This window comes from Thamnophis sirtalis, unplaced genomic scaffold (genome assembly GCF_051295495.1).
Source record: "Thamnophis sirtalis isolate CommonGarterSnake01/CBP01778 unplaced genomic scaffold, rThaSir2_p1.2 scaffold_4, whole genome shotgun sequence".
Classification (NCBI taxonomy): domain Eukaryota; kingdom Metazoa; phylum Chordata; class Lepidosauria; order Squamata; family Natricidae; genus Thamnophis; species Thamnophis sirtalis.
The window spans coordinates 113,721,751-113,790,525 of record NW_028261384.1 but is presented as its reverse complement, the minus strand read 5'-3'; the positions used below and the strand labels follow the sequence as shown (position 1 = coordinate 113,790,525).

The following is a 68,775-nucleotide window of genomic DNA, read 5'->3' as shown; positions in this document are numbered from 1 at the left end:
TTCCGCACAGCCCTCAAGATCTGGCTATCCCGTCAGGCCTGGGGGTAAAGAGTATAATCCGCCCCCACCCGAATGTTGAATGAATGTTGCTCGATTTTAATTATACATTGTGTTTACATGTCATTGTATGTTTCCCCCTTCCATACAAGTTGTTAGCCGCCCTGAGTCCCCTCAGGGAAAAGGGCGGCCTATAAATAAACTTAACTACAACTACTACAACTACTACACCAGGGCCAGGGGGGCCGCTGCCACCTCCCTCCGCGCCCGCCGCCATTGCCGCCATGCCCACGTGGAGCCACCGAGTCAGCGCCGAATGAGTGCTAATCAAGTTACGCCGGCCAGAGGAGCGCCGAGTCGCCGATGGGCTCCTGAGTGCAAGCAGAGTGCCTTCGGGATCGCCAGGGAAGAAGTTGGGGAGCGAGGGTGACACGGACCTCGCAGCCTCCCCACAATCACTCCTGCAGCGTCTGCTACGGCAAGCCGGCACTTTAAAGGCATGCCGGCACTCAGGCAGGGCTCGGCCACCATTCAGTGAAACATGTTTCGCTGAATGGCGGCCGAGCTCTAAACTGCTGGCATGCCTTTAAATGCCGGCTTGGCTTTAAAAAATAAAAAAATAAAATGAAAAATGAAAAATAAAAAATGAAAAATGAAAAATAAAAATAGATGTGCCAGCCTGCAGGCCAGCAGAGGCAGGTAAAAAAAAAACCCCCACACACGGACATACACATAATAAAAACAAATTACAATTACTTACATTACAAATAAATTGAATTCCTTCCCCTTGCCCCCTCGCTCTGACCCACATACCTTCCAGCTGCATCAAAAATGCTAGATTTGGTCTAGCCAGGGCCAGGCAGGCTAGGCTAGTTGCTGCTAGAGTCACCACGTGGATGACTCTGCTTAAATGTTTTAAAATACGCTCTAAACAAAGTGCCCTCTGCAGGAGAAGGCGGGAGAATCCCGTGCCTCATTTGCATATAGAATTTTTGTGTTTTAACCCTTGGTTGACTCTTAAAAGGCGAAAAATTCCTTATGCAAAGGGGGCCCATAGTTCTCTAGCCTCCTCCTACTAACTGCACTAAGGAGACTAAGAGTCACTGTGACTTAGAGTCTGGGAGCAACTACCTTGGCCTTTTTAATTATTTTAAAAATAGTTTCCTTTCCCTCAGGAGACTGGTGAGGCCCCGCCTCCCTTGCCTCTAGTGACTGCAGGTCACTGAGCGTGCGCCCAGAGCGGCCACTGCTGAAAGACTCGGCTTGGAAGCTGCAGAAAAAGCCAGACTACGGTGGCAGCGGCGGCGGCGGCAGCAGAGGTACCTTGGGTCCAGAATGAGAGCTGGGCCATGCATTGTGAGGCTGGGAGGTGGGTGAGCAAGAGCGGAACAGCCACTCATGCAACCCCCCTCTCCAGCCATGCAGAGCGCTATTCACTGGCACCAAGGTACCAAGCCGTGGGAGCCAGCCGGCGGCGAACAGATGCTCACACGGCTTGGCGATACCCCTAGGTCAGTGAATAGCACTGTGCCCGGCTACAAAGAGGGTTTGCCGGGTGGCTGCTCATGAGAGTGGTCACTTCATTGCTGTTGTGTTGCGCTGTTGCGACAGCGCAACACAGCCATTCGCCCATGAGACTGTGCCCAGCTCTTTGGGAGCCCACTTGCAAGAGAGCAGCCACCGGCAACCCCCTCTTCAGCTGGGCACAGCACTGCTCACCAACTTAGTGGTATCCTGAAGGCACCAAGCAACTCGATCACCTTTGCCTCCCCCCATGTTCCCGTAGCTTGGCACTTTCGGGATATTGCTAGATTGGTGAGCGGCACTCTGTCTGGCTGGAGGTGGGGGGTTGTCCAGGGGGTTTATATGCAGGGGGGGCTTATATTTTTGCCCATCAGAAAAATGTGGCATGGCTGTATTATGAGGACATGTTGTATTTTCGAGGAAACACGGTAGGGTTAAAGATTTTTTCTACTGATACCTTTACAATAAAATTAATGAATTAAACTATATTCATATGTCAGCTTCTATTTTATATGCTACAGCTAAGTTCTCACAATATCTCACAAAAAGTAAATTTGCATAAAGAAAGACACTGAAGCAGCTGGAAAGTTTCAAACTGGACAAAAGAGGTGCATATAATGACCTTGGTCTTTTCTCCATGCATTGTGCTAAAGGTCCTAAGGTTAGCTGAATTCACAATACCCAAAGGCAAGCAATGCACTCTATATGATTTGGGCACTATTAAAGTTTGGAGAACATGATTTCTATTCAGGACAACAAAACTCATATCTGTCTTCAGTCATCCTCAGTCATCTTCCCTTAATACATTAACATCATAAAAAGTAAGAAATAGGATGGCATGGATCGCTTTGTTTTCCTCCAGTCGATATCATCCTATGCACGGAGATCAATCCCTGAAAAATCATTTATTTATTTATAAAATTTGTATGGCTGCCTATCTAAAGTTTACATTTTACAGCAACAATGAAACTGTCCAGAGTTACCCTTGGATAAGATGGACAGCCAATAAATTGAATAAATAAAATGAATGAATGAATGAATGAATGAATGAATACTATTAAACAATCATAAAACAAAACTTTGCACTTTAAATGTTCCCTTGAGATGCCCTGCAGCAAGCTCCAGTTGCCCTCATTCGATAGTTTCTATGAACTGCAGAGGCGGGTTGCTACATATTCGGTCAGGTTCAGCCGAATAGATAGTAACTTTGGCGGACACATGACCATACAAGTTCCATCATCCATCTTGGTTTTTTGTTCTGCACATGCACAGAACAATCTTCATTGGAAAAATGTACTCTTTTCCCACGTTTAAAATATTGTGCGCATGCACAGACTGTTTTAAGTGCAAATGTCCTGCTCATCTGCTCCACCCAGTCACTCCTCACCTCCCGGGTGGTTTCTCTGCCTAAAATGCCTTGCTTGCCTTAGCTGCCACGTGGTGCCTGCCCTGTGCCCCAACTGAGCTACTTCCTCCTCCTACTTATAGGTAAGTTTCGCTAACCACCCCCCTCAGGAGTTTGTTCCACCCCATCCCAATGTCCCCATCGGGCTCAAAACCTTCCCTTCCCCCACCCCTTCCAGGGCCCCCACGAGGCCTCATTATGGCTCCCAGCAGTCTTCAGGCAGGCCTGCTAGGCCCAACATAGAACGTGGGTATGTGTGTGTGCCCATTTTGGTTCCCAGCAGGCCTGCTAGGCCCAAAATAGAATTGGGGGGGGCTAGCAAGCCTCCCTGCAGCCCCCTGGGAGCAAAAGTGGGGGGCAGGCTTCAAGAGAGAAAGAAAGAAAGTAATCCTTACCATACATGAAGCAGAAAGGGCTTTAAACTTGGCAACTTTAAGACTTGTGGACTTCAACTGCCAGAATTCAGCTCTGCTGGCTGGAGAATTCTGGGAGTTGAATAAATCTGTCTGCCCCGTGCCAACTCAATGAAGCGGTGGACGTGATGAACCGGGGTCTAGAAGCCGTTAAAGACTGGATGAGAGCAAACAAGCTGATACTCAACCCAGACAAGACCGAGTGGCTGTTGTGTTTTCCTCCCAAAAATTTGACCAACATACCATCACTCAGGCTGGGGGGACAAAACTTACACCCCTCAGAAAGGGCCCGCAACTTGGGAGTCCTCCTGGACCCACAGCTGACTTTTGACCACCATCTCTCAGCTGTGACCAGGGGGGCATTTGCCCAGGTTCGCCTGGTGCGCCAGTTGCGGCCCTACCTGAATCGGGAGGCCCTCACAACAGTCACTCGAGCCCTTGTGATCTCCAGGCTGGAATACTGTAATGTGCTCTACATGGGGCTGCCCTTGAAGAGCATCCGGAGACTTCAGCTAGTCCAGAATGCGGCCGCGCGAGTGATCGTGGGCGCACCACGGTTCGCCCACATAACACCGATCCTCCGTGAGCTGCACTGGCTACCTGTCGATCTCCGGGTGCACTTCAAGGTCCTATTCACCACCTATAAAGCGCTCCATGGTAGTGGATCTGGCTATTTGAGAGACCGCCTTCTGCCAATTACCTCCCTGCGTCCCATCAGATCGCATAGAGTTGGCCTCCTCCGTATTCCATCCGCCAGTCAGTGCCGACTGGCGACTACTCGGAGGAGAGCCTTCTCTGTTGCGGCTCCGACACTATGGAACAATCTCCCCATGGAGATTCGTACCCTCACCACCGTCCAGGCCTTCCGCACAGCCCTCAAGAACTGGCTAGCCCGTCAGGCCTGGGGATAAGTTTATTTTTGCCCCTCCCGAATGCTGAGTGAATGTTGAGTTTTACTGTTTAATTTACTTTTGTGCACACTTCTTTTTGTATTGTCCTACACTCCCTTTCCTTTTTGATTGTAAGCCGCCCTGAGTCCCCTCAGGGAAAAGGGCGGCCTATAAATGTCTAATAAAACAAACAAAACAAAACAAACAAAACATACAGTAGGTATTACAATTCCTAGATTTATATGGTCAGTAAAGGCCACAGGAGTGGCAGGAGTGACAATTATTTCTTATTTAGACAGAATTATTTAGACAGTCACCTGATCTACGTGAGCTCTAATTTAGAATCCACATCCTGCAAACAATTTAGATATATAAATTTTACTATATCAATTTCACTAGTTCACCATCAGTTTATCAGCATGTCATGACTAACTCTACTTGTATCAAGCAAAAACTCTGCTTTGACCAATGCTGCATACAAATAGTCCTTGACGTATAACCACAATTAAGAAGAACTTTTCTATTTCTGAGTAAGATGGTTGTTAAGATTGAGTCATGTCAATAATTTTTGCTACAGTTGTTAAGCAAATCACTTCAGTTGTTAAGTAAATCAAGTGGTTGTTATATTAATCCAGTTTTCCCATTTGACTTTGCTGGTTTGAAACTGGCTGGGAAGGTTGCAAATGATAATCACATAACCTCAAGATCTTGTAACCATCTTAAATTCCATATCAGATCCTACAACCATCATACATCCGAGAAAATCAAATGAAGAAAGAAATCAAACAAATAAATAAAATACATAAACAAACAGGAAGGCTGATTAGCATTGTATCTTTGTAGAGTTGCTAAACAAAGTCAAGGATTAATTGTGCATGCCAGTATAGATGAAGTAAAAGGTTTCAAATTTAAAAGAGCAAAGGTACCAATATAAAGAAAGCTTAAACTAATATGTATAAATGTAGAACAATACCAATTTGCAGCAATAGATGTAATATTAAATAATATGATTTGTTCCAGACACAATTAGCAGAGGTAGCCATCTAAGCTGATATGAGTAGGATCTCATCATATGAATTGACATAAAACTTTTTAAACTCAATAGTCCGTACAAATCTAGCATTGTCTAGAAAATGAATACAAGTCAGAATTAAGGTGGGATAACTGGACCTTACCTGTTTGAACAAATTGTGCCATGTAATGAGGTCGTTGTTGATAGTTAATGCTTGATCTGGAGGTGCTAGGTGATCCACCTTCCCAACTTTTACACGAAGAAATGATTTGTTTGAGAAAGCAATCCAGTTGATAATATCAAATCCAGCTCCATTTTTTCTCATCTTGCCTATTGGTGCTTTGGAAAATAGTTTGACCTCCTCATCTTTGTAGGAGCCCCTCAAATATAGGAACACTGCTGTCATATTCCTCTTCCTCCCTCCCTCTCTCATATAGTTAGTCAATCAGTCAGACAGACAGATACAGAAACAGGCATGGACAGACAAACACAATTCCATGAGAGATTCAGAAGGAAAGAGAGTGGGTTTTCTACTGTTACGCTCACAAATATGACTTTAACATCCTAAAAATTGCTCAGAGGGATTCAATAGAATTCAAAGTAAACCATTCAGATAGTCACAATGGAAATGAAATATTGGGACAAAGCTATGAGCTGTTATGCCATATTCAGGAGATGGGAAAGCAGATGAAATGCAGATGTAGGTTTACCAACATACCTAGATGCATGGTGCTGTGGCAAATGAGGATATTGATTACCTGTAGGATATCTTGTTTATGATTTTTTTTCTCCTCTTCTGACCCCCTTTGTTCTATGTTTATATCTAGCTGTGGATATGGCATGGAGAGCATGAGCTATTGCATAATTACCATTGTAGATACTGTAGCTATGGCCAGTCATGTCTATTTCAAAAATAGGTGCAGGAAGGCTCTTCAGATAAAGGCATTCATATATGTGAATGTTTTTATAATTATTTGTACTGATTATATAAATGAAATTAATTATATTTAAAATAAGGAACTGAAGGAATCTGGAAAGTACTTAAAACTCAGATTAAATGGTTTTTAAATGTAGAGCTATTTAAACTTCTGCAAATTGCTAGGCTTACACATCTTGACATTTCTATAAAAGTTTCTTACTTGTGTTTCTGGGACCTGGTTATTTGCAGAATTTGATCTCCCGAAGAATATCTGTCTGTGCCACAAGGTCCACTAGGGATATGCATGCACCAGGTCACTTCGCTAAAATCCATCTATCTTGTGGGACTTTGGAAGTTGGCCTTTTCAATGATCTAGCTAGTGGAACAATATCCTTTGGGCCCACACCCTTTTAACCTTTTGGGAGGCTATTAAAACCCGGCTTTTTAGCAATATGTTGGGAAAAGATTCTATAGATCAGGAGTCCCCAGTTGTTTTGGTTCTGCGGACCGGCAGCAGTGGTTTTAGCCGCAGAGCAGAATGTTTTGCGCATGCAGCCTAATCCTGTGTATGAGCAAATAAAGTTTTGCATCCTGCTGCTTTGGTGGCCTGGTTCCCAATGGGTCAGGGCCTAGTATTAGGCCACAGCACGGAGGTTGGGGATCCCTGCTATAAATAGAAAGGACAAATTCTATAAAAAGAAAATATGGTTTATATACCGATACATCAGTGGTGGGTTTCAAAATTGTTTGCTACCAATTTTGCAAGCGTGGCTTAATTTATCGGTGTGGCTTGGCAGCCATGTGACTGGGTGGGAGTGGCTTGGCAGCCATGTGATTCAGTGGGTGTGGCCAATGTAGCCGTCTATCTTGCCAATATAGCAGTCCATTAAACAATACATAGCAGCCCCCTTTTTATTCTTTTATCCTTTTTTTATTCTTTTTAATACTGCAGGAAGTTTTTGCTCTAGGTTTTTTTTTTAGTAGGGAGTGGGAGGTTGACAATGCCTGGGGAATTCTGTTAAATTCTCCTGTGCCTTGGTAGCAATAAAATAACCAAGATGATATAAGGTCTGCTGCTGGAGTAGGGGGTTGGACTAGATGATCTCTGATGTCTCTTTCAGCCCTAGTTTGCTGTGCTATTTCAAAACATCCTCTGAAGCTGTGTCTAGTGCCAGGTTTGTAGTCCTTTTTCTCTCTCTCTCTCTCCCTCCCTCTATCCATCCATCCATATCTCATTCACTTTCCCTTCCCTTTTCTCCCTTCCTTCCCTTCCTCCTTCTCCTTCCTTCCTTCCTGTGAAGAACCCCAGGAGGTCTTTAGTAGGAGGAAGAAATGCCAGGCATTTTGAAACTGAGAACATGCCCATTGATAATCTGGCATTCTTAGAGCTCTATTATTGATTAGCTTAGCCTGAGCCTAAGGATAGCAGCTAGCAGAGGTCTTCAAACTTGACGACTTTAAGACTTGTGGAATTCAACTCCCAGAATTCTCCAGCCAGCAGAGCTGAATTCTGGCAGTTGAAGTCCACAAGTCTTAAAGTTGCCAAGTTTAAAGCCCTTTCTGCTTCATGTATGGTAAGGATTACTTTCTTTCTTTCTCTCTTGAAGCCTGCCCCCCACTTTTGCTCCCAGGGGGCTGCAGGGAGACTTGCTAGCCCTCCCACCCAAATTCTATTTTGGGCCTAGCAGGCCTGCTTTTTGTATCTTGGAGCGAAAGGAAGGACGCGACAAGAAGTATGAGGAAGTGACTTTATTCAGCTCATAGTAAACTGCGATTCAACGTGGCGTGGTTCGCGCCAAACATTTATACCCCCGGGTTTGAACGAGGAGCCAATGGGGCGTCGAGTAGCTCGACCAATCAGAGCGAAGATTGAACCGGCTCCGCCCGGGAACCAATCAGGAAAGGAGTCCTTTATTCGCGCGCTTGTATTTCCCGCGCTAGTATTCAACACCCCTCCCCCCCCAGTCAAAGAGTTTCTTTAGGAAGGGCAAACATAGTCTTGTAGGTAGGCGGGACGGTGGCGTTCTCGTCCCGATCTTCGTGGCTCCCCAGCGGTCGTCGACGGGGGGGGAACCGCCGGCGGAGGCGTGTCCGTGGTGGGGCAGTGAACCTGCGGCGCGGCCCCGTGAGAGAGAGCTGGCCCCGGGTCCCGTGCCCGATGTCCATCTGTCCGGGGCGGTGTTTCCGTGGCAGCCGGAGTGCCCGGTAGTGGCCCCGTGCAGTCCGGTAGGGGTGTAGGTTCAGAGTCTCGATAAGGGCTTCGAGGAAGGGAATAGCCGGGTGAGGTGCGCCTGTTCGGAAAGTTCGCATCGGCTTGTCTCCCATCCCCCGGTTGGAAACGGTCCGTAGGGAAAAGAGTCAACGAAGGTGGCTCCGGCTGAGAGCGGGTGTCTGGGGGACTTGGGCCGTCTGTTTCCGCGGGAAGACGACGCCTTAATTGGTCCACGTGGCGCCTCCATTGTATTCCGTCGGCCAGGCCGACCCTGAAGGAACAGGGGCCAGTCAGGGCTGTGATGGTTGCGGGAACCCACCGTGGATCCCCAGAAAAAGAACGGGCCCATACAGGATCCCCTAACTTAAACGCGTGGGAAGGGAGGGCCCCCAGGTTGCTCGGCAGATCCCCTGCGTAAAGTGGATGGAGTCTGTCTAGGGGTGTTCGCAATCTCCTACCCATCAAGAGCTCCGCGGGACTTTTATTAGTCGTTGGGCAGGGTATGGAGTGCTGGCTCAAGAGGTAAGCCGCCACTCTTTCTTGCCAGTCGCCCTGGCCCATGCGGCCCAAGGCTTCTTTCGCTGAGCGAACTGCGCGCTCCGCCCGGCCATTACTAGCTGGGTGATAGGGGGCTGTGGCCGCGTGTCTGATTCCTTGCTCGGCCAGGAATTCTTGGAACGTGGTGGAGGTAAACTGGGGCCCGTTATCGGAAACTATCACATCCGGTAACCCATGGGTAGCGAACATCTTACGCAGGGCCCTCACTGTACTCTCCGCTGTGGTGGAGGTCATGATTACCAGCTCCACCCACTTAGAGTAAGCATCTACCACTATCATAAAGTTTCAGCCGTGAAAGGGACCGGCGAAATCAATATGTAAACGGGACCATGGGCCTCTAGGGATTTCCCACTCGCGAGGAGCGGCTGTGGGGGGATTCGGCCTAGAATTTTGGCATATTCTACATCGGCCTACATAATCTGCGATTTCGGAATCTAGCAAGGGCCACCACACATAGCTACGGGCTAACGCTTTCATTCGCGCTATGCCTGGGTGGTTTTTATGGAGTGCAGGCAGGATTCGTGCCCGCAGGGCTGTGGGGATCACTACCCTATCCCCCCAGACAAGACACCCCCCGTGAAGAGCGAGTTCGGCTTGTCACACTTTAAATGGACGGAATTCTTCCGCTACCTTTTCCGTGGGCCACCCCCTCAAAACCCATGAAGCAACCTGAGATAGGACGGGGTCAGCCTTTGTGCAGGCTGCAACGTCCGCGGCCGAGACGGGGAGGTCGGATTCGGCGATGGACAGAACAGAGAGCGCGGGCACGTGGGCTGTGTCCGTCTCTGGCAGAGGGCAACGGCTTAGAGCGTCTGCGTGCCCTAGCTGTTTGCCCGGACGGTATAACAGCGTATACGAATACGCTGTTAGGAACTCCGTCCACCGAGTCATGCGGGGGGACAAAATGGGGGGAGTTGGCTTGTCGCCCGCCAGTAGCCCCAGGAGGGGCTTGTGATCCGTGACCAGGGTGAAATTCCTACCGTAGAGGTAGTCATGGAACCGCTTAATGCCGGAGACTGCAGCCAGGGCCTCTTTATCGATTTGGCTGTAGTTCCGCTCCGTGGAGGAGAGTGTCCGGGAATAGAAAGCTATGGGGGCTTCTGAGCCGTTCGGGAGGATGTGGCTCAGAACCGCCCCTACGCCATAGGGGGAGGCGTCGCAAGTCAGAATTAGAGGCATCCTATCGCTGTACTGGATTAGGACTGCCGATGAAGTTAAAATATCCTTTATAGCCGCGAACGCGTGTGCTTCACGGCTACCCCATTTCCAGGCCGCTGACCGGTCCAGTAGTCGGTGTAGCGGCTCAGCTAGTGACGCCTTGTGGGGGATAAAAGGGGCGTAGAAGTTTAAAAGCCCCAGGAAGGCCTGTAATTCCGCCCTAGAGGTGGGTGCGGGTGCGTTTTTGATGGCGGCAACTTTGGACGGAGTGGGGTGGATGCCTTGTGCATCAATGAGGAACCCCAAGAATTCGACTTTAGGAACAGCAATTTCGCATTTGCTGCGCTTTAATTTCAGTCCTGCCTCCCTAAAACGTGTGAGGACCTCCCGCAGTGTTTTCAGGAGTTCCGAGTGACTGGGGGCTGCGACCAGGACGTCGTCGAAGTAGGGAACGACGCCTGGGAGCCCATGGAGCAGCCGCTCCATGAGGCTCTGGAAAATCCCAGGGGCGACCGAGACGCCGAATTGTAGGCGGCGGCAACGGAAGGCCCCGCGGTGGGTGACGATGGTCTGGGCTGTAGCCGCATCGTCGTCTACGGGAAGCTGCTGGTAGGCCTGTGCCATGTCTAGCTTGGCGAAAATGCGGCCCTGTCCTAAAGAGTGGAGTAGGTGCTGCACTACGGGAACCGGATACGGGTTTGCCTGCAGGGCCAAATTGATGGTCGACTTGTAGTCGGCACATATCCTCACCGATCCGTCGGGTTTGACCGGGAGGACTATGGGGGTTTCCCAACGGGCGTGATCTACGGGCTCGAGTACCCCCTGCTCGATAAGTTTATCCAGTTCAGCGTCTACCTTTGCTCTCAATGCGAAAGGGACCCTGCGTGCCTTCAGCCTAACGGGAGCGACCTGGGGATCAAGGCAGAGGGAAATGGGGGTGCCCTTGTAACAACCCAATCTCCCATCGAACACATCCGCGAACTCGTCTAGAACGCTATCTGCGGAGAGGGGAACTACCCTGTGCACCCCTTCTATGGTGAGGCCCAAGGCGGGAAACCATTCCAACCCCAGGAGAGCGGGCAGGTCGTTCCTGACGATTAGGACTGGGAGTTTCCCCTTAAAATTCCCGTATTCCACCCGGATGTGGAATATCCCAGCTGTGGGAATCCCATTTCCCTGGTAGTCTAGGAGGGAGACCCCGACGGGGCGCAATCTGCTCTGGGGAACCCCGGGACAAAGGCGGGAAAACAAAGCCCAAGATAGGAGAGAACGGGAAGACCCGGAGTCCACCTCCATTTGACAAAGCTGACCTTCGAGTCGGACGGCGGTGCTTATCTTGCGGCTACCAGCGGGAACGTGGGATGCCTGGTAGACCACGCAGTTGGCGCTGGAGGGCTGGTAGGTTGAATGGCAGTCCTCAGCTCGCCTCGCGGAACGTGGCTGTTGGCGGCGTTGCGGTTGCGATGCCTGGCGCTGGTCGCTGGGCTGCATGAACGATGGGGCTGGCAGGAGAGCCCGGCAGACCCTGGCGAGGTGCCCTTCTCCTCGGCAGCGGCGGCAGACGGCAGAACGGAACGGGCAGGCTGCGCGGCTGTGGCGGCCGCCGCATCCGCGGCAAGGTGCGTTTACGGCTGGCTGAGCGGGCGTCGGTGGTTGCTGGGGTGGCCTCCGCTTCGGCTGCGTCCTCATTTGTCCGACGATTTCTTCCTCCTCCTCCTCCTCGTCTTCGGCAGGGGAGAGGTCGTCGACGAGGTGCGTCTGGGTGGACGGCCCCGCGGCGGCTTGCGCGGGGGGGTTCAGCTGGAGGCGTTCCATGTCGGCCGTGGATTGTTCGGACAGTTCGGCTGCTCGTGCTGTCTCCACGGCTTGCAACAGGGTGATTTTGTGATTCCGGAGCATGCGGCTGCGCAATTGCACGTCGCGGACCCCGCACACAAACTGCTCCGCGAGATTCTCCTCCAGGTCTGCAAAATCACACTGGGCGGCCACAGTGCGCAAGGCCTCCAGGAACTGGCTGATGGATTCATTTGGCTTTTGCACTCGGCGGCGGAAAGCGAAACGGCGTGCAAATAGAGAGGGTGAGGGAGCGTAGTGGTTCCTCAGCCTGGACATCAGCTCGTCCCACCCCAGTTTGTAGGCTGGCCTCGGGGCGGCCAGGGCTCTCGCAGAGGCGAACATGGAAGGCTCACAGCAGGACAGGAAGAAGCTGCATTTCTCCTCATCGGTCTGAGCCTGGTTCTTCGAGGCGATCAGGTAACACTCGAACCGCTCCATGAACCCGTCCCATGATTCTCCGGTGGCTACGCCGAATGGCGCGAAAGGAGGAAGCGACGATGCCATCGTGGTGTGGAGGCGGAGAGAGAGAGAGGAAAGGCGGAGAAAATTTCGCGTTCGCTGCCGGGGTTCTCAGTCTGAGATAGCGTTCGAGCTGGTTCAGACGCGGCGGCAGCTGGCTGTTCTTCTCCGTGGTCGCGGGAATCGGGATCCCACCTTCGTCGCCAGTTTTGTATCTTGGAGCGAAAGGAAGGACGCGACAAGAAGTATGAGGAAGTGACTTTATTCAGCTCATAGTAAACTGCGATTCAACGTGGCGTGGTTCGCGCCAAACATTTATACCCCCGGGTTTGAACGAGGAGCCAATGGGGCGTCGAGTAGCTCGACCAATCAGAGCGAAGATTGAACCGGCTCCGCCCGGGAACCAATCAGGAAAGGAGTCCTTTATTCGCACGCTTGTATTTCCCGCGCTAGTATTCAACACCGCTGGGAACCAAAATGGGCACACACACATACCCACGTTCTATGTTGGGCCTAGCAGGCCTGCCTGAAGACTGCTGGGAGCCATAATGAGGCTTCGTGGGGACCCTGGAAGAGGTGGGGGAAGGGAAGGTTTTGAGCCTGATGGGGACATTGGGATGGGATGAAGCAAACTCCCGGGGGGGGGGAGGTCTTAGCGAAACTTACCTATAGGCAGGAGGAGCAACTAGTTCAGTTGGGGCACAGAACAGGCACCATGTGGCAGCTAAGGCAGGCAAGGCATCTTAGGCAGAGAAACCACCTGTAAGAAACCACCCAATAAGTAAAATTGGATCCTAGATTGTTGCGGTCAATATGCTGACATTTTAAACTACTTAGAGCAGTGGTTCTCAACCTTCCCAATGCTGTGATCCTTTAATAAGGGTGTGGTGACCTCCAACCATAAAATTATAATTTTCGTTGCTACTTCATAAATGTAATTTTGCTACTGTTATGAATTGTAATGTAAATATCTGATATGCAAGATGTATTTTCATTATTACAAATTGAACATACTGTAATTAAAACATAGTGATTAATCACAAAAACAATATGTAATTATATATTGTGAAATATTTATTTCTAATTACAAATAAATGAAATTTTGTCTTGAGGCATGATGTAGCATGGGTAACAGTATTAATATAACAACAGTAAATTACATTGCTACATTTTGTGACAGTATGCGCAATATGAAATGGCAGAGAATTGTTCGGCACATCCAACTTGTTGCACAATTGCACAAAATGTGGTGTAAAACTCACTTAACGATGCTCTTGCTTAGCAACCAAAATTTTGGGCTCAATTGTAGTCATAAGTTATCTTTCTTTTTCTTTCTTTCTCTTTTTTCTCTCTCTCCAACTTTTTCTTTCTTTTTCTTTTTTCTTTCTTTCTTTCTTCATTTCTTTCTCTCTCTTTTTCTGTCTCTCCCTCTCTCTCTGTGGTTCCTTATCTCTCTCTCTTCCTCCCTACCTCTGTCTCTATCTGTCACTCTGTCTGTCTGTCTGCCTCTCTCTCTCTCTCACTCACTCTGTCTCTCTCTCCTCCCTCCCCCATCTCTGTCACTCTCTCTGTGTGTTTCTCTCTCTCTCTCTCTCTCTCTCTCTCTGTCTCTCTCTGTCTATCTGTCTCTCTCTTCCTCCCCCTCTCTGTCTCACTCACTGTCTCTCTGTCTCTCTGTCTCTGATTCCCTCCCTCCCCCCTCTCTCTAACTCTCTCTCTCTCTCACTCACTCACTCACACACACACAAAGACACACATACTGTGGTCACCTTGTTGAGTGTTCCAATCACGTTTGAAACACTCAACAACTGGCCTGCATTTAAGATTTTTGCAGCATTCTGCAGTTACAGGACCAAAACATAGGTTAAAAGTACCCGACAGCAGCATTTTTCCCTGGGGGGCTCTGCAGAACATCCCAAGACGGATGCCACCACATCTCCCCTCTTCGGGGACAGGTCTTCTTCAGAAGGAGGAGGCGCCGCTGGTCCCCTCGCATTCCTCATCTTGCAGCCATGGCCCCACACCATAGAAAACATAGATGCACACACACCCCACACAATTACATCCCAGAGCAGGACCAAAGCCCCTCTCCCAACTGGCCCTTCCTACCTTGGAGGGCTTTGGAGGGCTTTGGAGGGAAGCTTCTGCAGAAGTCCGGGCACGTGAGAACAAGTTCCTGCCATTAATGAAGACTCTGAGGCTGTAATTGTGTATGTGTGTGTGGGTGGGATTGCGCGCGACTGTTTTCCACGGCATGGAGCCTCCCGGGGCTCTACACAGCCAGCGATGACTCCAGAGCCCATCTGGGAAGATGAGGAGTACGAGGGGGACCCCGCCCCCTGCAGATGGGCTCCAGAGTCATCACCAGCCACCCAGAGCCTCGGCCCAGTTCCACGCTGTGGAAAACCTAGGTACGTGCACACACCCCATACAATTACAACCTCAGAGACTTCGCAATGGTGGGAACCTGTTCTCACTCACTTGGGCTTCTGCAGAAGCTTCCCCCCAAATGACAAAGCCTCTGAGGGAGGAAGGGCCAGTTGGGAGAGGGGCTTTGGTCCTGCTCCGGGCGGTAATTGTGCGGGGAGTGTGCGCGCCTATGTTTTCCACAGCATGGGGCTGAGGCTGGAAGGCGAGGAACACGAAGAGGAGCAGGAGGGCTTCGTCCTTCTGGAGAGGACCTGTCCCGAAGAGGGCAGATGTGGCGGCATCGATCTTAGGATGTTCTGCGGAGCCCCCCAGGGAAAAATGCCGCGGGGAATGGCTGTTTAGCCAGGTGGCTGTCAGAGAGAAGAGGACAGCATGTGCCCGTGTCTTAGGCAACCTCTGTGAAAGGGTCACATGACCCCCAAAGCGGTTGCAACTCACAGGTTAAGAACCGCTGACTTAGAGAGTATTGAGAAGCACTATATAAATGAAAGTGCTATTGTTATTGCTAAATATCCTTATATATTTCAGGATGAATAAGGTAGTTACGGTTCCACCACAATACCGCGAAGCCCTTATCCGTGGAGAGATAAGCGCGAAGGGCTAATCCACGCTGTTCGAAGCGCTAAGGAAAAACGACCCTACCGCGATGACATAATCGCGGAGGGCAAATCCGCGCCTTCCGAAGCACTCAGCACCCTAACCCTAACCCTAACCCTAAACCTAACCCTAAGCCTAACCCTAAAGCAAACCCCTAAACCTAATCCTAACCCTTACCTTAATTTAAATCGGCTTTCTGCCGCCGCACTGTTTTAAAGCTCCCTTCTGTCGCCGCGCTGTTGTCGCGGCGGTGATGACGCGTGGTGATGACGTCGCGGCTTAGCAACGCGGTTTTATCACCGCTATTTTGACGAGTGCGGTTTTGTCGTGCCACGTGTAATTACAGAATTTCAAAAGAGGAGCTTTGTCTGCACATTTTAAATGTTCTAAACAATTTATTGTGAACAGCTTTATATAAAAATGTTCTACCTTGTAAATTATGGGAGAGGGCATCACTTGATAAAATCATCATTTTTTCCTCCCCATTAGGTGTTGTTTGGTATTCAAGTCAGGCCTTAAAACAATTATATAACATTTGGGAAGAAAGATGCAGCCCAGCAAACCAGCACTAGAGACCAGGATGGAAAATATCTCCACTGCCACTATGTATTTTCCTTTAGTGCTCAAATAGGTTGGAACAAAGGATATCCAGACACTGCAAAAGACCAACATGCTGAAAGTGATGAACTTGGCTTCATTGAAAGTATCAGGTAACTTCCTGGCCATGAAGGCAACTATGAAACTAATAACAGCCAAGAAGCCCAAATAGCTTAGGACACTGTAGAACATAGTCACAGAGCCTTGGTTGCACTGCACAATAATTTCTTCAACTACTGAATCCATATCTTGGTCTGGGAATGGAGGAGAAGTTGTTAGCCATGCTATGCAAATACCTGTTTGAATAAGAGAACAGGAAATGACAATGGAGTTGGACAGTCTCTTTCCCACAAACATTCTCATCCTGGATCCTGGCTTAGTGGCCTGGAAAGCTAGAATCACTGTGACGGTTTTTGCTAATACTGAAGAAACCGCCACTGCAAAGACAACCCCAAAAGTCTGTTGTTGCAGGAGACATACCATCTTCTCTGGATGGCCAATGAATAGGAATGCAGAAAGAAAGCAAAGCAGGAGGGAGATGAGGAGAATGTAGGTGAGGTCTCGGTTATTGGCAATGATGATAGGTGTGTTGTGGTTCTTCACCAATATTACAAACACCATCACTGAGAGCAAAGAAAACAAAAGAACAAAGAAAACTAAACTGATTCCCAAAGGTTCCTCGTAAGACAGAAATGTCAAGGTTTTAGGAATACAGGAATCCTGATTGTTGCTTGGATAGTTTCCTTCTGGACACAAGTAACAATCATTTGTATCTGAAAAATAAAATGATTTGAAGGCCTTCTGCAGAATATAGAGTAAAGTTTATCTTTATAATATTCTTTACATAGTTAGAATGTTTTTATTTCCACTTCAATAAACACTTAAATATTAGTCTGTAGATTTTAAGAATGCTCTAATTCTTTAAACAATCTGTTTAATGGTGATGATATTGTATTTTAATTTCAAAATGATATGTAAAAGAATTTTAATTCTTTATATAATTATATAATTCTTCCTATAATCTATGCATTTGAACTAGGTAGGATATTAGTCAGTTCATTCTCTTCGGCAAGTCCCAATACTACAGGATCTCATTCAAATATTGGACATAATATCAGGCAAAATGAGATTTCAAGTATACAGTGTTGCATTTGGAAATTGCTACCATTGTGTGAGATAAATGTGTGACATAACATTTCTTACCCTCCTTTTCTGAAACCTTCCCATCTGGGCATGGAATGCAGTCATAGCAACAAAAGGGCTGCCCTTCCTTTATTTTCTTGCTGGAACCAGGTTGGCAATTCCCAGTGCATATAGAAACAGGCTGGGACTGAAGGAACAGACAGACAGCCAGACAGACAAGAACAATGATGATATTAGTCTGAATTAGTATATAATTAATGTTATTAAATTTTTATGTTATCCAATTCAACATCTCTTAACAATCAAATGAATGAAATTACAATAAAGCTAATTGATGATGGTCTGGCAGGAGTCAGCTATGATGGTGTCTAGTTTCCTTTTACCACTAATTCTTCCAAGCATAATTGTTTTCTATAAAATTGTTTAAATACTGTGTTCTACCTGGCCTACAACAATAATATTGTTTATGGAAAGATGCATCAGATTACCATCCTTTCAAATATATACAATTGTTATTGTAAGAATATTGTTATGCACTTTGCAGGTACTTTTAAAGATGCTTCCTTGACCATTTTTGGCTACATAAAATAATGTTTAATCCATTCTATACAATCTGAAAGGTGCTTTTGCAAGATGCAACTGAAGATATATTGCTTCTTGGATGAGAAGCAATAAATCTTCAAACAGAAAGTCCAGTTGCCTCTTGAAAAAGCACCTTTGGGACAACCATGACCTGGATGACTGAGAATTTCCATAGATATTATATATAATGTAGAAATCTTTAGCAGTATACCTACTATGGTTTTACAATGATAGTGTAATATTACAGTATTACTATTACTACACTACAGGTAGTCCTTGACATATAACCATTTGTTTAATGACTGTTTGAAGTTATAAAAATACTGACTTATGGAATTATAGTATCTTTCCAATTATAGTATCACAGCGTCCCCACAGTCATGTGATAAAAATGTAGGCACCTGGAAAATGGCATGTATTTATGATTATTGCACAATCGTATGTCCGCCATTTGTAACCAACCAGCCAGCTTCTAACAGGCAAAGTCAAAGTGGGAAGTTGTATTTGCTTAATGGACATATGTTTCATGTAATCATGGCAAAAAAGGTCATAAAATTAAGTACAACTCACTTAACCACTTCCTCCCTTAGCAATGGAAGTTCCAGTCCAATTTTGGTCCTACATGGAGTACTACCTGTAGTCAATTAACCCATAGCTATGTCACATGATTAGTCCTTTCTTAGGATGTTACACAATATTTTTAAATTTTCTTTCTGGCACCAGGATATCAACTCTTCTATGTACTGAAACTCAGTCTGAGATGAAATTTGAGTAATATTTGATTATTTGGTTTGGCTTTTTGCAAATATCAGTGATATAATATTATTTCTCTGATTTGATGAAGTTTTAACTTTGGGAGATCTCATATCTATCTTAAATCATCACGATTGCTGATGAAAGCTTATGAAAGTGATGAAGTATGAAAATTTTCCAGAACTTTGAGAAAGTGAGAAATATTGGGCTGCTTGGAGGAAATGTACCTAGACATTTAACTAGCTAGGACATTTGCAGAAAGTCTGCATTGTTCTATCTACCTATGTATATCAATGAATCTGCATTTCAGGGTATCTTTTATGTGATTATGCCCATGCAAAGATTTCTTGGGGAGGAGATCCAAGAAGTTGCACCATTTTTTGCTGGGGTCTAATTTCCTGGGTGTAAGAAATCAATCAGAATCAGTGAGGTCAAGCACTGGTAGGAAATTCAAGTTTACTCACATTAAACAATCTCACACATTAAATGATTAAGTTTCCTGTTTCCAAGTAAAGTGCTGCATTAGATATACAGCACTTTCTTTTTAGACTTTTCTTAGGTCTGGATTGGATAATCTTAAAGAGAGATGGGGTCCTTGTTTCAGCTTTTTGTGGTAAATGTGGTAAAAATGAGGCATCCAATATCTATTTGAATTAATGTTTATCTCAAGGTGGTAAAAGCAGGTCTCCTTGCTCAATTTCTATATAATAATTTACTTAAGAAACCCATACATTTTGTATAGTTGAAATTTAATTGTAAGTGTTGATCCAAAAAGAACTATTTCTATTTGTGTTATTGAAATAGCCAAACAACAGATTCAAAAAAGATAAACAAAATAGTTTATATATTCTGTATTTTATAGATTAAAATTTCAAGAAAAAGAGGCATCATGCACCCACAGTTATTCAGTTCAAATTTAAAAAGCAAAATATCAACTATTTGGATTTTCTTTTAAATAAACTTTCATATTAATGAATTGTTGTAAGTCAGCACGAACAACACAATGAAAATTTACATCTGTAGAAACCAGATTTCTTTTTTCTTTTGGTAAAAAAGATTATGAAATAATGAACTGTCTGCCTATCTATTTGTCAATTCAGTCAACAACAACAAAAATCCACAGACAAACATCTAACAATTATAAATAAAGAAGAGATTAAAATTACAGAAATGAAAAAAAAAACCTAAAGAAACAAGGGACAGAAGGTGGGGGAAGAGGAGGTCCTTTCTCTGTTAGTGCACCAACCACCAGAAGCCTTCAGAACCCAATGCCAGCCAGCACAACCACAGTTTTAAGACTTTTATGAAGGCTAAAAGGGAATGGATTTAATCTCCCATAGGGAGATTAAGGTAAAAAGGCCTCTTTCCTTGGGTCACACTAGCTGAAATTCCTTGGCTGGTGGGATTTGCGGTAGACCCCCTTCTGCCAGCACAAGTGGGGTAGGCCAATCCCATTTGAGAAAGTTAATTCATATATCATATCAAATATTTTATTTCATCATTAACTAATAAATTCATAAAATGTTCAGCTGAAGCAGTAACTTTGTAGACATTCTTAGTTGCATTATAGTACATGTTGGTATTTGATCAGGTCTGAATTATTCTTTTAAGCATCTAGCTAAAAAGTGCAGTATTTTTGGAGTATAAGAGTCATCTTTTTCCCTCAAAAAAGAGGCTTAAAATCTGGTTGCATCTTACACACTGAATACAGCACTTTTTTGCCTCCTGAAACCCCGCCCCTTCACCAAAATGCCCATGCATAGCTTGTAGGAGTTTTTCGGAGAGCTCCTGGGGGGTGGGACGACAGAAATGAGGACGGCCCAGTTTTCGCTTCTACCTCCACCCCCAACAGCACTCTAATTTTTTGTGAAATTTTTTGCTCATTTCTGCCCCCCTCCCAGAACACTCTACAAACCTCCTAAGGGCTATTCATGCCCTTTATTTGGAGAGGGGGACAGGCCTGTTTTCAGGAGGTTTGCAGAGTGCAAAAACTTTTTTAAAAATTTGCCTCTTCAAAACCTTGGTGCGTCTTATACTCTGGTGTGTCTTATACTTCAAAAATACATTGGTATAAATTCCCAGAAGTAGAATCCCACCTGGTTAAACCAACTGTGCCAGGTTATGACATCTTCATTTATGGTGAACATTTCGTCTGAAAAAACTGCAGGGTTTACCCTCCCAACTTTAACTCTATGGAAGGAGTCATTAGAAGAAACAATCCAGTTCAGTATATCGTATCCAGCTAGTAATTCTCCATTGTAGTCAATGGAAACCAGATCTCCAGCACTGTTATTAAATGACAGACCTTTTAAAAAGGAGTGCAGCTAGATGGAAAAGAAGAGACAAAAGATTAAAACAGCATCCCTTGGGGAGGTGTTTATGTCCAGGATGTGAGGGTTTAACAGGGTGTGATGTGGCTCATGAAACCAGAGTATAGTGTCCTTTCCAGAGATGGGAAATGACATCAAACTGAATTCCTATAATTGATGTTAAAGGGCTCATTTTCCTTTGTACAAATAATGTTTTTTTTTTCAAGGTGATGCTCAGTCCATTACCTGCCATGAATCTTGATTTTGAAGCTTCAACCTCTCATTATTTGCCACTGACCATTGGGCAGATCTGGATGAAATCAGGGCACGCAATGCATGTGCTACTGCATAGACAGAATTATAAATACTGTAGCTATGACCAGTCATTCTCTTTTCAAAAAAAGTTATGGGAAGATCTTCCAGTTTCTCTTCTCCTGTGCAAATATCACCAGCTACCTCATCTACATTTGAAGTTTTAAATGCACAAGCAAAGGATTGTCGCCAAAAATCCTTGATAAATCCATCTTCTCTCATGGAAGGATTTCTACTTTCAGTAAATGACTGGAATCCAGGTGGATCATTGGCATGAATTGTGAAAGACAGAGCACCATTCATTATGTCAGTATCCCAATTTCTCTGATATACATGTGAGTTCAGCTCCATTTGTGCTGTTAATATCCACACTTTACCTTTGACAGTATCTGGCACGTTTTTTCGTGATAAATATGATAGCCATCTCAGCCTTACCATAGTATGAGATTCTCCATAAAATATCACAACATTAGCCTTGCTATCCATAATTTTATCATGTATTTCTGCCCCTTCATTGAGCAAGTCATAAAGTTCATTAGGAGTTGTTATTTCACTAATTCTCTCTATATATGAAACACAGATATTGTTTTGGTACAATAATGGAACTATCTTTTCTATAACCCTTTCTCCATTACCATTGGCTGTTAGAACTATGCCAATCCATGTCCACCTGAAATGGAGAAGCAAAGACAGAATCCCTTGATATTGAAGTCTTTCCAGGGGGCTCATCTGGAAGAAAAAAAGGCCTGGTGTTTTATAATTCATGATGGGGCTAGAGCCATAGATGAGCTGCATAAGGATTGAGAGCAAAGGAAAGAGATGCAGAGAAAGTAACATTTCCGTGTTATTTTTATGATTTTTTTAAAAACGACATACATTCATATAATAATACAAGAAATGCTTATGTAAGTGAGTAAAACATAGCATTGCTGGAGTTAGAATGAAGCGACAGAAAAGAGAGATAAAGCAAGGTTCACTGTTAGGGAAATAGGAGAGTGTAACAAGTATCCTCCTTAACAAGAAAGAAGAGAAGAAAATGGATAAAATATGACATTTCAGAGAAAATTCTGTTTCTCTGAAGAGAACAGAAGAGCTAATCTATTCATTCACAAATAATCATGTTTTGAGCAATTTTAAATGAAGTGCAGCATTGATTGAATGAATGAATGAATGAATGAATGAATGAATGAATGAATGAATGAATGAATGAATGAATGTTATTTTATGACATGTAGCTATGTCACATTTAGGCTTTAAAAGTAATAGTAATTTTTATTAATATTTGCTTAATTTAATAATATTTGTTTAATATGTAATAAGCAAATCTCCCCTTCCCTCTCTGCATTTAACTAATGTTCGTTCACTCATAAATAAAATGCATGAATTCAGACTTTTTCTTGAACTCAGCAACCCTCTGCTGCATTGAAACCTAAGTGAATGACTCGATTAATGATAATTGCTTGCAAATCCCAGGATTTCAGATGCAAAGAGCAGATTGAAATGCAGAAACATCTGGTAATGAAGGGTGGGGGTCTCATCAACAACCTATAATGTAAAAATGTAACCATACTACAGAAATTTTGTGATGTAGACTTGTGATGAAGAAAATTCTTGTGGACAATAAAACAGTTTGCAACTGATAAATAATGTCTCTATCAGTTGCAAACTGTTTTATTGTCCACAAGAATTTTCTTCATTTATTATAGCTGCTAGTTACATTCCACCACAAGCTTGCATAAACAATGCATTACAAACTCCAGCTGACCATATTCTATGGGCTGAAGAAAAATATCCAGATTCACTTTCATTGTATTAAAAGATTTCAACAGTGCTTACTTAAGCCAAGAATTTAAGTTAAGAATATGTTAGACCACTGCTACACTACATTAAAGGATGCTTATCGACCTTTACCACAAGCAGTTCTCAAACATTCTGCTCACTGTATGATTCACCTTGTATCTGTTTACAGAGAGGCCTAAAACCCTAAAACTAGGGGTAGGTTCCTGCTGGTTCTCACCAGTTCGGTAGAAGAGGTTCCACAAATCTACCATACCAGTTAGAACCCGTTCCTCATGGAGCACCTGTCCTGGCCCCCTCATTCGCTGCCCCGTCCATTCCCCGTCACCGCTCGCGGGCAATAGCTTGTGCGGTGCAGCCGCTCTCCTAGGACCTCCTCGAACTTGCCAGTGTGGCTGTCAGCAAAGCACAGGGTCGTTCTAGGATGTCCCCCACCCCCACTAGTTCCCCACCTCCCTTTTTGGCGAAGTGTTCCAAGGTGTGGTTTTCCTCCCATCCCTTGTGTCTGGCAAGAAGAAGAAGAGCCTTTGGGGAGTGAGGAGGAGGAGGAGGGATGAGGAGAGGAAGAGGTGCCGAGCCAACTGCAATAGACATCCAGAAGTGGTGGGGGCTGTCGGCCTGGAAGCCCAAGCGCCATTAGCCATAAAAGTCACTTCTGGATGTCTTTTGCAGTCACAAGGAGTGCGTGGAGAAGAGTGCGAAGTCCAGCAGAAGCAGGAATATTGTTGGCGCTCCCCAGTTGTTTTCGCAGCTTCCCAGAGCTCTCAGAACCTTCCTGCCTCCACTGGACTTCACACTCTTCTCCGTGTGCTCCTTGCGACTACAATAGACGTCCAGAAACAGCGGGGGCTGTCGGGCTGGAAGCCCAAGCCCCATTAGCCATAAAAGTCACTTCTGGGCGTCTATTGCAGTTGCAAGGAGCGTGCGGAGAAGAGCGCGAAGTCTAGCAGAGGTAGGAAGGTTCTCGGTGCTCTCCAGTCACTTTTGTGGCTTCCCAGAGTGCCCAGAACCTTCCCGCCTCCGCTGAACTTCACGGTCTTCTCCGTGCGCTCCTCACCACTGCAATAGACATCCAGAAGCAGCTTTTGGGGCTAATGGAGCTTAGACTTCCACTAGATAGCTCCCGCCGCTTCTGGATGTCTATTGCAGTCGCGAGGAGCACACGGAGAAGACCAGCAGAGGCAGGAAGTTTGTTGGCGCTCCCTAGTTGCTTTTGCGCTTCCCAGAGCACCCAGAACCTTCTTGCCTCCAGTGGAGTTCGTGCTCTTCTCCACACTTCCTAGCGAGCAAGGGGGGATCAGGCTTCCTGATCCTCCATTGGTTGCTCGCTCTTTCACACGCCTCGGCACCGCTCCGGCTACCTCCATCTGTCCGCGCCCGGCAGCTGCGGTGACATCAAATCAAAGTGCCTTGGAGGCGAAGGGGCCGTTCTTCCCTCTTGCTCTTCATGTTGATGATGTCGCTGCAGCTGCTTTGTGCGGACGGGTGGTGGTAGCCAGAGCAGCACCGAGGCGGTCCAGGTGGGTGAAAGAATGAGCGAACGATGGAGGATCAGGCAGCCTGATGCTCCCTCGCTCGCTTGCTCACTCGCTTGCTGGGAAGTGCGGAGAAAACCACAAAGTCCAGTGGAGGCAGGAAGGTTCTTGGCGCTGCCCAGTCGCTTTCGTGGCTTCCCAGAACTTCTTAGTGATCAAGCGAAGGAGGATCAGGCAGACTTTGAATTGTTGTTCTCTCTCTAAATATTCAATTTAACTGTACCTTTTGCTGCCATTTATGACTTAGTAGACTTTTAACTTTGCACACATATACCGCAGAATCAGTTTTAGTAACTGCGTGGAACTCTAAGAGAGCTGTTCCATTTGCAAAGCTGAAGCTGAATTTATCAGAGGATCTAAGCTCTCTCCCAGCTTTGAGACACTGGATCTTAATGGGCTGTGATCCAACTACATGGCAAGCAAGTTGCAGGATCTTGCCTTCATCTATTGTTACTGGTTTAAGAGGTCGATCAAATACTGGAGGCTTTTTAGGTTCTGAAATGTGATAACATTAAGAAAGCAAGAGGAGGAAACTAGTTAGATTACCATTCATCTTAAATTTTTTAAAAAAGTACATATCAAGGTAAGAATAATATGATGCAATGAATTTATTCCATTTTCTCAGTACAATGTTTTTTTTAATAGGAAAAAGAATTTTCCGTTTGGTATCATGAATTTCTGATATTTAGTGAGTGTGTTTTAAGATGATATACAAAATGTTTGATATGCAATATCCACTACTTATCTTTTATGCTAAATGTAACATGAATATTGTTAAGATAAAGGTCATTTTAAAGATGGATGGATGAATAATTCTAGCTGGATCATAAATGGGAGACAGTGAAAAATATGCATATTTTATTGGCATACTTTAATCTATAGATGCAGATTCTGGTGAGTCATAAAAATTGCGTATGTATGTATGTATGTATGTATGTATGTATGTATGTATGTATGTATGTATGTATGAATTCTGGGAGTTGAAGTCCACAAATCTTAAAGCTGTCAAGTTTGAACATCCCTGGAGATTTTTTTCCTAAAGGGTTAGGGATGCAAGAGTCTTGTAAAAGGAGCTGAGGTGGCACAGTGGTTAAATGCAGCACTGCAGGCTACTTCAGCTGACTGCAGTTCTGCAATTCGGCTGTTCAAATCTCACCGGCTCAGGGTTGACTCAGCCTTCCATCTGAGAACCCGGATTGTTGGGGGCAATATGCTGACTCTGTAAACCACTTAGAGAGGGCTGAAAGCCCTATGAAGCGGTATATAAGTCTAACTGCTATTGCTATTGCTACTGCTATTGAAACTTGACAGCTTTAAGACTTCCGTGCTTCAAATGCCAGAGTTTCTGAGCCAACATTTTGGTTGCTAAGCAAGAGCATTGTTAAGTGAGTTTCATCACATTTTGCAAGTTGGCCACGTCCACTCAATCACATTACTGCCAAGCCACTCCCACAAAACAGGCCAAACCTACAGAAGAGGTTCTAAAAAAATTTGAAACCCACCACTGCCTAAAACCAACAATTAAATCAGCGAAATCTTGGAATGAGGAGGCTTGCCTTGACTGCACAGACTGGAACATTTTTGAAGCTACCTCTGCAGACTTGGATGAACTCAGAGATACTGTGACAACAAATGTTAGTTTTTTGTGAAGTTCTATTGTATATGTGCCAACCAGAAGCCTATGAATACACAGCAACACCAAATTTGGTTTAGAGCTAAACTCAAGCAGCTACATCCTGCCACAGAAGAATCTTATAGAAAAGGAGATAGGATGCTGTACAATCAAGCCAGGGATGTAGTATCAAGGGAGATCAGAGCAACAACAAAAAAAGCTATTCTGAACCAGCAAATGTGTGGAAACCCTTAAATATATCACTGACTTCAGCAAACTTCCTTCCCAGGCTGAAGAGATTTGACCACTGGCAACGTAACCCGAATGTGTTTTACTGTAGGTTTGAGAGGAAACCACTGTGAACTATTGCCACTCTCTCCATAATGCTGAGAGAGTTTTTGGTATCAGGGTTCTACAGTTCTGACTGTGGAAATATTTCAATCCCATTTAAACAGAAAAATAATTTATATTTTTCATTCATACCAAAGTAATTTTCAGTCTTAAATTACTAGGTTAAAATTATCTAGCTTGTTACCGCCATTCTTTAAAAGAAAGTGAGGTAAGGGGATTTTAATTAAGAAAAAGCACACAAGGTGCAATGCTATTTAGAGGAATCCATATTTCTGCCTCTAATTTACCAAATAAAATTGAAAAGTTCTAAAAAATTAGGTATGCTCTGTTTCTTACCTGTGGGATCTTATAGATATCCAAGAGATTTGCAATGACAATGGAAGTTTTGGAGTCTAGTCCACCAATCACTGAGGTCAGATGATTCTGGATACCACAGATATAATTGAGAAAAGGGTTTTTCCTGTTATAAATCAGTAACATTGTTGAATGGTATGTTTTCTGTGCATTGGTATAACTGTCATAGATGTTGAAGCCAAGGGTGACATTGGATAATATCTCTGAGTTTTTATTGATTTCCTCGATGGCAAATGCCTGGGCCACAATATTTTGGTAATGTTTTGGAACTAATCTGAAATAGAAGATAAATTCAAAATCAGATAAACATTTAAAAGGTCTTTTAAAATAAAATATACATGAATTGTTGCATCTCACTTTACAAGTCTCAGAATATTTATTTTTATTAGTATGTATATGAAAATAATGTGGTGGTTGTTTTTTAAAGCAGTTATTTCATACAATATAATGTATGAAAAGCAACAGTATTTTGTACACTTCTATTTATTTACACAACTCATCAGTTGTGTAAATAAGTAGGCAACTTGATATTTAAAACTATGCCATCCATAGATTTGTATTCTTCCTTTGTTTTTGGAAATCACTCTTTAGTTCTTTGATATGGAATAATATATTACAATACAAGACAATAGCAGAATTGGAAGGGACCTTGGAGTTCTTCTAGTCCAACCCCTTGCCTAGGCAGGAAACCCTATACCATTTCAGACAAATGGCTATCCAACATCTTTTTAAAGACTTCCAGTGTTGGAGCATTCACAACTTCTGGAGGCAAGCTATTCCACTGATTAATTGTTCTCACTGACAGGAAATTTCTCCTCAGTTCTAAGTTGCTTCTCTCCTTGATTAGTTTCATATTGGAACACTGCTATCATGTCTCCCCTAGTCGTTCTTTTCATTAAACTAGTCATACTCAGTTCCTGCAACCGTTCTTCATAAGTTTTAGTCTCCTGTCCCCTAATCATCTTTGTTGCTCTTTTCTGCACTCTTTCTAGAGTCTCAACATCTTTTCTACATTGTGGCGACCAAAACTGAATGCAGTATTCCAAGTATATTCATAATATATAGATAACAACTATCCATATCTCTAATGTATGAGTAAATGCCACATTTTAGTACAATCATCTCAATGGTGTATAAATTAAAAGGAAGAAAACCATGTGGAAGACTGTGTAAAATTCTCAGAGAAGATGCAGACTATTAAACTTTACCAAGCAAATCTATTTAGAATAGTAATGTTTTAAATGATGTTTTCTCCTGGCCGAGACTTAGCATTAAACATTGACTGGGTAAAATAGTAAACATTATACAAATCTCCAATGCTTTGATACAACATTAAGCAGAGTAGACTAATTGAGTTATCTAATAGCATCTTATACAGTTAGAATACATAGAACTAAGCATAAAATCCTTACACAAGCTCTTCAGGCAATGGTGGTGGTGGGACTTTGGTGAACTCTATAGTAGCATGTAGGAAAGCAGCTAATGTAACAATGCCACCCACGGTAAGATCACCTGGCTGATAGTACATATGATATGGATCATGAGGACTTTGAACTCTACATTGGATTTTATATGACTTAGAGAGTGGGAGATAAAGTAATGCTGGTGAGAATATTATTAAGGCTAACATTGTTGACAAAAGTCATAGGATTCCTTGACATCTAGTTTCTTTTTGCTTCTTTGATGACAGTGATATTAGTATTCTGGTAACAAAAGGTGGTGTTAATGCAAACCTTCAGAAAGAGTAAAAAACTTCCACAAACTGCTGTATGATTGAAATGCTTTTAGTCTACCTAACATGAAGAAGTTGAGACATTTATAATATTCTTCATGTTTTGTTCTTAAACACTGACATTCTGTATCTGGTTGAACATAAACAAATTAGTTACCATCCTTTCAAAATTAAATAGTTATGCAATTACTTTATGGAAATCCTAAGAGAATTGAAGGAAACATGTTTTGACTGATTTCTATCTCATTTGAAAATAAGATGCTTAAAATGGACAAGATGTTTTCTTAAGGGAAAAAAAAAACTACCCAAGACAATCCTCCCTCAAGTTTGTGCTCTCCAAAGAGGTCAGCTGCAGCTTTTTGCTTACAAGATATATACCAATTCTGTAAAGTGGCAGGCTTAAAATAAATAAAAAGAAAACTAAAATATTAACTCAGAATTTAACTAAAAGACAAAGAACTGGAGGAGAAATTGGGAATTTCGAGGGCCAAGAAAATTAAATATTTGGGAATATGGCTAGCAGCAAAATGTATTACAATAAAAGAAGATAACTACAACAAATTGCTACAACAGATACAAAAAGATTTCGATAATTGGACTAAACTACATATATCATTAATTGGCAGAATCTCAACAACTAAAATGAATGTACTACCCAAACTACTTTATCTTTTTTAAACAATACCGATTAAATTAGAGAAATTTATTTTTGAACAACTAAATAAAATGTTATCCAAATTTATCTGGTCAGGGAAAAAATGTTTATTAAATACAAACTTCTACAAGATAGTAGAAATGAAGGGGGCTTCGGCCTCCTAGATTGGGACCTTTATTATCAGGCAGCACCCTAATATGGCTAAAGGACTGGATTCAAGTAAAAAATAGAAGAATCCTTATGCTAGAAGGCCACGATCTCCAACTAGGTTGGCATGACTTCCTCTGGGAAGGAAAAAATAAATATCATTCCTACTTCCAGAGACATATAGTAAGGGATGTCCTTTTTAGGGTCTGGGAAAAATAAAAAACACCACTACCTGAAAATCCCAATTTGGTTATCAACGATGGAGGCAATCACATCTCCAAATACTATAGATCTCAGTAAAATGGTAAGATATGCAGTGCTTTTAGATGAAAGAGGAGAATTAAAATCTGTACAAGATCTGAAAACACTAGGAATAAATATGGAATGGTGATCCTATTTACAAATTAAAACAAGACTTAAAAAAGGTTGGGAACAATAAGGAATACATGAGAAACAAATGGAATTAGATAAAATATTACTAGGAACAGGAGGAAAAATGTTCATTAGATTATATAATTTTCTTTTAAAATATAAAATGGAGGAAGAGACAGTAAAGGAGACAATGATAAGATTAAGATTTAGTTTATTTGTATGCCGCCCTTCTCCAGGGGGGACTCAGGGCGGCGAACAACTCAAAGGGGGTAAAAGGGAACATAAAACACAATACACGTGATTAAAATAAACAAGAATCATACAACCATACAAGTTGAGAGGGGAGGGGAACTTATCAACCCCAGGCCTGCCGGCACAGCCAGGTTTTGACGGCTTTCCGGAAGGCCTGGAGAGAGGTGAGGGTCCGAATCTCCGTGGGGAGTTCGTTCCAAAGGACCGGAGCTGCCACAGAGAAGGCCCTCCCCCAGGTAGTAACCAGGTGGCATTGGCTGGTAGACGGAACCCGGAGGAGGCCGACCCTGTGTGATCTAACGGGTCTTTGGGAGGTAATTGGCAGCAGGCGTAAGGTGACCAGATTTTCAGATTGGAAAAGAGGGACGCCCTTGACCGGGGGGGGGGGGGCTTGATTAAAAAAAAATTTTTTGTCAAAAGGTCACCCCAGGACACTGAAACCAGCATAAATACGAATCTGTTGCCAAACAAAATTTTGATCACGTGACCATGAGGATGCTGCAACGGTCGCTAAGTGTGAAAAATGGTCGCAACGGTCGCTAAGTGTGAAAAATGGTCATCAGTCACTTTTTTCAATGCCATTGTATCTTTCTGATTATTAAAAGTGCAAATTCACTCAGTGTCAATCATGACTCCTGAGTCCATTTCAAAGTATTGTGCATAGAAATTTTAAAAATGGCTTGTTTCAATTTATTTTGGATAGAATCTTTTTTTAAATAGTTTAAGACAATTTAAAAAAAGAATCAACACAGAATAACACTATTTTTAAAAATCATATGCACAATAAATAAAATATTATTTTAAAATACATTAAAAAAATAAAAGAAAAAACCCAGCTCACTTACTAGCAGGCAGGCAGAGTCAGCAGATCTTCGTAGGGATGGATGGAAGCACACAGGGAGCCTATATATACGCAACTGCAGTAACAATGACAATGATGAAGGATTGGATTGAGTTAAAGAATAAAAGAATTCTGATCTTAGAAGGCCATGACCTGCAGCAGGCTGGCATAATTTCTTATGGAATGAATGACAAACATAAAACGCACAAATACTTTCAAAATCATTTAATTAGAACTTTACTGCAACAATGGCTCAAAATCAAAAAAATCCACTATGTGAAAACCCCAAATTGGCTATCACCAACAGAAAGAACGACACACCCAAATTTTACAGATTGGAACAAAATTCTAAGATACAGAGATCTAATTGACAGACAGGGAAATTTAAAAACAATTCAAGAATTGGCAGATCAGAATATGAAAGGTGACTGGCTAACCTACCTCCAAATTAAAACTAAATACAATAAAGACACTAAAATATATGGTATTGAAACAGAACCACACAAATTGAATAAAATTATTCAAAGTCTGGACAGAAAGATGATAGGGAAAATATACAAATTCCTCTTGAAGTATCAAATGGAAGAGGAAATTGGAAACTGTAAAAGAACCAATGATAAAATGGGCACAGAACTTTGGCTATAACATTGAACTAGACAAATGGGAAAAATTTTGGGGAATAAATTTAAGAATGACACTATCAATCCCATACAAGGAAAACCTTGTTCTTTCAATCCTTCCAATATTTTTTCCTTCATTCCCTTGTCTGTTTCAATATTAAGTACATTTCTTCCTTTCTTCCTATAATTTTTTCCATTTTCTTCCTTATATTCTTTTCCATTTCAACATTGTCTTCCTTTTTTCCTTCCTTCCTTCCTATACGTCTTTCCATTTTCTTCCTTATATTATCTTTTCTGTTTCAACAGTCTTTGTTTCTTCCTTCCTTCCTTCCTTCCTTCCTATACTTCTTCTTTCATTCATTATATTTTCTTTTCCATTTCAATATTAAGTGTAATTTTTGTTCCTCCTTCCTTCTTTCAATCCTTCCAATACTTTTTCCTTCATTCTCTTTTCCTTCACTATTAAGTGCAATTCCTTCCTTCCTTCCTTCCTTCCTTCCTTCCTTCCTTCCTTCCTTCCTTCCTTCCTTCCTTCCTTCCTAAGTTATTTCCATTTTCTTCCTTATATAATATTTTCTGTTTCAACATAAACTGCCTTCCTTCCTTCCCTCCCTCCCATCCCTTTCTTTATGTTTTCTTCATGCTTTCTTTTCTTTTTCCTCTGCTCTTTTTAACCCCCCCCCCTTCTTCTCCTCCTCTACATTTAGGTTGGATTAGTTTGTTTATTAGTTAAGTCAAACGTTTTAATAAAAGTTTCATCTTTTAAGATTCGTCCAACACATCCAATTGTAACCTTAACAGAATCCCATTGATCCACAGACAGCAGCGGGGAGCCCCAGAAGCCAGAGGACGTTCTCTGCTGGCGGCGCCGCTCCCCCGATATCTCTTCCTTCCGCGGCGAATCCCATGGATTCACGAACGGACTCCACGGAAGGAAGAGAGATCAGGACAGCAGCGGGGAGGCCCAGAAGCCAGAGGACGTTCTCTGCTGGCGTCCGCCGCTCCCCCGACATCTCTTCCTTCCGCGGCGAATCCCATGGATTCACGAACGGACTCCACGGAAGGAAGAGAGATCAGGACAGCAGCGGGGAGGCCCAGAAGCCAGAGGACGTTCTCTGCTGGCGTCTGCCACTCCCCCGACATCTCTTCCTTCCGCGGCGAATCCCATGGATTCACGAACGGACTCCACGGAAGGAAGAGAGATCAGGACAGCAGCGGGGAGGCCCAGAAGCCAGAGGACGTTCTCTGCTGGCGTCCGCCGCTCCCCCGACATCTCTTCCTTCCGCGGCGAATCCCATGGATTCACGAACGGACTCCACGGAAGGAAGAGAGATCGGAACAGCAGCGGGGAGCCCCAGAAGCCAGAGGACGTTCTCTGCTGGCGGCGCCGCTCCCCCGACATCTCTTCCTTCCGTGGTGAATCCCATGGATTCATGAACGGACTCCACGGAAGGAAGAGAGATCGGGACAGCAGCGGGGAGCCCCAGAAGCCAGAGGACGTTCTCTGCTGGTGGCGCCGCTCCCCCGACATCTCTTCCTTCCGCGGCGAATCCCATGGATTCACGAACGGACTCCACGGAAGGAAGAGAGATCGGAACAGCAGCGGGGAGCCCCAGAAGCCAGAGGACGTTCTCTGCTGGCGGCGCCGCTCCCCCGACATCTCTTCCTTCCGTGGTGAATCCCATGGATTCATGAACGGACTCCACGGAAGGAAGAGAGATCAGGAGAGCAGCGGGGAGGCCCAGAAGCCAGAGGACGTTCTCTGCTGGCGTCCGCCGCTCCCCCGACATCTCTTCCTTCCGCGGCGAATCCCATGGATTCACGAACGGACTCCACGGAAGGAAGAGAGATCAGGACAGCAGCGGGGAGGCCCAGAAGCCAGAGGACGTTCTCTGCTGGCGGCGCCGCTCCCCCGACATCTCTTCCTTCCGCGGCGAATCCCATGGATTCAGGAACGGACTCCACGGAAGGAAGAGAGATCAGGACAGCAGCGGGGAGGCCCAGAAGCCAGAGGACGTTCTCTGCTGGCGTCCGCCGCTCCCCCGACATCTCTTCCTTCCGCGGCGAATCCCATGGATTCACGAACGGACTCCACGGAAGGAAGAGAGATCGGAACAGCAGCGGGGAGCCCCAGAAGCCAGAGGACGTTCTCTGCTGGCGGCGCCGCTCCCCCGACATCTCTTCCTTCCGTGGTGAATCCCATGGATTCATGAACGGACTCCACGGAAGGAAGAGAGATCAGGAGAGCAGCGGGGAGGCCCAGAAGCCAGAGGACGTTCTCTGCTGGCGTCCGCCGCTCCCCCGACATCTCTTCCTTCCGCGGCGAATCCCATGGATTCAGGAACAGACTCCACGGAAGGAAGAGAGATCAGGACAGCAGCGGGAAGGCCCAGAAGCGAGGGGACGTTCTCTGCTGGCGGCGGCGCTCCCCCGACATCTCTTCCTTCTGCGGCGAATCCCATGGATTCACGAACGGACTCCACGGAAGGAAGAGAGATCAGGACAGCAGCGGGGAGGCCCAGAAGCCAGAGGACGTTCTCTGCTGGCGTCCGCCGCTCCCCCAATATCTCTTCCTTCCGCGGCGAATCCCATGGATTCACGAACGGACTCCACGGAAGGAAGAGAGATCGGGACAGCAGCGGGGAGCCCCAGAAGCCAGAGGACGTTCTCTGCTGGTGGCGCCGCTCCCCCGACATCTCTTCCTTCCGCGGCGAATCCCATGGATTCACGAACGGACTCCACGGAAGGAAGAGAGATCGGGACAGCAGCGGGGAGCCCCAGAAGCCAGAGGACGTTCTCTGCTGGCGTCCGCCGCTCCCCCGATATCTCTTCCTTCCGCGGCGAATCCCATGGATTCACGAACGGACTCCACGGAAGGAAGAGAGATCGGGACAGCAGCGGGGAGCCCCAGAAGCCAGAGGACGTTCTCTGCTGGCGGCGCCGCTCCCCCGACATCTCTTCCTTCCGCGGCGAATCCCATGGATTCACGAACGGACTCCACGGAAGGAAGAGAGATCGGGACAGCAGCGGGGAGGCCCAGAAGCGAGGGGATGTTCTCTGCTGGCGGCGCCACTCCCCCGACATCTCTTCCTTCCGCGGCGAATCCCATGGATTCACGAACGGACTCCACGGAAGGAAGAGAGGTCTGGTCTGGGCAGCACGCACAGAGCGGGAAAGGCAGCACCAAAGCCTGGCCGCGAGCGAGGGAGCGCGCGGCAAGCAGCGACGCCGGGCTGCTTCCTCCTCCGCCGCCGCCGGCGGCTGCTCCCTCCGGGGCAGGAGAGCTGGGAGCAGCCGCCCGAGAACTTCCACGTGGTTCCAGAGGTTTTGCCGCCCGTTCCAGCGCAGCACAGGGGCTGGCTGCGAACTCCGCAAGGGGGCTGTCTCCTTCCCCCAGCCCAGCGCCTCCCGATTCCCACGGTACCAAATTTAATACAAAACATGATTTACTCACCACCAGTGAGTAAGCGCAGCTGCCCAAAACAAAGACGAAATAAAATGGAGACTCGCGCATGCGTCCTCAGCTAAGGAGTCCAGCCAATCAGTGAGCTGGTTGGCCAGCTCACTGATTGGCTGAAGTCCAGCCAATCAAATCAGTGAGCGGCAGGCTGGGCTGGCTTAAATTTGTAGGTGGTAGCATAGAACAGAACGATGAGCCAGCCCAGCAGCTGATGGGCGGGAGCTGCAAGCGCCAAAAAAAGCGTGCCTTTTAAAAAAGCGGGCGGGACGCGGGAAAATGCATCAAAAAGCGGGGGTGTCCCGCCAAAAGCGGGACGTCTGGTCACCTTAAGCAGGCGGTCTCTCAAGTGGAAGCCGTGGAAGAAATTTTGTTCATAATATAGAGTTAGAAAAATGTTATAAACTATGGGGAAAAAATAATAAATTTACGATAGCAGTAGCTTACAGAGAAAATCTCTATAATTTTTTTTTATAGATTTGCCTCCTGTGAGATTGGCCAAAATGTACTCAAATTTATCCCCCAAATGTTGGAGATGCAGCCACAAGCCTGGAACATTTTATCATATGTGGTGGACATACCCCATCACAAGGAAGTAGTGATGCAAAATTTGGAAATGGTTGGAAGAAAAATAGAACTCAAACCAGAAGCATTCTTATTAGGATTACTAGACAAAAAATTGGGTAAACAATCTCAATACATAATCATACACATACTCCCTGTAGCCAGGACTGCCTTCGCACAAAAGTGGAAAAAAATCAATACACCCTCAGATGAAACTATAATCCGGAATATACTCAAATACGCAGAAATGGATAAAATGACAATAGAACTAAAAGAAAGAGAGGAATTGGACTTCTATAAAGTATATAATATCTATAAGTGGCTAGAAATCAGAAGCCAAAACAGAAAATAGAGAATATAAATATATGGTGATACAAATAACAGCTCAGATTGAAGTATTAAATTATTTCAAATATATTAATATATCTCAACTTCAATATTTACTTTAACCATCTGACATTGTTTGCCTTGTCAGATAATATAATTTAATTAATTAAATTTTGGCAATTTGTAGAATTCTGGTTTGTTTAATACCCCAAAGTGAATATGATTGATATCTATGGATATATATGTAACTATTTCAGCCATTAAAATCTGATCACCAGATAGCAACAGATAATACTAAATTAAACATTGCAGACAAATCTGGGTGGAGGAGTAGGTTACTTACAGAATATTATTCTTATTAAATTTTGATATAGCTTTTAAAATCATTTTAGTACATAAGTAGATCCATAAACTACAGAGATTTCCCAAGCTTCTGAAGACCTTCACAATGTGTTTGCCCAGGAATACTCACTTTACGCTTCATGTTGCAAAGCCTGACAAACAGTAATGTGCAGGTATTTTCCAAAGCAATTATGTGACCCCAATTATAGAAGTGTTGACTTTCATATATGATGCTAAGTGTTGAAAGAACCGTTTTGAAGGTTGCCTTAGTAGCCATTAAACAACTGCTTTATCACAAAGTACAAGAAAGTCATTTGTTAACATCATAATTTCCTTCTGTTCATTAGGTGATGCCTGTTGTTCGCATTGGGCATCAACACAATTACATAACATTTAACAGAAAAATGCAACCAGCAATTGAACCCTAGAGGCCAGAATGGGATATTTTTCCATTGCCACCATGTATTTCTCTTGGAGAATTAATTTTAATCCTTGTTCATAGTGCCATATGACAGATAAAGAAAATATTGGGCTGCAGATAGAATGTTGGCCTTTTAATGATTAAAATATTGTAAACATATCTATTTAAAAGACCTATATAGCTGCCTATATTATGGATCATGATACTGGTTGGTTCACAAAACATTAAAAACGAGGGGAAAAGAACAAACAAACAAAAATAAACAAACATAAAAACACTTTTTCATACATCAGCTACAAACTTGCTCTAGCCTCAGTCTGCTGCAGTAATTGTTAGAAGAGCCAGATCTTCAAGGGGACAAACATATCCAACAAACCTTCTATTTCTTAAGACAATAGCCCAGTGAGGTGGGTTGGAACAAAAGACAGTGATCCCCAAATTGGCTTTCAGGGCTAAGCTGGGATTTGAACCTGTGGTCTCTTGCTTTCTAGTCTGATCTCTTAACCACTAGACCAAACTGGCTCAGTTCATTTATATAAATTCAACGAAAAACATGTAATATTTATTTTTTTATATAAAAGAATGTTGAATAAGAATTAGTTGCAATTTCTAAGAAGTGAAATACAGATATGAGAAAATTATATCATTCTATTTATATCATTCTATTGCTATATTCAGGGCCAAAAACCATATTGTGAATATATGTTGAGGATGATCATTGTTAGCCAAAACACCATATGTGCCTTTTGGTACAATGTCAGGAATAAGAATTAACCAAGATCTTAAGAAACTGGACATGCTCATAGGAATGAATACCACCCAATGGAATAATACATCTACAGTCCATAATGAAAGCAAATAGATTGTCAATATGTGTTACTTATATTTTTTAAAATTTATTCTTTTTCCCCAATAAAGAGCCAGAAGAAGAAGCAGCTTGGTCATATTTATTTCAGAATTCTTTGTTTTTATAATCATTAAATCTTTAGAATTTCCATAACATACTTTCTGTATATTTTTATATTAATAGTATTATATGAATACAAAAATTCCTATCACTTTAATTTAATAAAGAAATATTTTAAAAACTATATTCCACTTCATGCAAATAGCTACTGTATGCAAGCTCTTTGGGTGAAATGTTTTGGACAAAGGAGCATAAGTAGGAGAAATTTCTAAAGCGCTAATTTTATCCTTGCAAGTCTCTGTCACAGGTTGCTCTTCCCTTATGCATATGTGCAGAAATTTTGCTCTGATTTCGCATAGTGAACTGAAGCAGCAATACCTGCACATGTAAAGCAGGAATGCAGCTATTGATAAAGCGGCCTTATGACTCTGGAGAAAGATGACATAATGTTACTAAACTACAGCCAAGGAAATTATGAATCAAAATTAGAATTGTTTTCTTTTCATTAAATTTTCCCTGCTGTTCAAGTCAGGCCTTATAACAATTATATAACATTTGGGAAGAAAGATGCAGCCCAGCAAACCAGCACTAGAGGCCAAGATGGAAAATATCTCCACTGCCACTATGTATTTCCCCTTGGTGCTCAAATAGGTTGGAACAAAGGATATCCAGACACTGCAAAAGACCAACATGCTGAAAGTGATGAACTTGGCTTCATTGAAAGTATCAGGTAACTTCCTGGCCATGAAGGCAACTATGAAACTAATAACAGCCAAGAAGCCCAAATAGCTTTGGGCTCTGTAGAACATAGTCACAGAGCCTTGGTTGCACTGCACAATAATTTCTTCAACTACTGAATCCATATCTTGGTCTGGGAATGGAGGAGAAGTTGTTAGCCATGCTATGCAAATACCTGTTTGAATAAGAGAACAGGAAATGACAATGGAGTTGGACAGTCTCTTTCCCACAAACATTCTCATCTTGGATCCTGGCTTGGTGGCCTGGAAAGCTAGAACCACTGTGATGGTTTTTGCCAATACTGATGAAACAGCCACTGTAAAGACAACCCCAAAAGTCATTTGTTGCAGGAGACATACCATCTTCTCTGGATGACCAATGAATAGGAATGCAGAAAGGAAGCAGAGCAGGAGGGAGATGAGGAGAATGTAGGTGAGATTTCGGCTATTAGCTATGACAATGGGAGTGTTATGGTTCTTCAAAAATATTATAAGCACCATTACTGAGAGCAAAGAAAACAGAAGAACAAAGAAGACTAGACTGATTCCCAGTGGTTCCTCATAAGACAGAAATGTCAAAGTTTTAGGAATACAGGAATCCTGGTTCTTGTTTGGATAGTTTCCTTCTGGACACAAGTAACAATCATTTGTATCTGAAAATTAAAATGACGTGAAAATCAACTCTAGAATATAAAGCATATCTTAATAATAATATTTATGTCTTTTAAAAATATTTAGAATTTTTATTCTCTATTCATTAAACAATTGTATATTAGTTTGGAGATTTCAAGAAGGCTAACCATTAAAACAATCTGTTTAATGGCAGTTATACTGCATTTTAATTTCAAAACATTAATATGTAAATTATCTTTAGAATTTTAGTTCTTTATGTAATCATATAATTCTCCATATAATCTATGCATTTGACCTAGATTATCTGATTTTTCTTCAGCAAGCCCTAATACATCAGTATCTCAATACTATTCAAAATATTGCACAAAATACTGGGCAAAAAGAGCCCTCAAATGTATAAGGTTGCATTTGGAAACTGCAACCATTATGTGAGAAGATTGCCCGTCATAATATTTCTTACCCTCCTTCTCTGAAACCTTCCCATCTGGGCATGGAATGCAGTCATAGCAACAAAACGGCTGCCCTTCCTTGATTTTCTTGCTGGTACCAGGATGGCAACTCCCAGTGCATATAGAAACAGGCTGGGACTGAAGCAGAAGCAACAAACAAACAAAAAGAACAATTCAGAGGTATCATATCAGTCTGAGTTAGGATGTAATTAACAATATATTTTTTAATTTGTATGCTGTCTACCTCAATGGCTCATAACCATCAAACAAAGGAATTGCAATGGTTAATATGCATTTAATGTATAAAGTTTAAATGCTGCCTTTTACTTATGTGGACACACCCTCCCTGACTACCAAAAGGTAGCCCTTGCTCTAGTAGAGCTCTACCTCTACTATGCACAATGTTGTCTATAGAAAGATTCATCAGATGTCTAGCCTTTCCAAACATAAATAGCTGTTATTATGACCATCTATGGTGTTCCACTTTGCAACTATTTTTTAAAGAGGAACTGCAGATTAAATGACCATTTTTGGTTGCATTAAAATGTTTAATTCAGCATTCTCATTGATTCATCAAATATATGCCATACTCAAGCCCATATAAATGAGTAATGCTAGTGTAGTGGAAAGAAGAGACAACGAAGCCAAGCAATGCAATATAGGAAAAGTTTATTGAATGCGCAGGTTCAAACATGCCAAACAAGCATAAAAAGTTTGAACCCCGAAAGGTTCTTAAAGACATACATTTATAGTGCAAATTACATCAACATCTGTAGAGGCAGTATCTAAGCATATAAGGTAATAAGAGGAACCAAGAAATGTCTATGCCAGATGGTTGACAGTTACTATTCCAAGAATGAACATGGTCAGCGCCTTATAGATCATGTGTGACATATAGAGAAACAACACAGGACATATTTTTGCAAGATAACAGGAACCTCCCTGTCTGGGTCGGCTTGTTCCCAGATGCATAAAAATACTTACTGCCACTTCAGCAACTGTCAGCAATTGCTTTCTGCTAATGGTGCAAAACCTAACTTTGATCAGAGTATTTGATATTAAACGTGAACTATAGAACTGTTAGCCATAATTAGGTCTTTTAGCCCACCTTACTAGGAAAAACAATAGTGAACTACCTGTAAAAAAATCTCAATAGAACTCTTTATGACAACATGACTCAGATATGGATAGCAACAGTTGACCCTCCAGGCTGGAGGACAACCTGCATGCTATAGAGAAAGGCAAGGGCTACCTTTTGGTAGTCAGGGATTTTATGATGTTGTTGGATGAAAGCCTTCAGAAAACCTAACAATTGAAGCTAACAAGAAGGGACATTCTAAGATCATATTTCCTCTAGTGAAAATGATGTGATTCAGCTTTACACTAAGTCAAGGAACTGTTAAAGCCTGCAACTAAGGAATATACTAAGTGATCAGCAGAAGATCAAGAACAGGCAGAAAAGATATATGGAAAGCCTCTGTAGTAATTTGACTTACTATCAAGATCACAACGATGATAGCCCAGTTGATAATGAACCTAATATGGAAGAAGTAGTAGAATGGGACATGGAGAAATTGCTGAACTGCAAAGATCTAGGTATTGATGGAGCTGCCCTGTGTCAAGGGATATGATCTATATGTCTATGGCATCAGGACTGCAAAAGATCTGTTTTTATCTCACTAGTAAAGAAAGGTGAGACAGCAGACTGTTCCGACTATGGCACAGTTGTATTGATTTCTCATTCAAACAAGATTCTTCTAAAGATAATTAAACATAGGCTACTGAATGTCATCAATCAAGAGTTACTTGATGTACAGGCTGGCTATAAGAAACTGGCATAGCAATTGAAATCACACTGCCAATGATAGATGGATGATAGAAAAGGCATGCAAATATCAAACATATTATATGTGTCTCAACTAGAAAAGCTTTTGATTATGTCTCAGCTATGGGCAGCTTTGCATGATGTTGGTATCCCAAGCCACTCATCAGACTCATCAGATCACTGTATACTGATCATGAGGCAAGAGTGAGAGTATTATGGTGACAGGAATTGGTTCAACAAGATAATTGGACAGGGATATATTCTATCACTGTTTTTGCTCAATCTGTATGCTGAACTTATCATGTGAAAATTAGATCTGGAATGGTTTGATGTTGGAGTAAAGACTGGAGGAAGAACCACAAATTATTTGAGGTACTCAAATGAGACAACACTATTGAGTGGAAATAAGGAAGACCGGGGAAATCATATGGAAAATCAAGGATGAAAGTGAAAAAGTAGGACTGAATCTTAACCTCAGGAAAACAAAGATAATGACAACAGCTGCAGATTAGCATGAAATGTCTAAAATCAACAAAGATGAAATTGAATTAGTTCAAGAATTTATGTTCCTTGGATCAAGATTTATTCACAATATCAATTCTACTCTGGAAATCAAACACAGGATATACACCTTAGGTCACAATGCTTAATATAAATAAGTTAATATGAATAAAATCTGAAAGAGCAGATTTATTGATATAAATATAAAAGCAGCTAGTTAAAACAATAGTCTTTTCTTAAAATGATTTATGGGTGTGAGAGTTAGACACTAAGAACGGCTAAAGAAGAATGGACTCCTGTTAACTGTGGTGCTGGCATAAATTATTTCATGTACCATGGACAGAGCAACCGATAGAGAGATGCTGAATCATATAAAACAAGCACATCATTAGATGTCAAAAATCAAAAGAATCCTTCCAATTTACCTTGACATGTCATGTGTGAAAATTGACTCGAAAAATCAATGATGCTAGGAATGGTTAAAGGAACAAGACGAAGGGGCAAGCAAAGAACATGTTGACTTAATAACATCAAAACTGATGCAAAGATGAACATCCAACAATTGAAAGAAATTGTGCTTATAAAGTTGCCAAGAATTGGTCATGACTGAATCTTTAAAACAAAAACAAAAATCTTATTTAACCCACTTTACATACATACATACATACATACGTACGTATGTACGTACGTACGTACGTACGTACATACATACATACATACATACATAATTCTTATATCAGTGTAAGTTCTATTTTCTGGCTGTTTTTAAAGGTAAACTAGAATAAGGTATTCAAGAAGCTATCACACTGGCTATCATTGGTAAATCATTGAAAATGATTTACTAATCTATACAATGATTACATACAATGTACAAACATTCACTAATTTCAGAATAAACAATTGGCATCATGAAGCGAGTAGAAAATATTCAGCATTACTTTTTGTTTCTTTTTTGAACTTTTTAAAATTGTTCCATAGTTTCTGTTAAACTTTGATATTCTCCAAAGCATCTGAAGGTAGCACAAGAAATAACAGATGGAAGATTATAAAAGATATATCAAACCTAGAATTAGGGAGAAATGACCTTATACTGAGATACAATATTTAAAAAACAAAACTGCAACTATTTTAAATAAATGGCTATAATAATGACGTATTGTTGTAAGTCATCATTAATAATGAAATTGGAATTTATACTATAGAAAAGCAAGTTCTAGTTTTTTAGAATAATATGAAATATCTGTTTGTTTTTCAATCTTCTTATCTTTCAAATGTATTTGTCACCCATCTCACAGTTCAAAGCAACTCTCAGTAGCTTACAACAAAAAACCACACAAATATCTGACAATTATACAACTATAAAAACAGATTAAAATTACAGGAATAAAAATTAACTAAAAACCCCAGCAATTGGAGAGGAGGAGTAGGGGTACCTTCTCTATTAGTGCACCAATCACCTCCAGCCAATAGCTTCTCTTTCAAGACCCCATACCAGATTTTAATGCTTTTCCTAAAGGCTAAAAAAGAGAGGGAAGATTTTCTTTCCTGGGCCAAGATGTTCTAAAGCAAGGCTGACAAAGTCATGGCCCTTGGGCCAGATGCATCACGTGCTGGCCCCGTCCCCACTCAGTTTAGCGAAGAGGGAAAAATCCCAATATGTCATGTGATGCTGCCATGATGACACAAGTTTTGACATCTCTGTTCTAAAGGATGAGAGCTGTGGCACTAAAGACTCTTCAACCAGCTAAAATTTCTTGCCTGATTGCTTAGCAGAAGGCTCCTTCTGCCAGAAACAAATAAGTTAGGTCAATCTCATTGAAGAAAGGTGGTTCTACAATTATATCAAATATTTTCTTTCATCATAGTAAATAAAGACTTCATAAGAAATCCATTTCAAGCAACAACTTGGAGACATTATTGGTTGCATTATAGTACATGTTCTTATTTGATCAGGTTTGAATTATTAATTTTATTCATAGAGCTACAAAGTAGATTTGGTATAAATTTCACAGGAGGAGGATCCCACCTGGTTAAACCAACTGTGCCAGGTTATGACATCTTCATTTATGGTGAACATTTTGTCTGAAAATACTGCAGGGTTTACCCTCCCAACTTTAACTCTATGGAAGGAGTCATTAGAAGAAACAATCCAGTTCAGTATATCGTATCCAGCTAGTAATTCTCCATTGTAGTCAATGGAAACCAGATCTCCAGCACTGTTATTAAATGACAGACCTTTTAAAAAGGAGTGCAGCTAGATGGAAAATAAAAGATAAAAGGATATAAAGTGGTGTTTAATTTGGGGAAGAATCTAAGAAAAAATAGAGTAGAGTAGGGTAGGGTAGGGTAGGGTAGAGTAGAGTAGAACAGAACAACAGAATAGAACAGAACATAATATTTTAATTATGTAGGTACATAGAAATAAGATCTTATTGAATGAATTAGGTGTTCAGCAGTGATGGTATGAGGGGAAAAATGTCCCTCTATCTAGTTGCTTTAACAGGCAATGCCCTATAGCAGAATCTTGAGGAAAGGAGTAGAAACAGTTTGTGTCTATGATGTGACAGGTTAATCAATCAGGATATGATGTGGTTAATCAAACTGGATAACCTTGCATGCCTTCCAGAAATAGGAAAGGAGATAAAAATGAATTCTTTTAATTGAAATTATGGACCTCATTTTCCTTTCTACAAATAATGTTTTTATTCAAGATCATATTCAGTCCATTACCTTCCATGAATCTTGATTTTGAAGCTTCAATCTTCCATTATTTGCCATGGATTGCTGAGCAGATCTGGATGAAATCATGGCATGCAATGCATGTGCTGCTGCATAGACAGAATTATAAATACTGTAGCTGTGACCAGTCATCCTCTTTTCAAAAAAAGTTACAGGAAGATCTTCCAATTCCTCTTCTCCTGTGCAAATATCACCAGCTACCTCATCTACATTTGAAGCTTTAAATACACAAGCAAAGGACTGTTGCCAAAAATCCTTGATAAATCCATCTTCTGTCATGGAAGGATTTCTACTTTCAGTAAATGACTGGAATCCTGGTGGGTCACTGGCATGAATTGTGAAGGACAGAGCACCATTCATTATTTCAGTATCCCAATTTCTCTGATATACATGTGAGTTGAGCTCCATTTGTGCTGTAAATATCCACACTTTACCTTTGGCAGTATCTGGCATGTTTTTTCGTGATAAATATGATATCCATCTTAGCCTTACCATAGTATAAGATTCTCCATAAAATATCGCAACATTAGCATTGCTATCCATAACATTATCATGTATTTCTGCACCACGGTTGAACAAGTCAAAGATTTCATGAACTGTCGTTACTTCACCAATTCTCTCTATATATGAAAAACAAATGTTATGTTGGGACAATAATGGAACAATCATTTCTATAACTCTTTCTCCATTTTCATTGGCTATTACAACTATGCCAATCCATGTCCACCTGAAATGGAGAAGCAGAGACAGAATCCCTTGATATTGAAGTCTTTCCAGTGGGCTCATCTGGAAGAAAAAAAGGCCTGGTGTTTTATAATTCATGATGGGACTAGAACCATAGATGAGCTGCATAATGATTGAGAGCAAAGGAAAGATGGTGAGAGTCATATTTAATTGCCAGTGTCAAGTTTAAAAAAAAATTATAATACATTCATAGAGCAATGACAGATAACGTTATGTGGGTGAGCAAAAGCTAGCATTGCTGAAATTAGAATGAAAGATAAAAAAGATTGCTAAAGGACGAACCCATGCTACAGATATAGGAGTCCAAACAAGTATCCTCCTTACCTTCATAGAGAAAAAAAAATAGAAAATGGAAAAAAAGGTGGCCAAATTCAGAGAAAACACTGACTGCTTTTTTCAGCAGTTTATATATACTCAAACTAAACTCTTCATTCACAAATAAGCATATTCTGAACAATTTTAAATGTAGTATAACACTTTCAATTGAATGTGTGAATGAATGATATTTCATGAGAGGAACCTATTGTATGTCTATTTGATTTATACTTCAGGAAATGTGAGTTAGGTGATATTCGACAGTTGTATTTTTTGTATGACAGAAATATGTCAGAGAGTTTTGTGAGCAACTAAGGCTAGTTATAATTTGCATGTCCAGATCAGACCACTTCTCCTTTTGTTATTGTGAGTTTGGTTTGCACATTCACATCCATGAAGCATTCTAAATAGGGAAAATACTGAGCTGCATTGAATCTAAAAATGGCCCTTGTTCCTGCAGAAATTTGATTTGTGGTTATATTAAAATACCTCTACTTATCAATAAAATATTTATTTTCTTCAGGAGCTGTAATTGATGTATAATGTACTTTCTCCCAATTCACCTTTTTTTGTAAATTCTTCTATATCTAATTTGTTTACTCATTTATAAAATAATGTAATGCACTTAACCAAAATTTATGTGACATATCTTTGAGAGACTATACTATGCTAGAAGATTTTGGTATTTGGACTATAGAGTTCTAATACCTCAATGACTGTGGAAATATTTTCATGTGATCTAATTAGAGTGCATATTTTTCATTCATACTTTGGAAGTTTCTTCTTAGGTTAAGATTGGGTTAAGATTAGATTAAGACAAGATACATTATTATTTAGAAGAATCCCAATTTCTGCCTCTAATTTACCATACGAAATCTAGAAGTTCTAAAATGTCAGGTATGCTCTGAATTTTACCTGTGGGATCTTATAGATATCTAAGAGATTTGCAATGTCAATGGAAGTTTTGGCATCTAGTCCCCCAATCATTGAAGTCAAGTAATTCTGAATATCACAGATGTAATTGGGAAAAATGCTCTTCATGTTGTAAATCAGTAACATTGTGGAATGGTATGTTTTCTGTGCATTGAAGTAACTGTCATAGATGTTGAAACCAAGAGTGACATTGGATAAGATTTCTGGGTTTTTATTGATCTCCTGAGCTGCAAATGCCAGGGCCACAATATGTTGGTAATATTTAGGAACTAATCTGAAATAGAAGATAAATTCAAAGTCAGATAAAAATTTTAAAAGATATTTTACAGAAAAAAATGTATTTATTTCATCTCATGTTATAAGCCTCAGTGTATTTTTATTATCATTTATATGAAACTAATACAGTGAAGGTTTCATAAAGTAGTTACTAAAATACTATATAATACTGTATATGAAAACTTAGCAAATAGTATTTTATATAGGTCCATTTAGTTATGCAAGGCGTCAATGTTAGTGCAAATAGCTACATCATCCATATATTTTTCTTTATTTTTGGAAATATGTTATTCTTTGATATAATATATTCATAAAATATATTAATAAAAGCTATTCACATCATTAACAAATATGAACGTATGAACAAATGCTACAAGTATCTCAATGGTGTAAAATCAAGAAGAAAATAACTTCAAGGAGGAATGTGTAAAATTCTCAAAGATGATGCAGACTATTAAACTTTGCCAGACTTACCTATATATAAAAAGTTAAAATTTCAGTGAATTTCCCCCCTTCATATTCTGGCCCAGGCTTATCATTAAACATTGAAAAATTGGCTGGGGATAATAGTGAAAACTATACAAATCTCCAATGCTTTGATACAACATTAAACAGAGTAGACTAATTGAATTATGATCTAGTAGGAGTTCATACAGTTAGACAATAAAATCCTTACATAAGGTCTTCAGGCAATGGTGGTGGTGGGACTTTGCTGAATTCTAGGACAGCCTGCAGGAAAACAGCTAAAGTGACAATGCCACCCATGGTAACATCACCTGGCTGATAGTACGTATGATATGGATCATGCGGTCTTTGAATTCTACATTTAATATTATGTGACTTAGAAAGTAGGAGATTAAATAATGCTAGTGAGGCAATTATTAAAGCTATCATTGTTGGAGAAAAGCCAAATCTAAATCCTTCTTGCTTCTTTGATGATACAGTGATATTAGTATTCTAGTAACAAAAGGTATTTATAAAGCAAATGGTGGAAAAAGAGTAAGATGCCTCCACAAACTATGCTGTATAATTGTAGTTGTTTTTAATCTGCCTAACATGAAAAAAGTTTCAATATTTATAATATTCTGCATGTTTTATCCTTGACACTGAAATTCTGTATCTGGTTGAACATAACAAACTAATTACCATTCTTTCAAAATTAAATAGATATGCAATTACTTTATGGATCCCAATAGAATTGAAGGAAACAAGTTTTGACTGATAGAAAAAAATGTTTCTATCTCATTTGAAAAGAAAACACTGAAAATTGATATTAAAAAAAAAATACTAAAGACAATTCTCCCTCACGTTTGTATTCTCCAGAGAGGCAAGATTTTGTTGTTCTGTTGAACATGTTGTGCTAGTATGAAGCTACTTTAACATTGCTGTCCTGCATGATCATGAATGTGTTTCTAATATTTGGACAGCATCATAGCTTATATATCATATGAATGAATTATAGGTCTTAAGGTCTCTGATTTAATAAAAAGAAGGACTAGGAGAGACATGATAGCAGTGTTCCAATATCTCAGGAGTTGCCAATTTCATCTCCTATGCAATTCCATAAAAATCTTCTTCATCTTATTTTTCCCACAACAGCCCTGTGAGGTGGGTTGGGGTAAGAAAGTGTGACTGGCCCAAACTCATCAAACAAATTTTATGGCTAAAGAGGGACTTGAACTCATAGTTTCCTGCTTTCTAGCCCAAAGTCTTAACCACTGGATAAAACTCAATTCAACAAAAACTATTTAATATTTATTTTATATCATAAACAATATTGAATAAGACTTGGTTATACCTTTTGCTTTAAGAAATGAAATATAGTGTGAGAAAGTCATGGTCTAAACTTATTCAGTTGTTATATATGATTGCTAATATAAGCAGAGATTATCGTTGTTAGTCAAGATCTTGATTCCATCCTTTTGTTGATGCAGCCTAGAACGCTCCGACTAGGTAGGCGAAAAAGACACTAAAAATACCACCGCACTTAGCCAGAATCCATGCGGGAAGGAGCCCCAACGGTAGAGGGTGATCCAGGGGACACGAGCGGGCGGTTGTTGGGGGGTCGCCGTTTTTCGAGCGGCTCCCAGTCTATGCGATCGCCCTCGGTAGTCCTCCTACCATCTGGTTGTAAAGGAATGGCGGTATGCTGATGGCGCCGTTTCCCGGCGGTTTTCAATGGCCCCAGCGTCCTTCGACCTCGCTGTTTGACTCCTCGACTGGGGGAAGCCTTGAACTTAGACTCGCAGCAGACTACCATGCCAGAGAGGGGGTGGCTGATCCGGGATGGCACTGAAGAGATCTGGCGGCTGGCCTTGCTTGCCTTGCTTCCCGCCGCCGTGTTCCTCCCAGGTGCCCCCCCCCATCGCTTTATCAGCTTGCGACGTTTCAGACATCTTCTGGCTTTTTCCGGACATCTGGCTTTGTTTTTTGCGATTGAAAGGAGCCTGGAGGAGCCCTTGGACCTATACCAGTTTGTTTTGCTTCCGGCAGTGTTAACAAGGCCGGTGCTTACAACTCTATTCCTCGGGCGGGAGACCCAGTAGAGCCATTCTGGACTGGACTGAACAGGGAACTATCGTGCCAGGGAGGGGGTAGCTGCCTCGGATGGCACCAAAGGGGACCGTTCGGCAGGCTTTGTTGTCACCGTTACGCCCCCCCAGGCGCCCCCCTCTCCTGTATTACTTCAACGATTATGGAGTCTCCTTCCCTCTTTTACCATCTTTACCATCTGGCTCTTTTTGTTTACTTTGTTTACGAACTTGGACTTGGACTCTCGGACCTCCAGAGCTACGTCCCTGCTCCTTTGTTGCGACTACGGCTGCCCACCACTGCCCCAAAAAATATTATTCCAACTATCAGGGACATTACTCCATCATACCTTTGGACTTTGCCCTCTTTGGACTTTGCCATAGGAAGGGAGAGGAGTGGAGTACCTGTCCCCCCCCTTCTCATTGCACAATTTTTAGTCTCCGCATTTTATGAATCAGGTGTGAATGATGTGACTGTTGCTGTATGCGCCCACTTTTTTTAACCCCTATTATTGTTGTAACTTTTCTGTGTTTTAAATTGTTAGTGGGGAGTGAATGGCTCTGTGATTGTGTATGTCTGAGCAGGCTGGGGCCTTATCCAGGTACCCTCTGTGCTGAGTGCTCTGCAGAAGTATCAGGGGGGCCTGGGCCAATCCCAGCCTCAGGATGTTTGATTCAAAGGGCCTGCCAGAGCATGCGGGGTTATGGGGGTGGGTGGAGGGACCACGGACAGGGGAGTGGGCCGGAGCATTGCGGTCTTAACAGGGAGGGGCAGATACGGCGGGGACTTTAGGGCTGGCCATTACCGGGGAAGGAGGGCTCGCTACGTCACAGAGATCCCTCCTTCCGGCCCTATGAGTCCCACGCCAAGGCCAGATGGTGTGAGTACCCAGGACCCTGGTCTCAGGCTGCTGTCGCTAAATGCCAGGTCTGTAGTTCATAAGGCTCCTCTCGTTCGGGACTTAATTTTAGACGAGAGGGCAGACCTGGCATGTATTACTGAAACCTGGCTGGGCCCGGAGGGAGGAGTCCCCCTTGTAGAGATGTGCCCAGAGGGCTTTCAGGTGCTTCATCAGCCACGGGCCCAGAGAAGGGGTGGGGGTGTGGCCATTGTTATCCGAGAGTCTCTAGTACCTCATAGGATCCCTGCTCCGGAGCTTGTCGGGTGTGAGTCCCTGCTGGTGAAGTTGGACCTCAAGGGTCAAGTGGGTTTGCTGCTAACGTACCTGCTTCCCAACAGCATTGCAGCAGCCCTCCCCTCGCTCCTCGAGTCAGTAGCCGAGCTGGCAGTTGAGTTCCCCAGGCTTATGGTTCTGGGGGATTTCAATTTGCCTTCGCTTGGTGAACACTCTGATGGGGCGCAGGAGTTCATGGCTTCCATGACAACCATGGGCTTGACCCAAGTAATCCAGGGCCCAACCCACTCGGCGGGTCACATGCTCGACCTCGTATTTCTCTTGGAGCAGTGGAGTTGTGATCTTGGTCTGAGGGGTAGTGAGATCTTACCCCTGTCATGGTCGGACCACTACCTACTGAGGCTTGACTTTCGGAGACCAAACCCCCACCGTAGGGAGGAGGAACCGACCAGGTGGTTCTGCCCCAGGCAACTTATGGACCCTTTGGGGTTCCAGACGGAGCTTGGGGTTATCCCTGATATCCTCGCCCACAGTCCGGCGGAGACTCTGGTTGCTGCCTGGAATCGGCAGCGATGGAGTCTCTTAACCGGATTGCGCCTCTACGGCTGCTCCGACGCAGTGGATCCAGGAGTGCCCCTTGGTTTACTGAAGAACTCCGGGAGATGAAGCGCCGAAAGAGACGCCTAGAGCACCAATGGAGATCCAGTAAATCCGAATCGAACCGAGCACTTTTAACATCCTGCATCAGAGAGTACATCCGGGCAATCAGGACGTCAAAAAGAACTTACATTGCCACTCTGATTGCTTCCGCTGAGTCGCACCCAGCCGCCCTCTTCAGGATAACCCGTTCCCTCCTAAATAAGAGGGATACGGGTGATCCTTTGCAGGGCAGGGCTGAGGACTACGTCCAGTTTCTCGCGGATAAAGTTGCTCGGTTTCGGGTGGACCTGGACTCCAATCCTGCAGAACCAGCCGAGGCACTAAGGGATAATCTGGTAGGTCATCGCTGGATTGATTTTCAAGCTGTTACCCCTGAGGACGTGGACAAGGCTATGAGAGCTGTAGGTGCCTCCACATGCATGCTGGACCCGTGCCCCTCCTGGCTGGTTGTTAACAGCAGAGAGGTGACACGGGGCTGGATCCAGGCGGTTGTTGCCACCTCCCTTCGGGAGGGGGTCTTTCCCCCCGCTTTAAAGGCGGTGGTGGTGAGACCCCTCCTGAAGAAACCATCTCTGGATCCAGCCGTTCTAAACAACTATCGTCCAGTCTCCAACCTCCCCTTTGTGGGGAAGGTTGTTGAGAAGGTGGTGGCCTTTCAGCTCCAGCGGTCCTTGGAGGAAGCCAGTTATCTTGATCCATTCCAGTCTGGCTTCAGGCCTGGCTACAGCACAGAAACCGCTTTGGTCGCATTGACCGATGATCTCTGGAGAGCCAGGGATGGAGGCCATGCCTCCATCCTGGTACTCCTTGACCTCTCTGCGGCTTTCGATACCATCGACCATGGTATCCTTCTGCGACGACTGCGGGAGGTGGGGGTGGGAGGCACTGTTTTACGGTGGTTCTCCTCTTACCTCTCGGACAGGTCGCAGTCGGTGTTAGTCGGAGGGCAGAGATCGACCCCTAGGCCCCTAACATATGGGGTGCCGCAGGGTTCGGTCCTGTCCCCCCTACTTTTTAATATCTACATGAAACCGCTGGGCGAGATCATTCAGCGGCACAGGATAAAATACCACCAGTATGCGGACGATACACAGTTGTATCTGTCCGCCCCGTGCCAACTCAATAAAGCGATGGACGTGATGAGCCAGGGCCTTGAGGCTGTTAGAGAATGGATGGGGGTTAACAAGCTTGTACTCAATCCAGATAAGACCGAGTGGCTGCTGTGCTTCCCTCCCACAAATTGGCCAAGTGTTCCATCTCTCAGGCTGGGGGGTCAAATACTACGCCCCTCAGATAGGGTCCGCAACTTGGGAGTCCTCCTGGATCCACAGCTGACTTTTGAACACCATTTGTCAGCTGTGACCGGGGGGCATTTGCCCAGGTTCACCTGGTGCACCAGTTGCGTCCCTACCTGAACCGGGAGGCTCTCACAACAGTCACTCGTGCCCTTGTGACCTCTAGGCTGGAGTACTGCAATGTGCTCTACATGGGGCTGCCCTTGAAGAGTATTCGGCGACTTCAGCTGGTGCAGAATGCAGCCGCGCGAGCGATCCTGGGTGCACCTTGTTTCACCCACATAACACCTATCCTCCGTGAGCTGCACTGGCTGCCTGTTGATCTCCGGGTGCGCTTCAAGGTGCTAGTTGTCACCTATAAAGCCCTTCATGGTATTGGATCTGGGTACTTGAGAGACCGCCTACTGCTAATTACCTCCACTAGGCCAATAAGATCCCATAGATTAGGCCTCCTCCGAATTCCATCAGCCGGTCAATGCCGACTGGCAACTACCCGGAGGAGAGCCTTCTCGATGGCTGCTCCGACCCTATGGAACGAACTCCCTGTGGAGATTTGTACCCTCACCACCCGTCGGACCTTCCATATAGCCCTTAAAACCTGGCTGTCCCGACAGGCCTGGGGCTAAAGACTTCAACCCCACCCGAATAGTATGATTGTTGCGCTTTTAACGATGTATTGTCTTCATGTGTGTAACTTGTTTTGTCCTTCCCTCCCCCTGAATTGTGAGCCGCCCTGAGTCCCCTCAGGGAAAAGGGCGGCATACAAATAAAGTATATTCTATTCTATTCTGTTGGGGTATTGGCTATTCCTGCCAGCTTGGTGTCTTCTGCAAATTTGATGAGTTCCCTTTCTATTCCCCCATTTAAATTGTTTATGAAATATTGAAGAGTACTGGATCTAAAACAGTACTCCACTGTTTACTTCTCTGCAGATGTAGATGTAATGTCAGATCTGCCATCAAACCTCAGCATCGTTTCATTTCACTCTGATGGCAGCCTGCCATAAAATGTGGGGAGGTGGAATGAGAAGACAGGAAGGGGTTGACAGGAATCAGAGCTGGCCATCCACAAACAATGTTTGAAAGATCCAAGGACACAAGCTTGGGAATGGAATGAGAAATGCCCATCTAAAGAGGTGCCAAAATGTGGAACTGTTACTAAAAAACCTAATTTGAAACTTATTGGACATCACCAAGGTGATCAAGGGAGGGAGGGCCTGGGAGAAGGGGAAATAACTAGAGTTATGTGGGAAATCCTCAGATCTGGCTTTGCTATGCTGTAACCATGGTTTCCGTAAAAGCACATCTTTCATTACAAATAGAGTTGATGATATTTCTTTCCTAAATATGCAAGCTAGGTCTGGCAAATAGTTTCATTAAAGACTAAATGTGATCTGTCAGCCAGTTACAAATCCATCTGGTGCTGATCTGGCTATACCGCATTTTTCTAGATTACCAAGAAGAAGGCTGAGATCTACATTGTCAAATGCCTTACTGAAATCCAAGTGTACTATGTCCAAAGCATTTTTCAGGCTATGAAATTGATTGCTCAGTTCCAGTGGTGCTGAACTGAATTGGGTTGAACTAGATAGACAACAGGAGCATTGTTCTTAGAACATAAAACATAGAAAAGTAGAGTTGGAAAAGATCTTGCAGGTCTTCTAATCCAACACCCTCCTTGAACCCTCCTATACATTTCAGATAGATGATTGTCCAGTCTCTTTTTGAAAGCCCCCAGTGATGGAACACCCACAATTTATGAAGTTTTTGAACTGCTGTTTTCTTCTATGAGTGACATGTTTCCATCAGTTTTCCTCCAAAGGTTTATATACAGTCATTTCTGTTAGAAACTATGTGTTCTTTAGTATATTCAATTTGGATATAGTTTTCTTGCTTAGATTAGGCTTTCGTAGGCTGAGTTTCACAGTGGCTAGAGTTGTCTTTAAGCCCTTTATTTTTTTCTTCCAATAATTCATTTTAGTCTACATATGGTACATTTGTAATTTTGGTTCTCTATGGCATAAGCACATACATGGAAGATATTTTGCAAATCACAAGTGTCAATCTCTTTTTCCTTTATTTTATTTTTTAATTTTTAGACAGACATAGACAAACAAGACATAAAACATAAAACAATTTTCCATTAGCTACAGTGTGTCAATTGGTTACAAGGTTTTTGTGCATCCTTTCCATAGTCATCACTTTCAATTTATATGAAATCACATATTATCAAATCAAATATGTTTATGTACATTATTATCATTATATTATCATTATCTTATTTATTTAACTATCACTATTTATTCCTTCATTTTCAATGATATATATTAAATATTGGGATCATTTATATTATAACAATTTGTTACATCATCTTCAATTTATTCAATAATAATATATCTTTATATTATTTTCAATATCATTCTATTATTCTTGTATTGATAACATTCTCTAGTATCTTTCATTTCCATGTTTTATAAAATCCCATGTCTTATAAAATTGTTTATCTTCTTGTTCTCTAATTTCAAATGTCAATTTACTCATTTCTGCACATTCCATTATTTTGTGAATAACTTCCTCCTAAATTGGTATTTTCTTTTTCCAATTTTTAGCAAATACAATTCTAGCTGCCATTAACACATTTACAATCAAATATTTCAATTCTCTATTGTATGTTTCCGGTATAATTCCCAATAAAAAGATTTATGATTTAAAGTCTATATGTTTTTGTATCATTTTTCCCAACCAGTGTGGATTTTAGTCCAATATCTTTTAGCTTCTATGCAAGTCCATCACATATGGTAATATGAACCCAGTATATAATGACATTTTCAACACTTTTCCGATTTATTCTTGAACATTCTTGCTATTCTCGTTGGGATAGGTGTCACCTGTAAAACATCTTATACAAATTTTCTTTATAGGCTGTTGACATTGTCATTTTATAATTTTGAGACCACAATTTCTGCCAATTCTCTAAGTCAATCCCATGTCCAAAGTTTGTCCCTCAAGCAATCATAGATTATTTAACTTGTTCTTCTTCTATCTTAACTTCTAATAAATATCCATATAGTTTTTTTAATTACCTTTTCATCAAACGTTTATCTACCTCAGTCATTTTATCATGGAAACCTTCCATTTTAAGATCTTTATCATATCTGGAATGTATTTGCGCATATGAAAACCAGTTCATCTTTATACCCTGCTGTTTCAGTTCTTGTTCACCCCTTGCATTCAATATTTCATCATATCTAACTGTTTGTTCCTTTTTGTATGTTATTGGATATGAAAAAGCTTCAATAGTTGATAACCAGACTGGAATTTTTAAATAATGTTGCCTTTTAATCTTCTCCCAATTTAATAGCAAAGCCTCACATATGAAATGTCTTCTAAAATACCCCTGCATTTTAGTTCCCTTGTACCATAGGAAAGTGTGCCATCCCCTCCGGGGCCCTGCTGCCACTTTAAAGCCATGCCACCATGTCCGCCATAAAGCGGGATGTGGCGGCAGGACTTTAAAGTGGCAGCAGGGCCCCGGTGGCAGGGCTTTAGAGTCCTGGTGCCGCGTCCTGCTCTATGGCGGATGCAGCGGCAGGGCTTTAAAGCCCTGATGCCAGGGCCCGAGGAGCCATGATTCCCCCTCCCCAGCCAGCCAGCCCACTCAGCCCATTCTTTCCCTGATGCGGCGAGCTCCAATGGGCTGGACGTGGTGCGAGGGGCCTGGCAAAAGAAAGCACGCGCCATCCCGCCACCGCTGTATCCAACAGGCCAGGCGTCTCACATTTATGGTGGACATAAACATGAGATGCCTGGCCTGTTGGACACAGCGGTGAGAACGTCCCTGCCGCTGCCGCACTCCACCACCTCGCCCCCCACCTCCTCCGACCCCACCACTGTGAAGAAAGAAACACACACACGCACGCACGCACACACACACACACAAATTCCTCACAATAAAAAATTACAAATTAAATTACAATAATTTTGAATCCCCTGCCCCCGCTCTCTGTCCAATCCACATACCTTTTCCAGCTGTGGATTTCAACTCTCCTCTTGTCTGCCCGCCATGATGAAAATGTAAAAAATTAAATAAAAAGCAACTTACTTAGGTTAGGCACGATTTGATGCTCCCAGATCAGGAGGCATTGCATAAGGAATGTTTCACCTTTTAACCCTTGCTTAACTCTGAGCAAGGGTTAAAAGGCGAAAAATTCCTTATGCAAAGGAGGCCCATAGTTCTCTCGCCTCCCACTGCAGTTAGCACTAAGCAGACTCAGAGTCACTGTGACTCCAGAGTCTGGCAGTAACTACCTTAGCCTTTTTAATCATTTTAACTATTCTTTTCTTTTCCTCATGACACTGGTGAGGCCCCACCTTCCCTGCCTCCCCTGACTGCACGTCCCTCCTCCTTATGATCAGCAGAGTGTTCTCTCTGTCTTCATCACCCATCCAGGGTGATTTGGGTCCCTCAAAACCTCGTGGCAAGTCAAATTCGGTGCAATTCCACGGAGCACCATGGAGATGCGTCATATCTCGATGAGGTCAGCCACATCTCTCCCTTAATATGGTATATTTTTGTTAGATTGGAAGGAAAAGCTAAATGATGGTGATGAGAGTGTTTGAGAACCTTGCTGAGAATTTTAGTTTAGACTGTTCTAAGCACTTCTATCAAATTATGATTAAATTATGCAATTAGTTTGGATGAGATAGAATTAACATTACGGAAGTTAGCCATTCCTTTTATTATTATCCACTATCGTGCCATTAGCATGCATGGTGCTTCTGGGTATGGGAAGACATTAAAAATCAGGAGCCGGAAAGTTGCATGAAGTTACCCCAGGTGCTAGCATAAACTGCAGACTCATGAGTAGCAAAGAGTGTGATTGACACTGTGGATAAAAGATTCCATGGCTGTAATTCTAGATGCAACAAGGCAAGAGAATAATACTGCATACTTTCCCCCCACTATAGGATTATCTTTCCTTATTCTTCCTAAATAAAAAAAAATGAATGTAATCAGTATGTAATCACAGGTCAATATATCATGACTTGCCATCCTAATAACATTTGTAAAAGTTATTAATGATTAAAATATTTTTCCATGATGGGTAGATTAATTTTTGTCAGTATATCAATGTCTCACCATGAGGCCAATAGTAACTATTGAGTAAGCCTTTTCTGGAGCAGAACTTGGTTCTGTATTCAATGTAAAGACATGAGGGGCGGGGAGTAAAAATAACAATGCAGTGTTAAATTACTGCATCAACCTTTGTATAATTAATTACCTCAGTTTCAGATTAACCTTTAGGCCATGTAAATGTGACAGTAATTGTATCATTTACCATTTAATTGGTGGGCTACTGCTGGTTTGGAATGGTTCAATTGTCACGACTGTTGTGTTGTTTTTAAGCTGTTTTTTGTATTTGTTTTGTCTTTGTTTGTTTTTCTGTATTTTCCCCCTCCCCACCTTGTTTGTTAGCCGCCCTGAGTCCTTCGGGAATAGGGCGGCATACAAGTGTAATAAACATACAACATACAACATACAACATACAAATCAAGTCACGTTTGTGGGTTACCTGGTCAAGATTGCACCCCACCAAAGAGAAAGTACAAGCTACACATGGAACTCCAGGCCTTCTTGGGATTCCTCAATTTATATAGTGTGTTTTTGTAACAGAAGGCATCTCTGGTTGAATCAATACACTGGCTGTTAGAGAAAAAGGTGCCGTGGGTTTGGGGGCGCAGAGAAGCAGCCACATTTGTGTAGATGAAGAAGTTAATTTCCTCATACAACATCCTAGTCCAACATAATGAATGTCTGTCATTAGTCCTGATGTGTGATGCATCATCATTTGGAGTCAGGGGAGTTTTAAGTCATTGCCTTCCAGACAATTGTGAAGCTCCAAAAGCATTCTTTTCTAGGATGCTATTATCAGCTGAGAGGAACTACAGCCAACTTGATAGAGGTGTTGGCTGCAATTGCTGGTATTAAGAGGTTCCATGAATATGTTTATAGAAGGAAATTTGATTTCAAAACAGATAATTAGCTGCTGCTGGATGCAAGTCCTGTAGAATGATGCGCTGGATTGAGTTTTTAACAGCACATAACTATCGACTTATACATCGGCCTGGCATGGAACTGGGCCATGCTGATGGCCTTAACCATTGTCCGCTACCAAATCTAGTGGAGGAGCCAGCTCCAGCAGCATCAGTATTGCTGGTAGAGACTATGCCGTCTGAACTTGTTACAACTGTGGAAGTGGCAAACCAGTCGAGAAAAGATCGAACAATCATGCAAGTATTAAACTGGGTGTGGCCTAAAGGGACAGGAAGTGTAGAGTTTAAGCCATTCCATGCAAGGCAGTATGAACTTTCTGTGCAAAATGGTTGCCAGTTGTGGGGGAACTGAGTAGTGATATGCTCAAGGCTAAGGAAATCACTGCTAGAGACTCTACATGAAGGCCACCCTGGGATTGTAAGGATGAAGGCATTGGTTCATAGCTATCTGTGGTGGCCAAATATAGATAGAGATATCGCAGAGAGTTGTTCCAAGCATTGTGCCAAGCATGCTAGGAATTGATACTGACCCCTGCTTCCGCACCACTGGTACTAGGAAAAACCAAAAGGTCCCTGGTCTAGAATTCAAATCAATTTTGCGGGGCTGATAAATGGAATGTCTTTTCTCATTGCCACAGATGCATTTTCCAAATGGCTGGAGGTAGCCATGATGAGATCAACTATGATGGATGCCATTACCAGGGCACTAAACAAAATGTTTGCAACACATGGGCTGCTGGACATGTTGGTATTGGACAATGGGCCTCAATTTACAGCAACTGCATTCAAGGTATTCCTAGCAATATGTCATGCCCTTGTTGCACCATTTTACCCTACAAGTAATTGGCAGGCAGAACAAATGACAAAAGAGGCATTGACTCGAATGGGCCCCGGGGACCATCAGGATAAACTTAAAAAATATTTATTCAACGAACACATCACTCTTTGTGTAGCTACCAACAAGGGCCCTGCCAAATTACTTATGGGTCACCTCTTGAGAACAAATTTAGACAGAATACATCCAGATTATTTGACAGAAACCCTTTCAGACTTGGAAAATACAGTCAGAACATCTGGGCAATTATGTTTGTGTAGTACAAAATTAATGGAACATCCCATGGGTGAGAAGAGGTGTTATGTCCATGCAGGTATGAGCAGAGACTTTGCCTTCTGCCATGCAAGTACAGGACGTATTTTAAAGTTATTGGTTAATGGCTGAAAGCTTCCCATAAAAGATGCTGTGAGTCGAAAGCTGCATATTGATTTATAGTCTGCTCTTATCTTGAATAAATAGCATTGCTAAAATCTGGCTCCTTGTCTGTTCCCCATGCACAACATTGCAGAACCAATAGTAAAAATATTTGACATTTACTTTAATATCAAAAGTAAATTAACATTTACTTTTAAATGACAAAGTTTTCCCCCCTTCCAGTTCTCAGCTTTTGCAGATCTTCTATTTCGCCAGCAGATGTCCCTCTTGCCTCATTTTCTGTGCAAGTATAAACTGTCACTGATCAAAATTAAACTTCCTCAGCTTAATCAGCTCTTTTTTAACTTCCAAATTTGTATGTATCTTCTTCTTTTATATATAATCTTCTGGTGTTCCACCCCAACTTCTTTTAGAACAGTGCCCCCTTGTTCACCCACACTCCAATTTGCTGCTTTTTCATAGTGGGGGGGGAAAACTTTCCACCCTCATTATGCCTGGTCTCTCCTTCTCTTCTTTATCCCATCACCAGAAATATTTTTTGGAAAGATCTTTCTCCCGAAATCACCTAGGTGAAGTCATCAAAACTGATTACCACCAGGCGCTGTCCATCCATTGTTGTTAGTCTTGTCCAACTGTCAGCTCTTTATGGCCGCCATTGTAGCTTGTCAGATCTTTCAAAAGCTTTTCCTGTCTTCCCAGCCCAACCCACCATCTGGAATCAGGTTGGCAGAATGCCACACTCTTCCACCCTCCCCTCCAAGGAACCTATGACTCCAAACAACCTACAGGGCAGCTGGAAGTAGTTGTGCTCCAAGAACTATTTCCCACATCCGTTCAGCTTGGAAACTCCCCCCCCCCCCGCCGACCCAGTGTTCCATTATTTGAGAAGCTGCCACAAAGAGAAGGGGATCAATTTATTTTCCAAAGCACAAGCGGATAGGACAAGAAACAGTGGGTGAATATTAATCAAGGAGAGAAGCAACTTGATATTAAAGAGAAACTTCTTAATAGTGAGGAAAATTAACCAGTGGAACAGCTAGCGTTCAGAGTTATGGGTGCTTCATCACTGAAGTGGCAGTCAGAAGACATGACAAAAATTCTTCAATTTCACAACATATAGATAGATTTAACTATAGTTTGAATTGGGAAAATGTGACAATCCTAGACAAGGCCAAGGTCAAAAATGCCAGGGAATTTCTAGAAGCTTAACACTCTGACAAATCAGCCATCAATAGACACATAGACATTAACAACATATGTTGTTGAACTATGACTATGAAAAAAGAAATAATCAACCAGCCCAAAGGAGAAAAAGACCCTGGGACCTTTCCACTAGTAATCAGCGCTCAGATCAGCATAGGTTAACTTCAGACCAACAATCAAGTAAACAATACCTTAGTCAAAAAACTGCCAAGGAGCCATTAGTAAACAGCCCAACCAAAGGATTTCTAAGATCCTAAGCCCCACCCACACAGATCTGCAAGACACCAGAATATAAACTGACAGCAAAAAGCACTCCTTACTAGCACTGATGATGTTACCTAGTTAGGGTAATGAAACATCTGCAAGAAAATCAGAGCACAGAAGAACCTCTGGTCCAGGGTGAAATGCTATTGGTTCAAACAGGTTCACCCAAACCAGTAGTAAAAAAATGCAACTGGTTCACCCAAACTGGTAGTAAAAAAAATGCTGTTGGTTTGAGCAAACCAGTATTTCTGATGATCAACAGTGACATGCGTTTTAGATTTCCTAAAACGAAAGCAGGATTTCCTGCTTTCTAGCTAATCTAAATCATGTGGAACAGCAGATTTAACTCCCTTTGCTCTTCTCCGTAACAAGCTCCATCTATCCACCCTGAAGTCATCACATCTGTTTACAACGAGCTGAGGTGGCGCAGTGGTTAGGGTGCAGTACTGCAGGCCACTTCATCCGACTGTTATCTGCAGTACAGCGGTTCTAATCTTACCAGCTCAAGGTTGACTCAGCCTTCTATCCTTCCGAGGTGGGTGAAATGAGGACCCAGACTGTGGGGGCGATATGCTGACTCTGTAAACCGCTTAGAGCGGGCTGAAAGCCCTATGAAGCGGTATATAAGTCTAACTACTATTGCTATTGCTATTGATGCTCTGCGCATGCATAGAAGGTCCTGTGCATCCATGGAGGTGGCAGGGGTGAGCACACATTTGCAAACTGGTAGAGAAGGTAAGTAGATTTCACCCTTGCTCTGGTCACAACCACAATTCCTTCCATAATTTTGATTGCAACCTGGTTTAGTTGTGACTTGAACCTAACCAAAATTAATGTAAAATTAATGAATTAGCCACAGATGGGTTGCTGTTGTTTGTAAACAACAACAGGAAATTTGACGCTTACAAAAAACCTGATTTGGTCACGGTCAGAAGCTTTTGTGACCAGAGGTTCTACTAGGTATCTACTAAGTACCAAGGACCCCTCATCTCCCTCCCTCCCCCCACTCTCTCTCCCTCCCTTCCTCCCTCTCCCTCTCCCTCCTTCCTCCCCCCTCTCTCTTTCTCTTTCTGACAGTTGGCCTCATGGATGAAATGTAGATTGAGCTCCCTTTTTAAGTTCAGAGAAGTGAGATGCAAGACTGAAAACAGTAAATGCCCAAAACAGTCTATATAATCACAAGTTACCTTTTTTGTATATCTTTAAGGATTGATAAATTCTGCTTATGGTGGAAAAATACAACACCCCCCCCACCCCACATACACATACAATCTTTAATAGAAACCAAAAATGCAGTGTTGGATTTGACCCCATCCAGACAAGTAATATTAGAATAATTTTCTCCGATTATTTGTAAATGACTAGAAATTTTGAAAGTTGGATTTTATATACCCGGAGGATGCCATCCTGTGTGAAAATGGTCTAGATATTTCCAGCCTCTTTTTTTTTCTTTTTCTTTTGCTGTTGGATATTTTTTTTAAAAAAGTTCTTTTCCCCCCCAAAGTTGAAGTTAAAAGTTGAAACAACATGTTTTCCTCACATACTGTAGGGATTGAAGTGGTCAATAGCTTACTCTTTAATTATCCCTTTAATTATTTGTTTATTTTATCATATATTTATTTATTAACTTGCATGTCACCCATCTCACCAGAGGTAACTCTAGGCCTCTTAGAGACATACTTAAAATACGTTGTAAAACATTTAAAAAATAAACAGGATCCTTAAATTAAAAAACCAATTAAAATATAACATTAAAGGAAAGAATAAATTAATTTTAGTGAGCGCTTTCTTTCGCCCGCCTGTCAGAGCTCAGGCAGGTGAAAGAAAGAAAACACTTTAGACAGTGAGATGTCGGGGGAGAAGACTGCCTCACCAGCCATAAACCTCACCGCATGTCACTGCATTAGTCTCTGTGCTTCCCCCATACACTGAACATAACCCTGCATTATTCAACTTTGGAATTCCTAGGCAAGTAAGTTTGAAATCCTTTTTAAAAATAGACCTACAACATTACGTCTTTAAAATGTATTTCTTAAAATCATAGAGCAAATATTGTGTGGGGGACCTAATTCCATTTTTTTTGTCTATTAACTCTTAATCCAGATATCTCTATTTCTTTCTTCATCTTCATTTACTTCTACTTTTACATGTAATTCCAAATCTATCGTTCCTTGGAACATAAATAGTGAGCATTCATTCTTAAATCTATTTAGCAATAGTACTTAGATTTATATACTGCTTCATAGTGCTTTACATTATGACTGGCGCAGTGGCCTAGAGGTGAAGATGCTTGCCTCACATTCAGGAGATTGATACTTCAATCCTGGACACCGAGAACTGTTTCTCTAACAGGGATCAAAGAGAAAATACTTGCTGTGAACTCCTTATAGGCACCAGGAAGGGCATCTGCCCAGTAAATGCCCAGGTACATTCAGTTACCCTGACCCACCATGATAAAAAAAGGGATTACAGGTTTGTAAAAAAAGAAAGTGCTTTACAGTTCTCTCTAAGAGGTTTAGAATCAGCATTTTACTGACCTTGGAAGAATGGAAGACTTGAGTCAACCTTTAGTCATTCAGGATCGAACTCCTGGCTGTGAGCAGAATTAGTCTGAAATACTACATTCTAACCACTGTGCCATTGATTTAACTTTATTTTTCCTAAAACCCAGAGAAATCTACAGAGGAAAGAGCTTCAGAGGAAAGAGTTTCAGGAAAAGATACATTTTTGATGAAGGTGCATATCTTTCCCAATCTATTTTCAGAGATCAATCACCCCAACCTTACCTATTGGCATTCATATCTGTTTCCCATTCCTTATATAATCATTGGGAAAGAAGAGGTCTCCTTCAACCTTCTTCCCAGCAATCTGACCTCAGATCACTCTTGGTTTAATTATAGGATGCATAAATCTAGATAAACTTGTCTTAAGAATGCAGGTGGGGGCAAGATAATTTTGCCTCCACTTCAGGGATTCAGTTCAAATTGGTCATTCTCCCTCTTGCTGTTAGCAATGGGAAAGCAGGTTGAATAGGTGGGACAATAAAGTAATTGGTTTGCCTTTCCTAGCAACTTCTTGAGCACCCCACTTTTGATATCTTAGTTAGGACATGATTCGGTTTTTGTTGGTTTGTTTTTACACATTTTTAGGGAGTAGAGATAAAAACTACTATAAACTTATGGAAACTGAGCAGCATTGACGTTTCAGCAAATAAATAAACAAACAAACAAACAAACACATAAATAAATGCTGCTCTCAGATGCCTGTCCATCAGCTGGACTCCCAATGCCCATAGAGGGGAAGGCTAAAATAAAGAAACCAGGAGATATCTTAGGAAATGAAAGTGAAACTCATACTTTTGCTCACATCTCTAAAGCATCTGAAAGTACATTGTAGATTTACCATAGTATAGTTTACATGTAGTCTTTGACTTCAGTTGAGCTCAAAACTTTGATGCCAAGTGAGAATTTTGTTAAGTGAATTTTGCTTCATTTTACAATGTTTCTTGAAACAGTTATTAAGTGAATAACTGCAATTATTAAATTAGTAACAAATTCGTTAAGTGAATCTGGCATCCTCATTAGCTTTGCATGTTAGAAGGCTGCAATAGGTGATCACATGATTCAAGGTTCAATAGTGAAAAGAGTAAGGTTCTACAATTAGGCAAGAAAAATGAAATGCACAGGTACAGTATAGGTGGTACCTTGCTCAATAGTAGTAACTGTGAGAGGGATCTTGGAGTCCTAGTGAATAACCATTTAAATATGAGCCAGCAGTGTACAGCAGCTGCCAAAAAAGCCAACACAGTTCTAGGCTGCATAAACAGAGAGATAGAATCAAGATCACGTGAAGTGTTAATACCACTTTATTATGCCTTGGTAAGGCCACACTTGGAATACTGCATTCAGTTTTGGTTGCCACGATGTAGAAAAGATGTGGACTGGAGACTCTAGAAAGAGCAACAAAGATGATTAGGGGACGATAGACTAAAACATATGAAGAACGGTTGCAGGAACTGGGTCTGTCTAGTCTGATGAAAAGGACTAGGGGAGACATGATAGCAGTGTTCCAACATCTCAGGGGTTGCCACAAAGAAGAGGGAATCAAACTATTCTCAAAGGCACCTGAGGGCAGAACAAGAAGCAATGGGTGGAAACTAATCAAGGAGAGAAGCAACTTAGAACTGAGGAGAAATTTTCTGACAGAATAATTAATCAGTGGAACAGCTTGCCTCTAGAAGCCCCAACACTGGAAGTCTTTAAGAAGATGTTGGATAGCGATTTGTCTGAAATGGTATAGGGTTTCCTGCCTAGACACGGAGTTGGACTAGAAGACCTCCAAGGTCCCTTCCAACTCTGCTATTGTATTGTATTGTATTAAAGATCACTGCAACTGTCATAAATATGAATCAATTGCCAAGCATCAGAATTTTCATTACATGGCCATGGAGATGCTGCAATGGTTTTAAGTGTGAACAATTATCAAGTCACTTTTTTCAGCGCCATTGTAATGGTTCACTAAATGAACTGTTGTAAGTGAAAGATTACTTTATATATGAAACAAAAGACATTATGAAGATTGGATCCAGCTAGTGTGTTTTAGGGAAGAGACCGGGGGTGTAATCCAGCAGATTCTGACAGGTTCTGGAGAACTGGTAGCAGACATTTTGAATAGTTTGGAGAACCGGCAAATACCACCTCTGACTGATCCTAGAGTGGGGTGGAAATGGGGATTTTGCAGTATCCTTCCCCTGTCATGTCCACTAAGCCACGTACTTGTTAGTTAGTTAAGAATGTGCATATACCTATAGTTCTTCTGGAAGCAACTCTTATCAATAGAGGATATATGTAAGTGACATCTGTTCCCCTCCCCATTTTGTATTCAAACATCCCCTCCTCAGTTGCTATTTTCTCTCAGAATAGCAAAACATTTTTTTTATTTTTTATTTTATTATCCATCCCTATTGCGTTGTAAGTAGCTCAAGAATATACATAATACTTCCTCTTTCTTCTATGTTCTCACAATAACAATGAGATGGGTTGGTCTAAGAAAGAGTAATAGGCTCAAGGTCATCCAATCAGCTTTCATGTACAAGGCAGGACTAGAATTCCCAGTTTACTGTCTATGGAGATTCTCAGTAATCCAGTAATCTCAAAGGTGATTTTTTTTTCTTCAAAAGGCAACTGGATTGGTTTGTTGATGAGGAGGAAGAAGAAGTTTTGTTTCTCATCCAAGAAGTTTCACCAGTTGTGCCTGGATGGTGATGGAACGATAGGTACCTACCCAGATTTTCCAGCCTTTTTCCAGCTTCTAACTTCTATTACTGATTTCTATTTAGCTTCTCTGAATGTTTTTTTGCATGAAAATGTCTTTTTCAGAGTTTCAAAAGACAAGGGAGTGATTGTTCTTTTAGCTAGAAATATGTTGGAAAAAGGAATTGCCATGTTAGTGATATAATAGCTAATTTGGCTTGCTCTGGGGTAGTTGTGGGTGAGGAAATATATTAGACAAGAACTTTAGTAGGCCAACTAAGACAAAAAAAAATACTGTGTGAATTTTGGCACCAGAACAGAACTCCTTTAAAGAGAACAAAATCTTCCTAAACAAAAGAAAAATGGGAAGGATTTATAAGGAAAAAGATTGCTATGAGTCAAAACCAACTTGATGGTACACAATTGATAAATACCGTAAATAAATAAATCAATTAAAAAGGTCACAGTTTAAATCTTCAGATAATCCAAGTCCATCAGAGTTCTAGGAAGGTAGCCTAAGATGTTTACAAAGCTCAAAATTGCAATGCTTAAAAAAAAAATCTGCTTCAAGAATGTATACTTCCCCCCTCCATTTTGACAGTTCATATAAAACTGAACACATCTGGAATAGAATATCCTGATAGATTTTCCTATATTATTTGCAACTATGTTAACTTCAGTATATGAAATCAAGGTAATATGTGCCTTTACATGTATGTCTATGTATATGGGATGTGTGTGTGTGTGTGTGTGTTTATGATGCCTCAAACATTTGTTAAAATTAAGATAATTAAATATTCTTTAATGAGCAATTTGTGGCAAACCACTTAATAATCAGCATATATACACAAGACTAAAAAGAACAATCTGAGGCTAGAATTTTGTAATAGCTAATAAATTTGTATCTATCTACTAGCAAGAACCACTATTCTAATAGCAGAAACAGAAATAGGATGAGATTCCAGATCATACATGTATTATCATTGCAGCAATGGATTACGTCTTTTTACTAAGAGCTCAGAATTCTGAACTGAACAGTATGAAGCATATTGTAAAACCAGGGTGTCAAACTCAATACCTGGGGGCTGGATCCAGCCTGTGGGATGATTAGATGTGGCTCAGGAGGCCACCCTGGAAACAGCGAAGGACTGGCCCACGGTGCCTCTGCCAGTGAAAACGGAGCTCAAAAGCCAATTTTCACTGGCAGAGCGCTTGAGCCCCTGATTCAAGTTATGTCGAGCTGGCTATGCTCACCTGACACCCCTCTCTCGAGGGCAAACACAACCCTGATGCGGCCCTCAATAAAATCAAGTTTGACACCCTTGATAATGCACAGATAGTACACCAGAGAAATGTACATGGAAACATAAATTTTGAGCAGAGTGCCTAACTTTTATACACATTTGAAAATCACGGCAGGTGGCAACAGTTAACTAATATCTGTCCCCCTTTTTCTTCTGTTCAGTTGTATCTGATTCTCTCAGACTGGCTGAACAAGTCTATGCAGTTTTCATAGCAAGGTTTTTTTTTTGAGAAATGGTTTGCTATTGGTTCCCTTCTAGGGCTGAGAGAAAGTGACTATTCCAAGCTCACCCAGCTGGCTTTGTGCCAGGGGTGGGTTTCAAAACTTTTTACTACCTATTCTGTGGGCATGGCCTACTTTGTGGGCATGGCTTGGTGGTCATGTGACTGGGTGGGCATGACCAACTTGATGTCACTCAGCAGGAGATGTCATGGATTGGGTAAAATGTGGTGAAGCTTGGCAACCAAAATGTTGGGCTCAATTGTAGTCAGAAGTCAAGGACCATCTCTGCCTTCCTCTGCATGGCAATCTTGTCCTAGTGAACTCCTTCTCCTTTCTGACAATTTTCTTCTCTGTTAGAGGCACCAAAATAATCCAGATAATGTAAGGTTTCTTGCTGCAGCAGGGGATTGGACTAGATGATCTCTGAGTAACCTTCTAGCCCTAAATTGCTGTGCTGTTTTTTTCCTTCCTTCCTTCCTTCCTTCCTTCCTTCCTTCCTTCCTTCCTTCCTTCCTTCCTTCCTTCCTTCCCTCCCTCCCTCCCTCCCTCCCTCCCTCCCTCCCTCCCTCCCTCTGTGGGAAGCAACCCTGCCCAAAATAACTGCTGAATGTCACTTTGCAAACCTCCCTCTGAGCAGCTTTTCAATTTAAAGGATTCTCTAAAGTTTGCAGCTTTAAGACTTGTGGACTTCAACTCCCAGAATTCCAAAGCCAGACATGCTCAGTTCTGATTTAAAGCGACAGCATTTGTTTTGTCCTTTGCTGAATCTCCTGGCTGAAAAGTGAGTTTCCTTCTTTCTTTCTTTTTTTCTTTCTCTTTCTCTCTTCCCTCCCTCCCTCTCTCTCACCCTCCCTCCCTTTTTAGTTTTTAAAGCCTTTTTCCCCCTTGCCTGAACCAGCAGGGGGAAAAACTTTTTTTAAAAAAGCTTCTGACAAAGCTTCTGACCAGAGAATAGGTTCAAGGGTATGGCCAAGCCACCATTACTACTGGTCCTATCCAGTGTGCCAGATTTTCACTACCTCTTCTAGCATACCATACCATACCAGGAGGAGCCCACCTCTGCTTTGTGCCTTAGGCAGGATCAGAACTCACAGAGTCCCAG

The 68,775-nt window shown here is 42.3% G+C and overlaps 2 protein-coding genes across 2 annotated transcripts; both read right to left on the bottom strand.

Annotated features, from left to right (window-relative positions):
- Window positions 1–15,878: 15,878 nt before the first annotated feature.
- On the bottom strand, window positions 15,879–28,283 carry LOC148046264 (vomeronasal type-2 receptor 26-like). Its single transcript, XM_087714640.1, has 6 exons — window positions 28,168–28,283; window positions 26,738–27,029; window positions 21,041–21,895; window positions 20,582–20,809; window positions 17,211–17,337; window positions 15,879–16,780 (listed from the first exon to the last, which is right to left on the bottom strand). Exons 1-6 carry the CDS (start codon window positions 28,281–28,283, stop codon window positions 15,879–15,881), a joined length of 2,520 nt encoding a protein of 839 aa, XP_087570766.1.
- Window positions 28,284–37,877: 9,594 nt separating this feature from the next.
- LOC106553062 (vomeronasal type-2 receptor 26-like) lies at window positions 37,878–47,309 on the bottom strand. The gene is made up of 6 exons (XM_087714639.1): window positions 47,221–47,309; window positions 46,251–46,542; window positions 44,268–45,122; window positions 43,564–43,791; window positions 39,223–39,349; window positions 37,878–38,782 (listed from the first exon to the last, which is right to left on the bottom strand). The coding sequence occupies exons 1-6, from the start codon at window positions 47,307–47,309 to the stop codon at window positions 37,878–37,880; spliced, it is 2,496 nt and encodes an 831-aa protein (XP_087570765.1).
- Between the last annotated feature and the right edge of the window lie 21,466 nt (window positions 47,310–68,775).

Excerpts from the sequence above, each read along its gene's own strand:
- LOC148046264 (XM_087714640.1), bottom strand. The coding sequence starts at position 28,283 with ATGTACTATCAGCCAGGTGATCTTACCGTGGGTGGCATTGTTACATTA. Across the intron at positions 21,896-26,737 it reads ATATCTATAAGATCCCACAG|CTCATCTATGGCTCTAGCCC; the intron begins GTAAGAAACAGA and ends ATCCTTATGCAG. Across the intron at positions 16,781-17,210 it reads GAAGGTTTCAGAAAAGGAGG|ATACAAATGATTGTTACTTG; the intron begins GTAAGAAATGTT and ends TTTATTTTTCAG.
- LOC106553062 (XM_087714639.1), bottom strand. The coding sequence starts at position 47,309 with ATGGGTGGCATTGTCACTTTAGCTGTTTTCCTGCAGGCTGTCCTAGAA. Across the intron at positions 43,792-44,267 it reads AAAATCAAGATTCATGGAAG|CTGCACTCCTTTTTAAAAGG; the intron begins GTAATGGACTGA and ends TTTTCCATCTAG. Across the intron at positions 39,350-43,563 it reads GGCACAGTTGGTTTAACCAG|TCCCAGCCTGTTTCTATATG; the intron begins GTGGGATCCTCC and ends CTTCTGCTTCAG.